Here is a 69,545-nt window from a genome sequence, read left to right as displayed (position 1 = left end):
AGAACTGTCACAGCACATCAGGCTGACGGAGCAGAAGGAGCCGGGGAACCGCCACATCCTCTCTGCTGCGTGCATCCTGCCTGGAGCTGGGACCAGGAAAAGGGGATCCATCCCAGGCACAGGGCTCTCCTTCACCCACGGCAGCAAGACCAGGTGCAGCCTTTGCCCCTCCTGCACAACTGGGGACAGGCACTTGCAGGGAAAAAAGAGAATAAAAACGAGAGAAGTGGCTTTCCCTCCCTCTGGCCACCAGTGTCACATCTGTGTGGTATTCACATTCTTCGGAAAAATCCCTTTGCCCAGGATTTTTCTCCTAGGAAGCTGAGAAGGCTCAGAGCAAAAAAAAAATTATTATTTTATTTGATTCTCTTCTGTTTTGTTCGTGTGGAACGTGTTTAGAGATTGTTTCATTAGATTCTGACGTGAATTGTTTTCATCCATGAGCTAATTAGTGCCAAGCTGTGTGGGGACTCTGAAAAGAGTCACAAGTTTTCATTATTGTCCTTTTAGCATTTTGCAAGTATCCTTTCTGCATTCTTTTAGTATAGTATTCTTTAATATAATACAGCGTCATAAAATAATTAATTAGCTTTCTGAGAACACAGGGTCAGATTCATCATTTCTGCCTTCATCTGAGCACCCCTCAAATACAACACCTTTGTTGCTGGAGGTGAGAAAGGTGAGAAGCTGGTCACCTGAAAGCAGCAAGGCTTGCACAAATTTCATGCCATTTCTTCCAAGAAACAGCTCCTGCCAGGCCCTGCAGGCTATTTGGCCACAAAGAGCTCCATCTCTAGATGCCTCTGAGCCTGGGAATCTGTTTCATGTGGCGCTGCAGGGACACCTCACTGCCTACAGAGTTTGCCAGTGAACTCCTGAACCTGCCAGGGCTTTGCAGACCTGGGAAATCCCTGCAGCACCAAGCAGGAATTAACATTTTTGAGAGGATATCTCCCAGGCCCCTTCCCTCCACACAGCAAAAGCTCCTGGTGGGAGCAGGGCTTCCATCAGCCAGTGACTGCAAAGGAGAAAAATGAAAACAACTCGATCCCAAACCTGCTCCAGGTGTTGATGAAGGAGAAGGACTGAGCAGACAGACAGTGAGGACAGAGCGGGACAGAGAAGGATTTTGGTAGTGATGCTCCCTACAAACCTTCTGCCAAACACCCCAGAGTGCACAAACCACTCTGGGGGAAGGATTGACTGATTTCTTAACAAAACTGCCTTTTATCCACCTCTCTCCTTCTGTGATTTGTGCCAATCCCCTGAAGAACTGGTCTTACCTCACAGTAAAGTCTCTACTCCCACAAGTGCATCTCCAGATCTCCCTTCTCCATCCACTTCTCCAGCTTCTCCTTGCTCATGGGCAGAGGGACCTGCAGCTCTGTTGCTCACATCAAATAACCCCCTCAACATTGCTTTTTCCTACTTTTTATTGTTAGTAAGAGAGAAAATATTGGAAATTTGGAAAACATCATGTAAATGGTGAGGGAAGTGGGCACAGGTTTGCTGACATCAGAGCCATCTTTTTCCTGCCTTGCTGAACCATCAGCTGGATTCTCATCAGTGCTGTTCAAATCCCATTTTCCAGCCACTGGCAAACAGTTCCTGACTTTCCATTTGTTAATTCATAATGGATACCGGGGTTTTTCTTAACTTCGGACCTGCCACAGTTCCCTGCTGGCAAAAATTTCATTAAACAGATGCATTATTTATCCCTGCCTGAATGGTGTGGATGCCCTGCTTTCCAAGAACCACACTCGTGGTTAATAATGGATGGCCTCTTAAAAGATCTCACTGCACTTCTAGAACCAAGGAGGCCTTGGCTACATGGAGCTTTTGGCTCTGTCACTTGGGTCTCAAAGGGAGAAAAGCACGTGCAGGAGTTGAAACAAGGACAAAGATGACAAGGACCTGACAGATTTTCCTTCTTCCTGCAGCATCACCAACTGTCTGAACCCTCCCTCTCCCAGTGCTCCTCCCTCAGGAGCTTTAGTGTCCATCACAGAAGGGTTTGGGTTGGAAGGACTTTGAACACCACCTGGTTCCACTCCCCTCCTGTGGACAGGGACCCCTTCCACCAGACCAGGAAGGATCATCCCAGCCCAAAGCCTCAGCCTGGGGTTTCTTCCCAGTCCTGCTCCCCTGCCAGCCCCCAGGAGCCTGCTGTGAGCCCCAACAGCTTCCCTGAGAGTCACACCTGGCAAGGAAAGCACACAGCGGGAAAACTGCCTGCCTAAGGAAGTCACAAGAATTCCCTGCCTTGAATTGCGCCTCCAAGGTCAGCTCATTACCCAGGCAATTAAGAGAGCACAGTGATCACGGGACCAGGCTTTGTTTTTCTTAAACCAGCCCTCAGGCTTCGCTGCTACAGCTCTCTGCTGTGTTTGACAGCTCAGGAGGAGGGAAGGCTCACAAGTGAAGGGATGAGCAGCCTCAGTCCCACACACCCCATCTCGAGCCCTCATCCCTAGGCAGAGGTTTCAGAGGCACACTCATATAGCCTGTAATAATTATATAATTAAAAGCACCTTTCCAGCCTGACCTGACTGCAGCTCAGGCACTTTTTGGGGCCACCACAGCTCCAGCAATAACAATCTGGGTTCATATCACAGTTCAAAGGGTGAGGCTGAGCCCGGAGGCTGCACATTGATCCTACAGCAGCCACCAACGATTATAAGAGGACTCTGGGAAAATCCCAAGCTCCCAACATCCCCAAGAGTGTTATCTTTTAAAGACACGGGAGAGAAAAACTGCTTAAGTTCTGGATACACGACCTTAAGCTTCCATATGGAAGAGACCCATGCAGAGCTCAAACCCACACAGAGCCCAGAACAACTCTGACCCACAATCACAGACTGTGCAGCCAAAAGTTTGTGAGGCGTTTCCCCCTCTCCTCCCAGTGATGCACAGAGAGCCAGGCAGGATGCTGCACACAGGCAGAGGTGCATCTGCATCCCCTGAGGATTCCCACTTCAAGGCAGGCCTAGCCCATTGCTATGGGGTTCTGGCACCACAGACTGACCTCTTCCTACAGCTCATAAACCCTCGACCTGATTCAGAGCATCAAGAGGAATGCCACAGATGAATCACTGAGCATCAGGCACAGGGCTGTGACAGGCACAGGGCGCCCTGGGGACACCCAGGGACACGTGAGTGCCCAGCAGGGGCTACACTCACACACCAGAAGGGCCAGTCTTGCTATGGGATGGGAAGCACAGCTCTGATGAGCTTCCCAGCACTCTGCAGCAACAAACTGCTAGAGATGCTTTTCTAAAGTGAGCCCTTGACCACTGTGACATCTGCCAGTTGGCCTCCCACCAGGAGTTCAAGTGGCCCAAGACACACAGATGGCACCTGACAGACACACCACAAGGCGCCTTTGAGGCATCTTCTTTTTTTGGTAAGAAATCCTCTCGCAGAGCAAGACAGCAAACCTTCCCCTGGAGCACCTTTCCTTCTCTCCCCATTTCCAGAGGGTGAAGGAGGTGGAAAAGACAGGGACCCCTCCTGCTCTCCCAGCAGCGTTTGTTCGGCCCTTGCTCCAGGAGGCGGAACAGGGAGGGATTAGAGGGGAGCAGCCCGGCCAGGCACCACCACCGGGATAAGCCGCTGGCACACAGCTGGTGTGACAAGCTGTGCACCCCCTGGAGTGGTAACAGCAGCACACGGGCTGGGAGGGGACAGGGAGGGGCCCTGCAGCACAGCCCCACCTCCGCCAAACCCCACCAGCTGAAAGAGCCTCCAGCAGAGAGGGGAGGAAGGTGAAGGCAGTGAAAGAGAATTAAAAATACTCGTGAACCAAGGTGTGATGGTGTTCACAGGGGTTCTTGGGTGAGGGAAGAGACGAGGATCTGACTCCATGTTTCAGAAGGTTTGATCTACTATTTTATGATATATATTACATTAAAACTATACTAAAAGAATAGAATAAAAGGTTTCATCAGAAGGCCAGATAAGAATAGAAAAAGAAAGAATGATAACAAAGGTTTGTGGCTCGAACTCTCTGTCTGAGCCAGCTGGGCTGATTGGTCATTAATTACAAACATCCAACGTGAGACACCCATCACAGATCCACCTGTTGCATTCCACAGCAGCAGACAATCAATGTTTACATTTTGTTCCTGAGGCCTCTCAGCTTCTCAGGAGGAAAAATCCTAAGGAAAGGATTTTCCACAAAATATGTCTGTGACACCAAGGCGGAGAAGAAACAAGGCATTTGGGAGGACTGCTGTAAGGCAAGAAACCGGGATGGGAAAGGAGGACAGACAAGCCTTTAAATCAGCTGGCACTGATGTTTGGATAGGAGCCTCAGCTTGGAAGCAACCTCAGCTCCTTTTGGCCCTTCTGGTCCAGGTGCTGGGTTCTGGTCAGTGCTGCTTCTCCAGCAGGATGGATGTCACATGGGCTGGGTATCTTGCTCCCTAGCAGGACACCTCTCCCAGCGTCTCCATCCCTCCTATGCTCACCTCTTCCATGGCAAGGAAGCACTTGTGTGAACCTGGGATTGCAAAGTCAGGCAATGAGGGAAGGGAGAGGCACCTGGGAATCTCACAGAGGACAGCAGTGCTGCTGCCCCATCACAAAGGGAGCCTCTTCCACCTGGCGTGGATCAGGAGCAGACCTTGGCTGAGATCCCACCTCCCCCAGAGCCAGCGGACACAGCTGGCACTGAGCTGCTTCCTGCTTTGTTCAACTGGAGAGACCCGAGTGGGAAAAACGGAGTGGAATCAGCCCACACTCCTGCCCGCTGCTCTCCCAAAGCCCTGCAGAAAGCTGGCACCAGGCTGGCAGCAGAGCCACCAACACACAGCACATCAGCCTGCTGGGGGATGGTTTTGGGTCTGTTTGGGTAAATGACCCCGCTCAGCACAGGCAGTGCTTGATGATCCTAAACCACTCCAGAGATTAAACAACACTGAGCGGCCTTAAATCCTCCGATTCCTGTCACTGAACTGCAGGCCTTGAGTGGTGCCCCCACGCACCTTGGGGCCACAGAAAGAATAAAAAATCCTCATGTCCTCGGGAAAAACACATCCTTATAGACCTCAAAGACCTTCAAGCCCATACAAACTTCCACACATATCAGCTACACATAAACCGAGATGGCGAAGTACACATTATGTGCTGTTAATTATTAAACCGATTAATAATTAATAAATCAATGATTATTTATTTATTCCTGCTGGGGATGGGCTGGCATACACCTGCTGGGTGAATTGCTGTCAGCAATCATGGGCAACACCTGAGACCTGCTACAGCTGTTTCCCCTCACAATCCATGGCAGCACATCCCAGGTTTTGTCCTTGCTTTCCTGAAATCTTCTCTTAGGGAGCGCTCAAGCAGGGTGGATAGATAAATAAAGTCAGTTAAAATCAATTATTTTGTTGATAAGCTTGCCCAGAGTTCCATTTAAGGATTCTTTTTTAATTGGTATTAAGCATCACAAAGGACTCAGCTTGGTCTGCAGTCTCTACTTGCATCTGAAAGGCTGAAGCTCTCCTCCTTCTTTGCCACACCTGCCTCAAAGCCATCCAAACTGGATGGACAAACTGGAAATCGGTGTCATGGAATTAAACCAGGTGGAACGACAAGGCGGGGAAAAAGGACCCAGAACAAATGACACGCTCTCAGAACGGTAAATGATGAGCTGATGAGCTGGCTCTGCCTCAACCCTCCCGCTAAAAACAGAATTTTACCTCAGGAGAACCCACAAATAATCAATTTCACCCCTCCAGACCCCTCTGATCCCACGGCAGGGTGGAACACAGCTCCAGCCCGGCAGCTGAAACATTGGCTAGAAAAGGGGGGAAAGCAATTTCAGGGGAAAGAAACCAAAATTCTGAGGGGTAAAAAGATTAAATTCTAGGGCAGGTAAAGAACAAAATACTCGCGGGGGAGAGGAAAACAAAATTCATGGGGGGCACGGCAAAATTCCAGAGGTGTAAAGCAGGAACGACACAAAATTCGAGGGGGTAAAACCCACCAGAATTTGAAGTGGAAAAAATAAATAAGGTTGGGAGGGAGCCCCCAAAATACAAGGGGGACGGGGAGGGGAGAAACCAAACCCAAAATTCGAGGGGAAAAAACCCAACCCAAAATTGCAGAAGAGGGAAATCCCACAAAATTCGAGGCGGAAGGAGGGGATCAATTTCAATGGGAAACAAAAACAAAAAAAAAAAACGAAAACAAAACTCATTGACGCGGTTAGAGACACAAACATTCGAGGGCGGAAAACCCACACAATTCAAGTGGGGGAAACCCGTCAAAATTCGAGGAGGGGGAAAAAAAAAAATCCCACAAAATCCGAGGCGGGATCGACACGAAACTCCTGAAAGTGCGGAGGAAACCCCAAAATACTACGGGGAAAAAAAAAAAAAAAAAAAAAAAAAAAAGCACGATTCTGGGAGGGAAAGAAAACAAGTTTTTGGTTGCAACATCATCCCGGGAGGGGTGACACGGCTGCAGGAGGAGGCGGCTGTGAGGGAGGAGGGACAGCACAGAGCTCCGGGCGGGAATTGCGGCAGGGGAAGCGGGGAAGGCACTCATCCCTTACCGCCCAAGAAGCTCCTGGCACGCAGAAAGCCGGCGCTGAGGCGGAGCACCGACAGCTTGTCCAGCCCGGCCACCACGTCGGGCGGGAAGGGCAGCAGCCCCGCCAGCCGCTCCAGCTCCCGGTTTAGCCGCTCCCGGTGCCGCTTGGACGGGTTGGAGCCGCCGCCTTCGGCCGGGCCCGGCCGCGTCCTGCCGGGCAGAGCCGTGTTAGCGGGGACACCGGGACACCCCTCAGCCCTGCCCCGGTCCCCTCGCCCTCACTCACGCCCGCGGCACCGGCTTCCTCCGCCTGCGGCCCGCGTACATGGCCGGGCCGGCAGCGCCCGAGCGCCCGCCACTCCCTCAGGGAGAGAGGCAACGACAGGGGCAGCGGGAATGGGAGCGGGAATGGGAACGGGAACGGCCCGCCCCCGGCGAGGGGGGAGACGGGGGATGGACGGGGATTTGGGGCTGCGGGGGGTTGGTGTATGATGGAGCTGAGAAGGGATTTGGGGGCTGAAGGGGGAGTGGGAGCTGGCAGAGGGAAAGGGTGATGGGCGGGAGGGATAGCGGGGGTTAACGAGGAGGTGGAGGGGATGGTGAAGGGGGATGAAGGAGGATTTGGGGCGTGAAGGGGCTGTGGGTGGGGATGGTGAAGGGGGCCGAAGGAGGATTTGGGGCGTGAAGGGGCTGTGGGTGGGGATGGTGAAGGGGGATGAAGGGGGATTTGGGGCGTGGAGGGGCTGTGGGTGGGGATGGTGAAGGGGGATGAAGGAGGATTTGGGGCGTGGAGGGGCTGTGGGTGGGGATGGTGAAGGGGGATGAAGGAGGATTTGGGGCGTGAAGGGGCTGTGGGTGGAGATGGTGAAGGGGGCCGAAGGAGGATTTGGGGCGTGAAGGGGGATGAAGGGGGATTTGGGGCGTGGAGGGGCTGTGGGTGGGGATGGTGAAGGGGATTATTGCAGGCTGTAGGTGGGGATTTGGGGCGCTGAGGGGAGGTGCGGACCGGGCCGTGGGTGCTGATGGCTCGAAGAATCCCCCTGGTGCTCTGCCAGGTGCAGAAGGGCGCACACCTGAGGCTTGCGGGTAAGGGAAGAGGCTGATAAGAGGCAAATCCTGCGATGTGCAGTAAGGCTTTATCATGCCAATGTTCTCCCTCACGTCATGGCTCAGCTGTGAGAACTCCTGTTCCTAAGTCCGGGGACATTCACACACAAGCTGAAGGTGCCCATCCCGACTGATGGGCCATAATTAATTTAACTACTCTCACTCGTAGACAGATGCGACATCCTAGAAGGTGTAAAGAGTCCCCAGGTGTCCCGTGATCCACGGTATTACCCAGTGTGAAGCTCCCCGCCCCAGGGAGATGTTCCCACCTAGCCTCAGCAGGATATAAACCCCATGGATGTGATGTGTGTTGGACTCTTTCCCTTCACTCGATGGATGTAGTCTGCAGTCAGTTTCTCTCCACCCTCCTATCTTTTCCCTCTCTCTCCCAACCCCCCCCCCGCCCTCACGCTTGCTGTTAAATAAAAATCCATGCTATTGGCATTCATATATGGTGTCGTTCACACCTTATTTTAGGCAGAGGCATCTCTGTAATAATTTTTAGTAGTCGGATATTTAAAACCACGTGTGTCAATGCCGAGTGTAACCCTGCCCACGAGTCCCACAACCCCACAGGGCAGTTTGAGGGTGCAAAGGGGGGACACTTGTCACACCTCTGCTGCCGTGCATGCCCACAGTAGCTGGGGACAGTGACAACGAGAGTGTCACACACCCAGCACCAGGTGTGTGCTTGGGCTTTTCCCAGCACTTGCTCAGTCAAGGAAGAAATGGAGAGACATGGTTTTGCTACAGATGGATCATGAGATGATTGGCTCTCGCAGTTAAGGGATAACTATTGTGTGAATATTCAGAAAGGCTGTAGTGATGTGTAATTATGTTATTGTGGTTTAGATGCCCTCTGTTCTCCCCACAGTTCCCTTTCCCCCCTGTATTGTTGCCATCAGACAGCCTGGGCTGTCTGGGACAGGTACAAAGAAGGCTGCACATGTGTCCCTTGCATGGGGCAGGTGGGAATGGAAAAGCTGGGTGCTTAGGGGGTGCAGCATGACAACACCTGACCCCCAATCCAGTTATGAAGCAGTCTGCACTGATAAATGGCAAAGAAGAGCTGACTGACAGACTTTGGGAGGGGCCAGGGCTGGCTGATACAACCCCCAGGTGTATAAAAGACTGAGCATCCATCTTGAAGACAAACCAGCCACATGTTATACACGAGGGGCAGTTCCCAGCACTGCAAATTTTCCCTTATGTAGTCCTTTGTTGTATTTCTGTCAAGGCTTAATAAACCTTTTTAAATTTTCAAAGTGAGCAGTGGTTTCTCACAGTTTCGGATCAAAACAGATATCAGCACGAAGCAAATCACCCTTTAATCCATCACCAAACACGGGCTACGGACAGCTCCTTTCTCCTCAGCACCTTCCAGCTGCCACCAGCAGCACAAAGAAATCACAGAGCAGAAAATGAGACGCTGCCACCAGAACAGACTTTATCTGTACAGCCACGAGGTACAGAGAGATCAGAGCACAGGGGGGGACTGTCACAGCCCCAAGCAGCAGTGCCCCACCCCAAGGCCCATCTCTGGCAGCACTGGAAGCCCCTGGTATGCCCCCAAAACCATCTCACCAGTGCCAGAACAACAGAGGCTGGTGAGCAAAGTCCATCCTGCTGCTTTTTGGATCTGGGTCATGGCCAGTCAACTCCTTGCCCGTCCAAGGTGCTCCTCGAAGCCACCTCGGAGTGGTCCAGCACGTTTCAGCATTGCTCTGCTCCCAGCCTGCGGAGAGGAGCCTGACCTTTCCCAGGCCCCATGAGCAGGGGCAAAGCTGGGCATGAAGGAAGAGACCCAGGGAGATGAGGCCACGCTACACCAGGACATGTGGGCTTGCTGCTGGCCCTGCACTAATTACCTGATTTAATTTGATCTGTAAATACCTAACACTGGTGTGCCAGGCAGATGTGATGCTCAGGGTGCATGAGGGGAAGGTGTGAATGTCCCCGAGCACTCTGGTCTCTCTGACCCAATGTTGCAAGTCATTGTGGTCTCAAATCACCCCCACCCTCCCCAGTCATTGCTTTTTTTTGTGGGTTTCCCTGATGGATCTGCAAGACTTTGCATTCATGGTGGGGAAAAACAATTAATTCCCATTATAGGTTACATATACAGAAAAGGAAGAGAATTCAACAAAGTGGTTGCTCTGGGCTGCAGAAAAAATGGTTTGAGGGGCATCAAGTGGGTCTGAGGTGGAGAGGCAGCCAGTGGTCACTGCATCCCTTCCTGCCTTTCCTTCTCACTGTTTTGGCAAAACCCACAAGGGGAACCCCGACCCTTCTCTGTCCCACAGCACCGTGGAGCAAAGAGGACGACAAGGACAAGCCAGTGACAAACCCAAGCGGAGCTTGGCTGGACCTTCCCCACTCTGCATCCCAGAGAGGTTACAATGGCCTGGTACCCACCTCCCCCAAATTCCCCTGGGAGGCTGCTGGAGAGCCCAAATCCCCAAGATGCCTCCACTCCCACCAAGACCCTTCAATGCTGCTGAGCTTCTTGAAGTGCTTGGTAACATCTTTTCCAAAGGATTCGGAAGGGTCTCTGGAGGAGATGGAGAGCAGAGGAGGAAAAGAGGCTCAGGTTGGCAGAGATGATGCAGGGGGCTAAACTTTTAGCAGCATGACAAGGGTGGTCCAACAGAGGAGATGAGGAGACCACGCTGTTTTGCTGAGGAACAGCAGTTCAGTGCTATCTGCCTGTGAGGCAGCAGCTCCATCCGCAAGAGGCTGCCCCTGGCACAGCTGCATCTCCCTGAAAGACTCCACATGGAACAAACCACTCAATCTTAGACTGCCTGACAGCATTGGAAGACAAAATCCTGAGAGACCAGGGGCACCACTGGCAGGTACAAGAAGAGCTCGCAGCTGCTGGTGGCTTTCCAAGACAGGGCTCCTGGTTCACAGTGAGCTCCAAACCAGGCTGCCCACAAAGGATGGCGTGGCTGCACCCCTGGCAGACCCCTTGCTCCCTCCTCAGGTCCTGCAGCCCTCACACCTCACCTTGAGCTGGATCTCACAGGCACAGAGGGGCTGCCCAGCTGAGAGTGGAACTGATGGGCAGCCAGGGCCCTGCTCGGAGCACGGGGGGGCTCCTGCACCCACCTTCACAGGGAGAGCTGCTGAGCACCTTGGAACCGAGCCTGGTGAGGAGCAGGGTGCTCCGGGGCGGTTCTCAGCAGGGCAAGGCAAAGCACCTGGCTGCTGGGGAAGGGGTGTTTGAGCAGCATCCCTCAGGAACATGCTGTCATGCCTGAAAAGGCTGTTTCCATACTGGCACTCGGACAGCACAATGCAGTCCATCTGGTGGGCACTGGGATCCGTGCTGGAGCCCGGCTGGAGCCCGCTGTGGTGCACTGGAGCTGCCCCAGCCTGCAGGAGCCACGGCTGTGAGAACCACTTCTCCTCTCGGGGCACTGCCTGCCGCCCCTCCCAGGAAAAGCTGGGCTCTGCATGGCCTGCCAGGGGCTGTTTGGGGAAGCCACCATGCCCTGGCAGCTGCCTGGCTCCTAAGGGGGCAGGGAGAGCAACCTCCACGTCACAGAGCTTCCCATCCCCAGAGAACAGGGACTCATGCAAGCCCTGGGCAGGGCAAGGAAAAGATTGGGAGGGGGGTGGCAGCCACAGCCCAGCCCCTGGGGGATTCTCAGGGCTGCCACCTGGCAGAGTCTGGGACTCCAGGTATGCTCCTGCAGCTTCCAGCTGTTTTGGAGCTACGGCCAGCGAAGCCTCTGATGGGCAAGTGGCTGGGTTTGCCTGGAGGGGGACACTGTGGCACAGAGTCCCCAAGGTGTTTGAGTGCACCAGCTGGCACCCAGGCTGGCTCTGAGCAGCAGGAAGACTGTTATCTACAGGAGCAGAGAGGGTGGCTTCTGCCTGAAGGGCTTGGTTTGCCAGCTGCAGTGCTGCAGAGGATTTGCTGCTGGACATGGGGACACCCAGCACAGTCCCTGCCACCAGCATGGCTGGGTTGAAGGGGACCTGCTGCTCTGGCTGGGCAAAGCTGCCCTCAGAGGGAGCAGAGCCCACGGAGCCCACAGCCCCCTGGCCTCCCCACGTGCCCGCTGCCTGGGGCTCTGCTGGGAATGCTGAGCCAGCTGCCCAGCAGCGCTGGAAGTGAGCCACAGCACTGCTTTCCCCATGGCAGCGTGGGAACTCCAGGCTCTTTCCAGCACCCTCCCTGAGGAGCACCTGCCCCACACAGGATGGCACCTTGGTGCCAAGCCCCTGAGCTGGTGGCTCCTCCTGTGCCCCCAGGCTGAGCACAGCCTCCTCCCACTGCTGCAGCTCCGTGCTGCCCACATTCAGGCTCTGGCAGGCGTTTCCATCCACCTCACTCTTCTCAAAGAGGGTTTCAACGACCACCAGGAGGGAGTTGCTCTCCTCCTTGGCACTGCTGGTGTCCTCATTCTGGGTCAGCCCATCAGGCTCAGGGATGAAACCTGGGAGGGAGAACTGAGGCACGTTATCCGTGTGGGAGTTGTATATGGATGCATCCTGCTTCATCATGGCCCCAAGGAGAGAGTTGGGGTCTACCAAGCGCTGCTCTGAGCTGGAGTTTGCTTGCACCTGCAGCTCCTCCTTGGCTTGGAACGAATCCAAGAACCCAGGAAGGGCATTCCCATACAAGACTGCTTCTCCCGTGGCAAAGCTGAAAGGCAGCTGCAGGTTTCTCTTGTGGAGATGTTCCTCCCCTTCTTCATTCCTTCGGCGTGGAGGCAAAAAGGGATGGAAAAACAGCATGAGCATCTTCTCCAGGCCAGGCAAAACCACCCTTCTAACATCAAGGGGGTGGGGAACTCACAGCTTTGCCCTGGCTTTTCTAGAGGAAAAGGGGGCTGGATTGGGCTGGCTACAAGAGGGCTCTGGGGAGCCCACAGAGAGGTCTGCATCACTCAGGAGGACAAATGCCGCAAAGTGCCAACCTCACCTACACTTCCCTCCCCCTCCACAGCCTCTGCAGGCCTCGGGCAGCCCCTCAGGCCCAGAGCAGCTGAAGGGGAACAGCGATACTCACGACAGGGCTCGCTGGCGGGCGATGATGCAGTCGGGCCTGTCCCCTTTGTAGACCAGCCGTGCGTTGGCCTGCACCCACACCCAGCTGCCCCTCTTGGTCAGCAGCCGGAACACCGTCAGCCCGCTCTCGCCCGTCTTCATCACTGGGGCAGGGACACAAAACAAGTGCCACAGACAGAGATCCTCCGTGGGGGCAGACAAATGACGCGTGCAAGATGCCACGAGGCTGGGTATTGCCTCGTGGCCGTGCTACAGGAGCAGGAGATGCAGCATGCTGTCTCTCTGCCAACTCCCTGAGCTCACCCAGGAGGAAGAGCCTTTGTCACGGCTGCTCCAGCCCCAGGACAGACAGCACCAAGGAGCAGTAGTACAGCCAGGCCAGAGCCTTGAGGCACCCCACAAACACCCCCCAGCACTCACTTCTCACGTGGTGCTCTGCGCAGTGCATCATGTCGGCCGCGTGCACAAACTGGTATCCGGATCCCCTCCTGCACAGCTCCACCTCCGTGTATCCCAGGACAACCTTCCCCCTGGAGACAGCACAGCAATGCAGTGACACCAGGGATGCATCCCCCACAGCTGCACCCCACTGGCCAGGCCCCGCTTTGGGTGGGGCAATGCTCCACCCTGGGCTGAGCTGCATCCCCTGTTCCACAAAGCACCCAAACCACAGCAGACAAGAAGTGCTGGTGCCCAGTTAATCTGCTCCCCCCCGTGTTACTGGGGGCCTGCAGTAGAGGGACAAATACATCAGGCCATGGGAGCTGGGTCAGGTGTTCCTCGTCCCCACCAGGTCTAGTTTTCTGTCCAGCACCAGGATTTTGCTGCAGGGAAAGTGCGAGATGCCTTACCGGGAATCACAGGCCATGGGAGTGAAGTCCAGCTTGTGCTTTGTCTGGAAGATCAGCGTTTTGGTCCGGAGCTCCAGGATGGAGAGAGGCTGGAGGAGTGTGGCAATGGCAAAGAGAGCAACCGGGGACTTGTCTGCTGCTGACTTTTGCTGCCCAAGAAGGAACTTCAGGCGCCCACGGAAATTCAAGGCCTTACATGGATTAGAAAACATGGGTGTGAAGCAAACAGGGTGGTGGAAACTGGCTGTGCTCTCATCCCTATGGGACACAAGAGGCTCTGCGGGCCCAGGAGGAGCAGAGGGGTGTCCCAGCATTACCAGGAATCCCGAGGAGTTATCCAGCAGGCAGCGGAAGCGGCAGGTGAAGCTCCTCTCCACAAAGGATCGCTTCTCAGCACGGAGGCGCTGCGAGCCGGCGAGCAGCGGCTGCTCAGGGGGAAAAGCTGGAAAAGCAAAGGCAACAGGAAGCTTTCCAAGCTGTGCTGCACACACCCTGAGCTCCTGGATCAGAGGTGCTCGAGTGAAGTGCTGCAGGATCAGCCTGGCACTCACTGTCAGCAGCATGCACCGGGGGCCCGTGCAGCTGGCGGCGGAAGGAGGCCCTGTCGTCCGCATGGATCAGCTCGTACACGCTCTGGTAGATGAGATCCGACTGGAATGACAAAATAGAACAGTGTCTGCTCCTGGACAGCCTGGCACAGGTGTCAGGAGGAGGGCAGGGCAGAAGGTTTCCCTTCCTGAGAACTAAAAGAGCAGGATTGAGTGTGAACAACAGGCAAATTCCAGCTCCTTCCCCTGCCACAGGAGCTGGTGCCCTTTGGGAAGCTTTGCTCTCCATCTGCACCTCCTTCCCACACCAGGACTGCATCCATCTGTTTCCAGCCAGGAGAACACGGTGCTCACCTGGTGGAAGCCCAGGTAGTCCTGCACGGTGGGGGAGATGTAGAAGATGTATCCATCCCCAGTCACGGCGATGACAAATCCATTGAGTGCCTGAAAGCAAAAGTTCAGCCCAAACTTACTCTGCCCAGCTTCCATCCAGCTGCTGAACCATGAAATCCCCCCCAGCTGTTTCTTCAGCATCCTTCTTCCCCAACAAGGAACCCCACAAAGGACAGCACTCGATAGCCATGCAAGATCCACTTCCGTGGAGTTTCTCATTCTCAGCACAAGCAATGATCCAAGCTGGACTGACCACTTTCTCCAAACCCTCCATGGAACCCCCTCTCACTGCCGGGCAGCTCCTGCATCAGGAGGGACCAGCTAAGGAGAGGTTCCGTGGAGGATCTGGAGTCCTCCTTTCCATCTGGCAATAGCTACACTCTCCTAGGGCTGTGCTTTGGACATGGTCATCCTCGTGGGTCCCTTCCAGCTCTGGATACTCTATGATTCCAGTGACCATTTCAGGCTGATTTCCCCCAAAAGCAAAGCACTGCACTAGGTAGTAACTCATGCCCCCTGTTCTTGGCTGTGATATGTTTAATTTATTAGTGAATGGAAGGAGAGAAATTAAGGAAAGAACACCCTAAATGGAAACCTAGCATACAGATCCAGCTTGCTGAGGGACTAGTCCCTTCCCTTTGTGTGCTACAGCCCCCTGAGGGATCCCAAGCCAGAGATTTCTGCAAATCACAATATATGCTTAAAATTATCTTCGTGGGGAGGAAAAAAAGCCACCAGACAGCTCAGCAGGGGGATTTCTGTCACAGTAACACCTCATAAGCTCTCCAGATGTCTTCAATCACCCCAGCCTGCCAATGCTCTGATGTTGATGGCTCAACAAATTGCCATCATATGGTCCAAGCCCAAAGCCCTGGGGAGTGCTCGGGAGCAGCTCCAGGCTGGGGCAGCCACGGGCTCCCTGCTGGTATCCAGCTGCTCCTCTGTGACCATCGCACTCACACACATCTGGGGACCCTGGGGGACCTCGTGTGGTGCAGGATTCACTGCCAGAAGTCACACCGAGCTCCCAGGAGTCACTGCCAGGCCAAAAACCCCACATGGAGGCTCCTGCTGGGGGTCTGCTCACACTGCCTGCTGCCTGGAAGGGAGGGCCCTGCAGGAGCAGGGCTGAAGCGACCAAAGCCAGGCTTAAAGAGAGCCAAGCATCCATCTGCCGGTGTTTGGAGAGGTGGGAGAAGAGGACTGAAGGCCCAGAAAGCCTACAGGAGAGCTGAGGGTGGGCAGGCCCTGGCACAGGGTGTCCAGAGCAGCTGTGGCTGCCCCTGGATCCCTGGAAGCGCCCAAGGCAAGGCTGAACATTGCGGCTTGGAGCAGCCTGGGACAGTGGAAGGTGTCCCTGCCCATGGCAGCTCATCACAAGATGAGCTGTGAGATCCCTTCCCACCCAAACCATTCTGCGATTCTGCGAGAGCCCAGGCACAGGAGATGGCAAGAACATGGCGTGATTGAAGACCTTGGCCAGACTCGCCCTGCAGCCCCAGTGAGCCCCACGTTCCTCAGCTGACGTGCCCAGATGTTTGCTCAGCAGTCAGCCTTTCCATGTGACCTGCCGTGCCAGGCCCTTCCAGCTCACATTTATAAATGGGGAGGCTGATTCACCAGCCCCTGGTGCTCTGAGCTTCACTGTCAGCTGTTTGATGAGACACACGTGGCCTTTCTACAAAGCACAGCTCTCACTTCCCACTGGCTTTGTCCACCACTGTTTTCCAACGTCCAACTGCTCTTCTTTTCTCCCCCACAATCTACAAAGCTGGCTTTTCCCATCCCAGGCAGGCTGTGAGCTCATCCCTACAGAGCTCACACAATGCCCCGGTAGGGCAAGGAGTTCCTGGGGGTTGTTTTGTCCCATAGCTCTCAACATTCTCCTCTTGCCCTTTGCTAAAGATAATGAACCAGCCCAGCACCTTGGGAACTACTCAGGGATCCATCCTCACACCACCACATGACATCCCTGAACCTCCTGGTTGGGATAGAGCTTGTGTCCATGAGATGTAACACAATCAAAGGGGCAGCAAATTGCAGTGGGATGAGAGGAAACGAAATGGGGATCTGGACCCATCCCAGCCAGGCAGTGCCACTGGTCTCTGTCCCCAGCAACTCAGTGCCTGCTGGAATCACAGTGAAGCAGCTCTGGACGAGGCAGGGTCTCTTCCCACTCCACAAAAAGCTCCAGAGCAGTTTGGGCAGACCCCAAATGACCAAGCCATACCTGGAGCAGCAGCTCTCCCTCAGGGAACAGCTCCCTGTCACCCTGCAGCTCTGTCCATCTGTCCCCTCCTGGGTGTCTGGGCTGATCCACGCAGTTGCCAACATTTGGAGCTGTGGCTGCAAGTGAGAAGGCAAGAAATCAGTGTGGAATAGGTGTGACCGTGTTCACAGCGGTCTGAGGATGACAGGAAGAGATGAGGGTCTGACTCCATGTTTCAGAAGGCTTGAGTTATTATTTTATTATATATATTACATTAAAACTATACTAAAAGAATAGAAGAAAGGATTTCATCAGAAGGCAGCTAAGAATAGATTAGAAAGGAATGATAACAAAAGCGTGTGGCTTGGACTCTCTGTCCGAGCCAGCTGACTATGATTGGCCATTAATTAGAAACATCCAACATGGGCCAATCACAGATCCACCTGTTGCATTCCACAGCAGCAGATAACCATCGTTTATATTTTGTTCCTGAGGCCTCCAGCTTCTCAGGAGGAAAAAATTCTAAAGAAAGGATTTTCCCTAAAAGAAGTCTGTGGGTGTCAGGTGGTGCTGGATCCAAAGGGAAAAGATCCTCTGAATTCTGGATATGAGGAGGCACCTCAAACTATCCATACATTTTGTTTTCTCCATGGCAGAAGCTCTCACTGCACCACTGAAATGCTTTAAATGTTTGTTTGGTTTCTTCCCTGGTAACCAAAACCAAAACAATTTGGAATCTAAAGAAGTTTCACGTGCAACTGCTGATCTGGGACACTTTGCTCTGCAGAAAAAAAAAAATGGATTGGCATGTTTGAATTCAAAACTAACTTGGAATGAAAGCATCCCTGGGATGTATTTACACCTGGAGCCCGAGTGCTCACAAGCACCCACCCGTGGAGGTTTCATCATGCAGGGCACGGATGCAGCAGGGTTAGGGTAACCAGCTGCAGGTCTTGCACAGGGTGACACAAACAGCAGTGCACAGGGTGCTCTGGAGCAGAGTCAGCCCCCATCTCCATTGCTGCCAGAGCTGGGACATTTCCTGCTCCCCTCTGACCTTCAGCACTCCTTGGGGATGCTCAGGCAGCATCTCCACCTCGTCCATCAGCCACGGCTTCTGCTCTTTTCCCTCCTGTGCTGTCAGACCTGCCTACTCATCAGGGCATGTGAGACCTCTGGGAAAGATAGATGAGGGTCAACAGAATCTTTGCTTGCAGGCACCAAGCAAAAAGTGTGATTGCCATGCGATCCCCAAGGGAAAAAAAATCCCATCTGGACCACACGGCTTCAATTTGCACCTCATGGAGCCTAATAGTTTCAAAATGAAACATCGATTCTCATTTAAAATTTGATTTCTTTTGAAGGGCTGACTCCTCTCTAAAGCATTGAAATGAGGCAGGCTGGCAGGGGATTTCAAAAAGAAACAAGTTCTCCCAAAATAAAGCTCCAAAAGGGCACAGAACTTTTGGAGAGCATGCATGTCCTGAGAACATCTGGCCACCAGCTCTCTCCCAGGGACCACCAGCAGCATCTGCAGGGAAGGCTGGGGAGAGCTGCTGTGGCTTTCAGAATCCAGCAGGGAATACCCATTTTGGGCTTTCCAGCAAAACTTCTTCACCTCTCCCACTGATCTCAGGAAGGGGCTTTTAATCTCCCACCAAAGGTGCTCGCTTCCCCTTCTCTCAAGCGCAGAGCAGTCCATTCCTGCACACCTGAGCTCAAAAATCCTCCAGAATCTGTCTCCCGTGGGACACACCTGACCTGGGGAGAAGGTCTGGAGCATGGAGAGAGGGCAGGAAACTCGGAGAGATGTTGTCTGCCCCCAAAGTGCTGGCGGTGTGGAGCAGCTGGTGCTCACAGCCAGGGGCCCTGCTGTTCCTGTGGCGCTCCTCCTCCAAACAGGATGAGTCTCTGAACTCATCCTCGCTCAAACTGCCAAGGACCATCGGGCCTGGGAGCAATCCCAAGGGAAACCCAAGCACTTCCAGGCAGAGGACTCCAGGCCCATGCAACCACCAAGGGTACAGGGGCTATTCCAAGTCACTGTTTTGTTGTCTTATTTATCGAGAGTTTTATTATCATTACGGTGCAAGGGTTCCGTACCACCGGAGTTCCGTAACTCCTCGATGTTTCTCGTAGGTGTCTCCTCTAAGCACTGACTGCTCCCGGTCCTTGCAGTAGCCATCATCTGACTCCAGATGCCACCAATCCACTCTTTTATACCACTGTTCTTACTTGCTACAGGTGTGGCCTGTTAACATCAGGCCTGCTCCTAATCTTTAGTAATTGGTCCAGCTGCAACTCATCGGGGGGTAAGATTGCATTCTATACCACCTTCATTTACCCACAGTGTATCCCCCAACACTTTTTGACTTGGAAGGGAAAACCCCAACATTTTAACCACATCCCAGCTGACTTACAACACAGGAAACCTCATGTGAGGGAGGGGGTCACTCCTGAAACAGCCCCTTGCTTGAGACAAGATGGGGAGATGCCACCCTCTGGAATCCCACCTGGAGCCATGTGTGACCATGTTCACAGGGGTTTTTGAATGAGGGAAGAGATGAGAATGCTGACGCCGTATTTCAGAAGGCTTGATTTATTATTTTATGATATATATTACATTAAAACTATACTAAAAGAATAGAAGAAAAAGTTCTCATCAGAAGGCCGGCTAAGAATAGAAAAGAATGAATAACAAAGGTTTGTGGCTCGGACAGAGAGAGAGCCAGCTGTGCCGTGATTGGCCATTAATTCCAAACATCCACATGAGACCAATCACAGATGCACCTGTTGCATTCCACAGCAGCAGATAATCAGTGTCTACATTTGTTCCTAAGGCCTCTCAGCTTCTCAGAAGGAAAAAATCCTAAGGAAAGGATTTTTAATGAAAAGTTGTCTGTGACAGCCATGGATCCCCCAGCCTGCTGCAGCCAGGTCTGCAGGGGCCAAGGGCTAAGATGGACTGGAAACAGTGGCTGGCAGGGAGAAGAGACCCCCACTGGCTGCCAGGCAGCACAAAGCAGGTGAGAAGCTGTATTAAAAGCTGGCTAATTCATCCCATTTAACACACTCCTTCCAACGGAGCAGTTCAGACTCCCACACAAAGCAGCTGAGATCACAAATTAATGGGATTAAAGGCAACAGGTCCAACGTGTATCCAATCTATAATATACCCACAACAACAAAAGTAACTGGGTAAAAGGACAATTCGCTTTTGCTGTTTGTGCCCAGTTTTCCCCATCTCCTGCAGTGCATCTTGGACAGTTAATGGGAATTAACACCTGCCTGGGGTGCTTAGGGACATGGGTTAGTGGTGGGCTTTGCAGTGCTGGGTTAATGGTTGGATTTGGTGATGGTAGAGGTCTTTCCAAGCTCAGTGATTCCATAATTCCATGAAAAAGACCATGGCAGAAGCCATCTGCATTACCAGGTAAGTCCCAGGCATCTGCTGGGGCAGTGTGGTCATCACCTACATTTTCAAAGTGCTGTGACAGAGGCTGAGTGTAATTTTTAAGACAGTAGGGGAAAATCCAGCTCTGTTTCAAACCCCAATACCACCCAGAGCACTGCAGGTTTCCTGCTGCTGGTGTGATCCCCAAGGACTGCAAGGTTTTCACTCAGCCAGGGAAGATGCCAGACAGGATCAGCAGAGCTTCCAGCATCAATGAATCAGGATGGGCCCCATACATCCCCAAGAGCACCCCTGTCGCAGACATCTTTTGTGAAAAATGTTCTCCTTAGGATTTTTCCTCCTGAGAAGCTGAGAAGCCTCAAGAGCAAAATGTAAATGTTGATTATCTGCTGCTGTGGAATGCAACAAGTAGATCTTTGATGTTGGATGTTTCCAATTAATGGCCAATCACAGCCCAGCTGGCTCAGACAGAGTCCAAGCCACAAACCTTTGTTATCATTCTTTCTTTTTCTATTCTTAGCTAGCCTTCTGATGAAATCCTTTCTTCTATTCCTTTAATATAGTTTTAATGTAATATATATAATAAAATAATAACTCAAGCCTTCTGAAACATGGAGTCAGATCCTCATCTCTTCCCTCATCCTGGGACCCCTGTGAACACAGTCACACACTCCTCTATGGGTTGGCTTTCTTGCCTCTGCAAGGAGGTTCCTAAGCCCTGAAATGGAGGAAAAATTCCAGCAGAAGAAAGACAAAGGGGCAAAGTAATCTAACCCCTTCACTTTTTTGCCCATCACATTCCCTAAGGAAAACGTGACAAGGCTAAAACACATCCCTTGCCTCTGGCATAGATTTGATGCTGAAAATAAAAGGTTATTGGTAACCACCCCAGAGCCAGATCTGCTCTCTCAGACTGGGTTACACTGACAAGCTTCATCCATGGCAAACACTTCTCTTTGAACAGGCTCTAGAGGCGCCTGGCTTCCAAAAACCAGGAGCTCCTCCAGCAACACCGAGACACACACAACCATTTTTGTCTTGGATCCAATCCCAAACCCTGTCAAATCAGCACCAACCTTTGCCTCCTCAGCTGCTGAACAAAGGCACGGTGCCAAGCAGAGCAGGCTCATGCCATCCACGTGGGACAGACAAATGCCAAACCCACGGATTAGAAACTCCATGGAAAAGTCACTCAGCGTCTTCTGAGGAGCACAGAAATGCCCTGGGGAGCGCTGGCATCCCCAAATCCACACCAGCCTCTCCAACCTGCTGCTGCAAACCTTCATCCCACACAGTCCTGCAGGATCTTGCCCAGGGACAGATTTGAGCTCGACTCCTTTCACTGCCTCAGACCCCTGCAGCTCTGGCCCAACAGCCAGCTCTGGTAACAACAAACAAAGAGGAGATGAATAAAAAAAAGCTAATTTAGTGCTGATTGCAGCGAGATTACCCAGGGAGACCTGCTGCCAGCTGTACTACAGTGGAGCACTGGGGAGGGAGCTGGTGAGACCAGCACCAGAGGGGGAAAGGACCTGGTGAGGCCTCCTGAGCTCCAGCCAGGTGAGCTGCATGGGGAGGCAGCCCACTGTTCACTGTTTGCTAGGAGCTCTTAGACATCCCGAGCTTTGCCAGACTCCAGAGTGTGGTCTCACACCAGGACAGGGTTTTCCATGGATTCTGAAAGAGACTGGGTTAGGCTGGATGCTGGGAAAGAATTCTTCCCTGTGAGGGTGGTGAGGCACACATTACCAGAGCAGCTGTGGGTGCTCCATCCCTGGAAGAGTTTCAGGCCAGGCTGGACAGGGCTTGGAGCACCCTGGGATGGTGGGAGGTGTCCCTGCCCATGGAAGGGGGTGGGATGGGATGAACTTCATTCCAGCCAAAACCAGTGTGGGACTCTGTGATCCTCTCTTCTCCTAGGAAGAAGGCATGGCAGCACATTTCCTAATCACACCCTCTCCACCTCAGAGAGCATTTTAAGTCCCATTTTCTCGCTCACCCTTGGCAGAGCCACATCTGCAATCCCAACATCTGCTTCCTTTGCTACAGGAACCGTAGGACACACAACTCTCCAGCTGGCTGGAGCTTTACCAAGCCACTAAAATCCATCCAGGCTTTTATGAGATCTCCCTCTTTGCAGCAAGTCACAGCACAGAGAGGCCAGAGCGTTGTGGCAGTCGGCAACAGAGACACCAGCTTTTCTCCTTGGGCTCTTGCTCTCATCAGCAAAGTCACTCCAGATCTGTCTGGGAGGCTGTCACACACAGGTCCAAGTAGCAACCACTGCAAATTAGTTTGCAGACAGAGCTCAGCACAAATCTGGCAGTGAGGTCCAGCCACTGTTCACACGACTGACAAAACCTTTAAAGTGCCCTTGAGGCAGAGGCAGTGATAGCACCAGAGCTGTCACCGCTACCCAGGCTGGGCAGAGCTCGGGCAGACCAAGCCCTGAGCCCCCTGGTTTTGTGCAGGGAAGGCTGAGATGCCAGGCAGCTGAGAGAGAGCTGTGCATCACCTGCAGTGTTTGCCCTGGGGCACAGGGGAGTTACAGCATGCACACCTGTGATGGTGTTCACAGGGGCTCTTGGGCTGGGCGAGAGACGAGGATCTGACTCCATGTTTCAGAAGGCTTGATTTATTATTTTATTATATATATTACATTAAAACTACACTAAAAGAATAGAAGAAAAAGTTCCATCAGAAAGCTAGCTAAGAAAAGAGAAACAAAGAATGAATAATAACAAAAGTTTGTGTCTCGGACAGAGAGTCCGAGCCAGCTGACTGTGATTGGCCATTAATTAAAAACAACTCCTTGAGACCAATCACAGACCCGCCTGTTGCATTCCACAGCAGCAGATAACCATTGTTTACATTTTGTTCCTGAGGCTTCTCAGGAGGAAAAATCCTAAAAAAAGATTTTTTTGTGAAAGATGTCTGCGACACACACCCTGAATCAGCCCGTGGAGGCATGGAAGGAGCTCCCAGAACTTCCCTCTCTAGGCCCGAGGCTTATCATTTCCAGCAAACTACTAATTAGTCTGGTTTCTCATTAAAGCACAGACAGAGGAGAATATTTAAAAGCAAAGCAGACTCAAAGGACGATGCAGTGAGTCAATACCCTGCAATGGAAACCAGGATCCCATGCAGATTTCAAGTCCCTTTCCTTGTATCCCCTGTGGAAGCAGGCACAGATACCAGCACCCAAACACACTGTGGTTGTCTGTTGCAGACATCTTTTTATGGAAAATCCTTTCCTTAGGATTTTTCCTCCTGAGAAGCCATAAGGCCTCAGGAACAAAATGTAAACATTGATTATCTGCTGCTGTGGAATGCAACAGGTGCATCTGTGATGGGTCTCACGTTGGTTGTTTGTAATTAATGGCCAATCACAGTCAGCTGGCTTGGAAACTCTGTCCGAGACAGAAGCTTTTGTGATCATCCTTTCCTATTCTATTCTTAGCTAGCCTTCTGATGAAATCCTTTCTTCTATTCTTTCAGTATAGTTTTAATGTAATATATATCATAAAATAATAAATCAGCCTTCTGAAACATGGAGTCAGATCCTCGTCTCTTCCCTCAACCTGAGACCCCTGTGAGCACGGTCACTGTTGTCCTCTGCTCTGTCCCACCCTAAACACTGCCCCAGGCTCCTACACCCCATTAAACAGGTCTGTTCCACAGCACCCACACCTCAGAAATACCAGAGAAGGTGGAGAAGGCTGGAAGCCCCTTCTCAGATTTCTCCTGGTGTTAGCAGCCAGACAAGATGCAGACAACACATGAGGCTCCACTCTAGGGCTGGAGAAAATGCAGCACAAGGGGAAAAGGAGCCTCACGGCATCACCCTGCAATTGGTCTCTCAATTGCCTGGAGATAAGGCCATTACCACTCTATCAAAACATCCATCTCTCTCCTGCCTGGAGATAAGGCTGGGCTTGGGCTGTGGGTGAGGATAGGGATGCTCCTCATATGATGCCATGCTCTCCCTGCTGCAGGAGAAGAGCCTGCACAAAGCACAGGACAGCAAACCTGAGGCAGAAAGCAGCGCACAAGGGTGCCAGCACGTCCCCCCAAAATTCCCAACAGGAAACACCAGCAGCATGGGGCTGCTGTGACCTGCAGCTGGCACGGGTCTTCACCAGGCACGCCTGAGACCCAGGCCAAGCCTGATGTATCTGGGATGATCTGAAGTCAAACAAGATGAACTTCAGGGCAGAGCAAGGGGAAGGAGCTGGCAATCACAGGCAAGTGGCCAGATGGGAATAATTGGCCTGGCAGGACAGGGCTGCAGAGCCCCTGCAATGCCAAAGGCTTTTCCAGAGCAGCTCTCTCGCTGGGAAGCACACGCTGAGCACATCCATTGGGAACCAGCTCCTGCTTGGATGCACAGCTCCCAGCTGGAGAGCTTGGCACGGGAGTCTCCTCCTGGAGCCCAGCATCCCAGCTGGAGAGGGCCCTGGGAGAGCCCAGAGGAGTGGGCACGAGGGAAAAACCAAGTTTATCCAATCTGCCGTGGGGAGAAGACACAATAGGAGCCTCTAAATATAAAAAGCTGCTGCTGCCTTCCTGCCCCATGTGCTCTGCATTCCCCAGTGTCCAGCTCCCATTCCATCAGGCCCAAGTCACTGCAGAGGGAACATGTCCCTATCCACGTGTGCTGGTGACTCCTGGGAATGTGGTGACTGCCCCCAGCCAGGCCCTGCATCATATATAATGTTAAAATTTATTAAACACACACTGTAACTGTAATAATAATAATAAAGGGTTGAAGAATAACAGAGAGGGTAGGAGGGAGGGAGAAAGAATATGGAATAAATATAAGAATACCAAATATGGAATAAACAAGGAAAGACAGAATATGAAATACAGTAAAAGGGAACGTGTAATATATATTATATCATGAACATTCAATTATTTAGTGAATTTAATTTTAAATTCCCATTCCAGTCAGATGAAGGCATTGTTGCAGTTCAGCAAGACACACTGCTTTACCCACCTCTCTCTTCTTCTCCACAGGGTGCTGGGAGTGCGACACAGGAGGAGTTTTGGACACAAAGGCTGGCTGGATTGTTGGACATAAAGGATGGCTGCTTATGAGATGAAGGAACTTTTCAGGAGGTCTCAGCTGCTGGGCAGGCTCCCAAGTGTCTCCCACCATCCATGGTGACATTTTCCTGCCAGTATCAACATCCAAGGGCCTGCAACTCACCATTACGCTTCCCTCAGGAAACACAACCTCCCATCTCAAAGCTTGGGGTGGAATGTCACAGACATCTTTTATGGAAAATCCTTTCCTTAGGATTTTTCCTCCTAAGAAGCTGTGAAGCCTCAAGAACAAAATGTAAACATTGATTGTCTGCTGCTGTGGAATGCAACAGGTGCATCTGTGATTGGTCTTATGTGGTTGTTTCTAATTAATGGCCAATCACAGCCCAGCTGGCTCGGACAGAGAGTCGAGCCACAAACCTTTGTTATCATTCTTTCCTATTCTGTTCTTAGCCAGCCTTCTGATGAAATCCTTTCTTCTATTCTTTGAGTATAGTTTTAATGTAATATATATCAAAAAATAACTAATCAGCCTTCTGAAACATGGAGTCAGATCCTCGTCTCTCCCCTCATCCCGGGACCCCTGTGAACGCCGTCACAGTGGAACACAAGCTGTGCAGTGGGGATCGATCCCAGGGGCTTTTCCCCCCCTTCCAGCATGGACACTCACCCCTCAGGTAGCTCTTCACCCTCAGGTAGCCCACGGCCAGGCGGAGGATGGAGAGTTTATCCAGCCTGGAGCGCACATCCTCGGGGAAGGGCAGCAGCCCCGTCAGCTTGCTCAGCTCCTGGTTCAGCCGCTCCCGGTGCCGCTTGGAGGGGTTGGACTTCACACCCTCGGCAGGGGCGGCTTTGGGGCTGCAAGAGGCACAGGGGAGGGTGATCAAACTGGGATTGTCCAGCAGGCTCTTTTCAAACCCAGCACTGGCTTTGGTGCAGCCACAACAGTGAAATGCTTAAGATTTTTACACACACACACACTGCTCCTCTTAGAAATCACAGAGGAGTTTGGGTTGGAAGAGACCTCAAAGCTCATCTTGTTCCACCCCCTTCTACTATCCCAGGCTGCTCCAAGCCCTGTACAACCTGGCCTGGAACACTTCCAGGGATGGGGCAGAATGAGATGAGCTTTAAGGTCCCTAAACAACACAAACCATTCTGGGATTCTGTGACTTAAACAAAGGGATATCGCATAGGGTGATTCAGGGCATTGCACTGTGAAAAGAGCCTCTCTTAAAAAAAAAAAAAAAAAAAAAACAAAGAAACCAAAAATATCCAAAACTTTTGTTTTCTTACAATATTCTGATTTCTGTCCCTTTCAGATGGGCATTTCCAAATTAAACCAGCATTTGATGCCAAACTTAGGAGGAACAGTGGTGTCCAGGAGAGCAGCCTGAAGCCTACACGAGGTCCCATCTTTGTGAGCTGCACTTATTTCACCCACCCCAGCCAAAACCCCAGCACAGCAGTAAGAGCTCAGTTTTAACAAGTCCTGGATGTCACCCTGTGTCCTTCATTTTTTAATGCCAATCTGAATTTCACAGCTCAAAGACAAACCCAGATCTGCATCCCCTAACACGCAGTTCGTTTGGTTTGATGTAATTTGTCTAACCACAAACTCGCAGCCTCTTTTCAGGAAGGAGCTTTGGATAACAGGACCTGCCAGTGTTTAGCAGCAATTTAAGCTCCCTCCTCTACCACGACTCTCCAATCTCATCTGGCAGGGCTGCTCGCATGTGTGACACGAGAGGAAATGAGCATTAAATGAAATGCACCGAAGTGCCTGTTGAATTTGCAGCTCAGGGAGAGACTGAGGGGTCTTTTAAGACTGAATGGAAAACTGCAGCATTTCCCCAGGAAAGCTGAAGCCTGCTGGGTTCTAAGAGCTGCATCAGGAGGGATATCCCCTCTCTCAGGGAGGCTGGCACAATCCAGCTCCAAACTAGTCCACACAAGCTGGGTAAAACACACTGGCACTGTTTACAAAGCTGAAACACTTTTGAAATCAGTCATGCACCAGGAAGGAGAAAAATTAAATTAGGTTTCAGAAAATTTGTCTGAGATTCCTCAGATATCCTTTAAAGTCTTCTGGCCACTCACCATCCAAATCCAGCTCCAAACAGACAGAAAGAAGAGGAAATGGGACTGGTTTGTTTTTCCCCAGCTGCTCCTGTGGAAGTGTATCCCTTCTGCAAGCTGGCAAGTACCAAGGGAGATTATTCCTGACAGCGGGACTTGCCTGAGCTGATCTATTAATTCTCAAGAACAGTTTTTTTGAGTAACTAAGAAGGAGAAGCCCCTCAGACCATCCTCCCTGCCACATCCCACTGCCACCAGCCCTGCTCCGCCTGGCCGCTCCCAGCAGGATCCTGCTCCAAGGTCTGACCCAGCACAGAGAAAATGAATCTCTTCCCATTCCCAAGGCTGACCTTGCAGAACTCAGGGAATGAGGGCCCTTCTGCTCCAAAGAGACACCTTCTCCTGCATCCTGAGACGCAAAAATCCAGCCCAAACCCTCAGGCTGGTGTGCTGAGGGCTGGAATCACCACTTTGAGATGAACAGAACACAGGTTTGTGGCAAAACAACCAATCCTTCATGTTTACACAACAAGACTCTCAATTAAATACCCAAGAGAGGCTCAGGGTCACCTCGCCACAGGTTTAAAGTACTGATGCTCCCTCCTTCATCCTGGGCTTGGACTCAGCTCATCCGTGTCCTTCCCCACAGCCTCCCAGAAACAGACACCCACCTTTAGCTCCTATACACCTGGAAAAGCTGAGGTTAAACAGGCTGGTGGGACTTGGGAGCTGGGAAAGGCAGGAAACACCGGGGACACCGAGGGGGGATGTTATGCAACAGCTACTGAGCAGCACGGTAATTAATAATTACAGAATCGAGGTGTTTTGGTAATCACTAATCGCTGTACGTTTGGTTTAGGCGGGCACCAAAAACAACCCAGCCTGCAAATCACCGCCGAGCGGCCTAAACTCCGCGGCGAGCTTACGGAGGACGAGCATCTTCGGGATTTCTGCTCTCCCACCAGCGCGCCGGAGCCGGCAGCGCGTTAGCTCCAATTAACCCTGATTAAACCCGGCAATCAACCCAAGCGTGCTGCTGCTGCCGCCGCCGCCTTTGGCTCCCCCAAAGGCGCTTCCCAGAGCCCAGCCGGGCTCTCGCTGCCCCGTCCCACGCACCCACCTCTTGGGCACCGGCTTCCTCCTCTTCCTGCCCGCGTACATCGCCGACACCACCGGCAAGAGCAGCGGCGACAGCGGCACCGCGCCCGGGGCGGGGCTCCGGACACCGGCACCGGCCACGCCCTTGGGGACACCACGCCCTTGGGGACACCACGCCCTTGGGGACACCGAACCCACGGAGCGCGGTCCCTAGTGTCATAAATGAGGAGCTCGACACTTCTTACTTATGACACTATTCAAGCAGCGAAGGTAAAGTGTGAGCAGTGCAGCGCTGGGTACAGCGGGGGAAAGTTTTCCCTCTCCAGCTGCACGCCCATAAGTTGAGGTTTACAGGTATTTATTTATGGGGGTGCTCATCAGCTTTCTCAGCGGTTTCTAGTCCCAGTTTTTACATCGCAATTCTATACGCCGTTGTGATTTAGTTCGTCTCAGGATGTATCCCAAAAGGAGTATCCCCAGATGTCAGGGGTCCGGTTTCGGAAAGAAGAAAGACGAATCCCATCTGGTGAAGTCCAGCTCCCCAGATGTGGGTTTGTCGCAGACAACTTTTATGGAAAATCCTTTCCTTAGGATTTTTCCTCCTGAGAAGCCATGAGGCCTCAGGAACAAAATGTAAAAAATTATTATCTGCTGCTGTGGAATGCAACAGGCGGGTCTGTGATTGGTCTCATGTAGTTGTTTGTAATTAATGGCCAATCACAGTCAGCTGGCTTGGACACAGCTGGCTTTGTTATCATTCTTTCCTTGCTATTCTTAGCTGGCCTTCTGAGATGAATCCTTTTCTTCTATTCTTTTAGTATAGTTTTAATATAATATATATATCATAAAATAATAAATCAAGCCTTCTGAAACATGGAGCCAACATTCCCGTCTCTTCCCCAGTCCAAGAACCCCTGCGAACACCGTCACATGGTTCCACCTTTTAGTTACAAGGACTGTAAATCTCATAACAGTGATGTCCACCTTCCCTTGGTCGAAACTATTAATCCTTGATTTGATGTTCATCTTCCTTTCTCAAGCTGCTTTTCTCTGCTTTATTAAGGTGTGAGATAAGCATGCTGCCTTTATGTATATTTTCCAAAGCTATGGTTTCAAGGATACAAGCAATATTCTAAAATTATACTTCAAAAGGTTACTATTGTAGAACTTGTTATGAATGAGAAGCTTGACTAGGCCAATATTCAAGCAGCAATCAATTTATTAATTATTTTGGTGAAGTATGAGCAATACAGCACTGGGTACAGCGGGGGAAGTTTTCCCTCCAGCTGCACACCGATAGCTGAGGGTTACAGGTATTTATAGGGGCACTCATCACTTTTCTCAGCAGTTTCTATTCCAAATTTTTACTCATCAGCGGTTTATAGCCCCAATTTTATGTCACAATTCTAAACACTGTTGTGATTTAGTTTTTCTCAGGATGATCCATGGGCCACCATGCTCCAGGAATGTGGGGATCACCGTGCCTGTGTGCCATTGTCAAGGGGACACAGAATCCTGGCAAACACCATGCCCATGCATCACCATTCCAGAGCCCGATGCCCCTTCAGGAAAAGCCAGCCTGTTTTTTCTCACCTTTTGCCTTTCCCTGAGTTAATGCTGCCCAAAATTCTTGTTCTTCCCCCAAAACCAGCTCCAGCTGCTGCGCTGAGGCTGGCCAGGGAAGCTGTGGCTGCCCCTGGATCCCTGGAAGGGCCCAAGGCCAGGGCTTGGAGCATCCAACGAGTCTGGCTGCAGCCAGAGCTGTTAAGGAAAGCTGGACACATCCTTTGTGGATTGTTTGGCTGGGTTTTTCAAGCTGTTTGCAAATTCCAGGGATAAATCCTTGACATGCAACTTGATTGCTTCTTGCCCAGGGGGCAAAGCAGAGGCCGCTAATGGTGTCACAAATGCGCCAGCTCAGCAGAGCCGATGTCACTTTGATGGGAAATGTGGAAAACGTTTGGTTGCGACCTTCCCAGGCCCAGGAATTTAATTTAATGCGTTTGAACGTGGGCTCGGGTCACCACACACGCTGCCGGCCTCCAAGCCTGGGGATGCTGCTGCAGCACCTGGAGCAGGGTGTGGAGGGAATTAGGACAACTGGATGTGCAGGTATTGGGAAGAGACCCGTCCCAGGCTCCTCCCTCCTGTGGGGACCTGCGGGTGGCACAGTGCAGGCATCCTGTCTGTCCCTATTCCTGGCTGCTCCCTATTCCAACCTGCTCCCTATTCCCACTGTGAAAAATGCCTGTATTCCATGATTGGCTTTTCGCAAATATTCAAATGGATATCGTGTGTGTTGTGTTAGAAAGTAGCGCTGCATTAATTCTCTTAAGAAGTGTTGTTAAATACAGTTTTAGGTTATAAAAAAAAAATGTTAAAATAGAAACTATGCTATGTAGGATGCTTTTTTTTCTAAAGAGAGGACTCGCACCGAGGTAGCAGCCACAGGACACCTGAATCTTTCAGAGAAAGAGAATTTATTGCTCCATTATCAGAAGAAATGAACTTCTTCCCGCCTTGAAGGCACTCTCAGGATTCGGAGGAAGAAGTTGACACTGCCCAGACAGAATCCTGTGTTTGAATGGAATTTATGCATCATATATGAGGGGTATGAATATGCAACAGGCTGTTGCTTTTAAGGGTTAATCCTCTGTTAACGTGGGTCCTTTTTCGGGCTTATTTTGCCTAGAAAAAGGTACCCGGACCATCAGTAACTCTTTGTTTCTATTGTCTCATATTGTCCTAATCCAAATTGTCCAAATTATTATTACTCTAATTGCATTACTATTTTTATAACCATTTTATTACTATTAAACTTTTAAAAATTTAAAAACAAGTGACTGGCGTTTTTCACACCACCTTCTCCCTACTCCAGCTGTTCCCTATTCCCAGCTGCTCCCTAGCCCGGCTGTCCCTTATCCTGCCGCTCCCAGTGCAGGCTGTCCCCTGTCCCACCCGGCTCCCGCCTGTTCCCTGTCCCACTGCTCCCTGACTCGGGTGGGCCCGGTCCCACCTTCTGCCCGTTCCTGTTCCGACCGCCATTCCCAAACCAGGCTGTTCCCTGTTCCTAACCCGCCTGTTCCCTATTCCTAACCCGGCCGTTCCCATTCCCTAACCCGGCTGTTCCCATTCCCTAACCCGGCTGCTCCCTGTTCCTCACCAGGGTGTTCCCATTCCCTAACCCGGCTGTTCCCTGTTCCTCACCAGGGTGTTCCCATTCCCTAATCAGGCTGTTCCCTGTTCCTAAACAGGCTGTTCCCTATTCCTAACCAGGCTGTTCCCTGTTCCTCACCAGGGTGTTCCCATTCCCTAATCAGGCTGTTCCCTGTTCCTCACCAGGGTGTTCCCATTCCCTAACCAGGCTGTTCCCATTCCCTAACCCGGCTGTTCCTGTTCTTAACCAGGCTGTTCCCATTCCCTAACCCGGCTTTTCCCTGTTCCTAACCCGGCTGTTCCCATGCTCAAACCAGGCTATTCCCTGTTCCTAACCCGGCTGTTCCCATTTCCTAACCCCACTGTTCCCTGTTCCTAAACAGGCTGTTCCCTGTTCCTAACCCGGCTGTTCCCATTCCCTAACCCCGCTGTTCCCTGTTCCTAAACAGGCTGTTCCCATTCCCTAACCCGGCTCTTCCTGTTCTTAACCGGGCTGTTCCCTATTCCTAACCAGGCTGTTCCCATTCCCTAACCAGGCTGTTCCCTGTCCCACCTGCTCACTAACCCGACTGTCCCTGGTCCTGCCTAGTGCTTGAGCTCATTTCCTTGGCCAGGCTGTTCTCTGTCCCCCCTAGTCCCTACCCCGGGCCGTTCCCGGTCCCACTGTCCCGGTCCCTGTCCCCGCTCCCGCCAGAGCCCTCACGAATAGTGGGCGTGGCCTTTCTCGAGGGGGCGTGGCCATGGGCGTGGCCGCAGGGCGCTTTCCTCACCGCGGCGCGCCGCCTCTCCCGCTGGCGTCATCGCCGCGCGCCGCCGCCGCCCTCCGCCATGTCCTTGTGGGTGTCCCGGCTGGGCCGGGCCGCGGCCGCCCGGGGCCGCTCCGCGCCGGACAGCGGCTCCATCCTGCTGAGGGTGAGTGCGGGCGGCTGGGCGGGGCTGTGTCCGGAGCGCTGTCCTGCTGGGGTGGGCGGGCAGCACAGCCCGGGGCCGGAGGTGCCTCTCCCCGGGGCTGGGAGCTGGGAGAGGCGGAGGAATGCGGGGCAGGCTGGAGCAGAGGCCGGGGAGGGGAGTGCGGTGAGCTGCGGTGGGCAGCGGTGCTGCGGGGAAAGGAGTGTTAGATAGGGATGGACGCCGCTGCGTGAGGGAGGTCACTGCGCCGCTCGGAATGAGGTTTGTAGGAAGGCGCTCAGAAAGGCCCTGCCTTCACCTCATAGCTCTCAGGTGGGTCCCTCTTGCCACCTCTCAGAAATCGTGCAGTAGTTAAGGCTGGAAGCGGCGTCCAAGCTTTTGCCCACTAAGCCATGTTGAAATGAAGCTGTAACTCTCCTGAGAGCGAATTTAGTGTTATTACGTGCCCCAAACCACGCAAAATGCAAGCAAAAGTCTAATGTGGGGTCTCCCTTGGGAACTCTGGGTGTGATGTGTGTCTGGCCTTCAGACTGGAAGTTGTTCCGTGTTTTCTGCCTTCTCAGCCTTTAATTTCACGAACAACTTCCCAGCCTAAGCACTGCTGCAGCTGCTAAGCTGAAATGACAGTGCCGAGGTTACTGAGCAACAATTCCTTGTATTAGATATATGAGTGTGTCCTGTGTGTGTCTTTAGCTAAAGAATCCCTCCAAATCTGCTGATTTCTGTGGGTTTTTCCTCCAGGCAAGAATCCACACCAGCCCTGAGTGGAGCCGGCAGTATGGGTGGCTGTCCTACATCCTGGGAGAAAAGACCACCAAGAAGTTCACAGAGCACAGCAAAGTCTTCACAGTGGAGGGGAATCTCTCTTCTGGGAAGGGCAAGCTGGCCAAGCAGTTGGCAGACAAACTGGGTACGAGTCACTGTGGCTGCTTCCCAGAGGGCTGACTGGGTTTGATGGTGGCTCTTGTGCAGAGGAAGCTCACCAGAGCAGCAGCTCCTGCCTGGGGAATGCTGGAGGGTGTGGGGAGGGTCTGTGGGTGGTGCTGGTGAGGCTTGGGATGGGGATTTGTTGTGAGTGAGGCTTCAGTTCTGGTGGAGCCTGCGTGCTCCTGGAGAGCGTGGGTGTTCCACGTGGATGTGCTTGGAGCGGCCCAGCTCTCCACGGGCTGGGGCAGAGCTCAGAGTTTGGGTTCTGCTGTGGTGTGTAGTGAGAGTCCTGTGTATTGGATAAGTGGGTCCTAGTTGCTCTAAATGAGCCACAGCTGTGCAGTTCCTCATGGCTTCACAGGGGCTCCTTCTGGGCTCTCAACCCACCCCCTTTTATCCCAGTGGCCTTCATGAGCTACAGCTGCTGCCCAGCCAAGGACCCTGCAGCTGTAGCTCATCCAGAGCAACAGGACCCACCTATCCAATACATAGGACTCTCACTACATTTCCCCCTTTTTTCTATTACTAACAGATGTATTCAAATACAATATAGTTGTTCAAGTACAATATATTCATTTCTTTTACAATACATGTTTTATCCCAAGACTCAAAGGCCCCACACGTAACACAAGTACAATACACACATTCCCCCATGGCTCAAAGGTCATGTACAACACACACAGCTTCTTGACTCAAGGGCCATAATCCAGCACAGCTCCTTGAGATTCAATAGCTATGTTCTTTCTGCAGTTCTAGGCTGCCTTTTCTTCCACAGCTCTTCAGGCTGCTACAGCTCTCAGGCTGTCCTATCTTCCACAGCTCTTCAGGCTGCATACCTCTATCACTTTGGGGTCACCAATTATTGTATTATTGTATTTGTATTTCATATTTCTCGAGTCCCATACTATTGTTATGATATTCTTAAAGTCCATACCTTCTAGCTGGTTTTCTAGCATGCTGCTCCTCTCTGCTGTGCAGTTCCTCATGGCTTCACAGGGGCTCCTTCTGGGCTCTCAACCCACCCCCTTTTATCCCAGTGGCCTTCATGAGCTACAGCTGCTGCCCAACCAAGGACCCCGCAGCTGTAGCTCATCCAGAGCAACAGGACCCACCTATCCAATACATAGGACTCTCACTACAGTGGTGGGCACAGGGGCTGGGGCTGTCTGGGAGCTGGGCACGTGTCACTGCCTGGGGAGTCTCTGCACAAATTACCACCAGGACAGGGCTGCTGTGCAATGTGCCTCGAGCTGTTTTATTTTCCAGCATCAGTCTCATTCCGTGGTTATGGCAATGGGAAGATGCCAGCAGCTCACAGCCCTGGCACCAGACCAAGAACTGCACGTTACAACTCACTTTAAAAGTTTTTTGACCAATCACACAAAGCAAAAGCACATTGACAGTAGTTCTGTCCGACCACTGGAAGCACACGTACCTTCAGTCAAACAATATTGCTTATTTTGGATACAACACCTGCTTGTAAGCATTGAAACACAGTGGACAGAGCTCCATTATTAAGCTTAGAACTTCCTAATATCTCAGATATACTTTTCTGTAGCTTAATGAGTTATTCTAGCCAAGCATTAATACACAGACCCTTTTTCTATTTGTCCTTATTTTTCTACTTTTTACATAATTTTTCAGCCTACCAATCTCATGGCTACTGCTTAGCTCTCATCCCAGTTCTGCTGTCTCTGAGGCCTGCCTTTTGCAGCTTTCCCAAACCCCTCTGATTTTCTGGATTCCCACAGGCAACGAGCAGCTGTGCGCTCTTCAGCTGGAGAGGCGTTGGCTGCAAACAAACACAGCTCATTCCCGCTGTGGGTTCCTTTTCAGGAATGAAGCACTTCCCTGAGGCGGACATCCACTACCAGGACAGGCTCTCGGGGGATGGGCAGCTGCTGCCTGAGAGGTTCAGTGGTTTCTGCAGCCTGGAGAAGTTCTACAGTGAGCCCAAGGCCCCCGACGGGCACTCGTACCGCCTGCAGTCGTGGCTCTTCGGCAGCCGCGTCCTGCAGTACGCCGACGCCCTGGAGCACCTGCTCAGCACAGGTTGGGTGTGGGCTGGGGAGGGATGGACTGTGGGGTTTGTGAGGCTTCCAGGATGAGGTGAGGGAGGAGAATCTGACCCCATGGTCTCAGAAGGCTGATGTATTATTTTATGGTATGATATTATATTAGAAGAATGTTATGCTAAAACTGTACTAAAAGAAAGAGGATACATCAGAATGCTCAGCAGGAATGAAAATGAAAGCTTGTGGCTGACTCAGAGTCTGACACAGCTGGACTGTGATTGGTCATTAATTAAAAACAATTCACATGTGTGACGGTGTTCACAGGGGCTTTTGGTTGAGGGAAGAGACAAGGATCTGACTCCATGTTTCAGAAGGCTTGATTTATTATTTTATGATGTATATTACATTAAAACTATACTAAAAGAGTAGAAGAAAAGGTTTCATCAGAAGGCCAGATAAGAATAGAATAGCAAAGAGTGATAGCAAAGGCGTGTGGCTCGGGCTCTCTGTCTGAGCCAGCTAAGCTCTGATTGGTTATTAATTACAAACATCTAACATGAGCTAATCAAAGATCCACCTGTTGCATTCCATAGCGGCAGATAATCAATGTTTACATTTTGTTCCTGAGGCCTCTCAGCTTCTCAAGAGGAAAAATCCTAAGGAAAGGATTTTCCATAAAAGATGTCTGCGACACCCATGTTTGGATAAACAATCTCCAGACCACATTCTAGAGTAGCAAAACATGGAGAAGCTGAGGATTCTCATCTTCCCAGGAGAAGAAATCCTGGTGAAGGGTTAGATGGTAGATCAGAGAAATTCCTGGTGTTTTGCAAACGTGGCATTGCAAGTACACTGTGTGGAAGGCAAGCTGGTTAACAGCAGGGATGATCTCCATGGAATTTCCCAGGAGTTTGGAGCGGCTGTTTGCCCATGCACTTGTCTGGAACTGTGGACATAGATGCAATAGACTGTTCAAGGAATACAACAGTAACCAAGGACCTTGCAGCTCCTTCTGTTCCAACCTGGAGCCTGTTCTCCCTTGCAGGCCAGGGCGTGGTGCTGGAGCGCTCTCCCTACAGCGACTTCGTGTTCCTGGAGGCCATGCTGAAGCAGGGATATGTGCACAAGAGATGTGAGTTCCTGCCGGCACAGGGAAGCTGCTTGGCCATAATCTCTCAGAAGTCTGGCAGTTAACTTTGCTTTAAAAAAGAAACAAAACATTCCTGCTTGGAAGGAGGGGTTTCTTGAAGTGTTCGGTGTTCGAATGTTGCTGGGTTGAGCTGGTGTGGTTTTGGTGGCAGTGAGAGGACAGAAGATGAAGGGCATGAATTGAAATTCAAAGGGGAGTCAAACCCTGGAGCAAATCACCTGGGATCTCCCCCTTGGAGATACTTAGAGTGCTGTGGGTGGAGTTCTCAGCAGATTGGTTGAACTGGGTGATCTGGGGATGTTCCTCCCAACCTGAGTGATTTGGTTTGGGGTTATGGGCACTGAGCTCCTGCCTGTTCTTAGTAAATCTGTTCTTTGAGGTGGATGTCACTTTTCTGTACTGTCTCCTGTTTTTGCTGTTGGATTTAAGAGGCGTGTATTTGTTTTTTGCCACCTGCTCTAAGTTACTGGGTGACTTTGGGGGCTGATTATAATATGACCTGTGTCTGCATTGCTGAGACAGCAAAGCCCAGCAACCCACAATTTAATACAAAATCCCAGTTTGGATTGTACTGGAATCCTTAGGGAACAAACATCTTGATTAGAGCTACTGCTGCTTATTGTCTCTAAATGGTGGAGGAGAAGCTGAGATTCCTGTTAACCTGAGCCAGGAATAAAGTCCCTCTTTGATACAACTGGGTTGAGATTCTTAGATCTCAGTGCATGAAACTTCTCTGGAGATTAGTTTTTCTGTAAACTTCCTAAATTCTGTTTGAGGAAGAGCATTAAGTGTGACCTTAACTTCTTCTGTGAGCCCAGAGGAAGAGCCTGCAGATACAAACGTGGGGAATGTGATTTATTTGTGTTTTACACAGGCCTTGATCACTACAAAGAGGTCAAGGAGATCAGCATTTCTGAGTTCCTGCCTCCTCACTTGGTCATTTATGTGGATGTGCCTGTCCCAGACGTGCAGAAGAGGATTCAAGAGAAGGGCAAGGTAATTTGATCTCTGATTATTGCCTAATTATCTCTTTATTGTTACTTGTCTCTCACAATTGCTGCCTGCTAATGTCTGTGAGATCTGGGTGGTGGTGGTGACTCTGTGGGTATTCTCTTATGCTTGCATTAAAAAAAAAAGGCAAAAAAAGAACTTTTTTGTGTGACTGCATCAATATGTTGTCATTTGTGGAATGAGAAATTGTTTTAAGAGCAGGTGAATTTTTATACCTGGCTGTGCAGCTGCCACTTGAAGAGCTGTGGGCAGGTGATGTGCTGCTTGCAATGCACTTTGAGGTGATTTATTTCTCATTCCTGAGTGCCAGGAGCCCAGCTGGGCTCCCTGGCTCCTGCTTCCCAGTTGACTGCTTCCTCACCCCTCTGCTGGGGTTCACGTGTGAGTCACCTGGGATCAGCAGGTTCACTTATCTCCCTGACATCCAGCAAATCACTGCTGGGTGACTGCCTTATTGAGCTGGTCTTGGCCCTGGAGAGCTGCAGGGTGCTTTTGGGGAATGACTAATCTAAGTAAGGTTTGTAATTTGGGGTTTTTTTTACCCTCTTTCTTTGACACTTAGGTGTGTGCTTGTGTTTGCAGATGTGTTGTGAGGATTCAAATATAACACAATTTGTCTTGCCTCGTTGAAAGGCTATGGGAAATGCAGTTTAACTCTGGAAAACCTGGTAGATTGAAAGATAGCTTTGATTTATTAGAAAAAAGTTCTCGGTTAAGAAGTTCTTCATGTATTGGGAGAGCCTGTGAATTCTTAGCCCTTCTGAGCATGAAAATCAGTGGCATTTTTGAAACCTGTGGACAGAAATTGCTGATGTAACTTGTGCCTTTTTGGGTCAGTGGCAGTGCTGAGCTCTGTAGGAGTTGTTTGGGGAACACAGGGTAGATCAGAGAAATTCCTGGTGTTTTGCAAATGTGGATTTGCAAGTACACTGTGTGGAAGGCAAGCTGGTTAACAGCAGGGGTGATCTCCATGAAATTTCCCAGGAGTTTGGAGTGGCTGTTTGCCCATGCACTTGTCTGAAGCTGTGGAGATAGAGAGGTGCAATTTTGGCCTCCTTGTGGAAAAGGTGGACTCAGATCCAATCTTCTCCTGTTTTCTGGGTGGCTTTTACAGCTCCCTGGAATGTGGAGTTAGCAGGGATGAATCAGTCCTTGGATAGCTGGGGGCTGCTCTAGGTATTTCATGGCATGTAAGGAATTCCAAACACTCCAGATCACACTCTCAAATCTTTGAAACTTTCACTGGTGTGCACGTGGTTCACTTGGGTGTTTGGCTGCTTATCCCAGAGTGAGCCCTTTGGCAGGTGGTGGAGCAGACCTTGGGGTCTGTGCTGGTGGGAAAAGATAGAAAAATAATTCCACAGCTTTTTCTGTTTGTTTCTTTGTAGCCATATGAGAAGAAGGTGTCTCCTTCCTATCTCCAGAGCATTGAGGATGCTTACAAGAAGACCTTCCTACCAGCAATGAGGTTAGCAAAGAAAAATGCTTTGCCTCTTAGGTCTTTGAGCAAAAATGGGTGCAAACCTTAAAATCTGTGCCAATATCAGCAAATCGTGTGCAGAAGCCCCTGTTGTGCTGCAGGGTACAGTACTGTGCCCCAGTGAGGGGGTGCTGCAGTCACAGCATGAGAACTGAGTGGAGTTAACTTCTGCCAGCCCAGGAGCCTGATGCCAGTGCTGGAAGATGAAAATGGGTTCAGGAGCGATGTGCACAATGCCACAGCTATGGCTCTGTGTGTCTGCACAGCCTGAGGAGAGAGTGAGGCAATTCAAGCTTTTCTCAGGCCTTTTTGGAAGGCTTTAGGGCTTTTCTCTCCTCAGAAAGTCCTTTTGGTTGTCACAGAATCCCGGAATGGTTTGGGTTGGAGGGACCTTAAAGCTCATGCAGTGCCACCCCTGCCATGGGCAGGGACACCTTCCACTGTCTCATGGTGCTCCAAGCCCTCTTGGACACTGCCAGGGATCCAGGAGCAGCCACAGCTGCTCTGGGCACCCTGTGCCAGGGCCTCAGTGCCCTCCCAGGGAACAATTCCTTCCCAATATCTCCTCTAACCCTGCCCTGTGCCAGTGGGCAGCCATTCCCTGTGTCTTGTCTCTCATTGGTTTCCCCTGACTTCCTCTAGCTGGGAAGCAAAACCATGTGCCCTGTAAAGCTGGGATGAAACAGAGCCTCCCAGCTCTCCCAGTTCTTACAAAAGAGCTCTAGGAAAATTAAAACTGTTCCAAAAATCTAAAAGCAGAATTGTGGTCCCTCATAATTCTGGGAGGGAAGCTCTCAACGGGTATCAGATGAATTAACTGTGAAATTGATTGTGAATGGGTTAACTGTGAAGCTGTGTTGTGGTGTGTGCAGAAGGCTGATATAAATCAGAGTGGATTCCCAGGTGCTTTGTAGCCTGCCAGTGTCCCCCTGTGCTTGCTCCATCTCCACAGGTGGATCAGTGGGTGGCTCTGCCAGCTACTGAAGTGAGTGACTCGATGTTGAGCTTGTCACTCATGCAGGCAGGGCTGGGTGCTGTCACAGATGGCCAGTGGCCTCTCTGTGTGTCCCCACAGCCAGCGCATGGCTCTTGGAAGGGAAGGGAAGCCTTGGGAATGTCATCCCCTGAGGGCAAAGTGCTGCAGTCCCTGGTGGGAGCCAGCTGCTGCTGTTCTCTGGAGCACAGCCAGCCCTGTGTGCATCTCATGGTGCTCAGCCAGGCTGAACCTGCTGTGATTTCACCTCCTTGCCCTCTGTGTGGGCATGGGCAGTGCTCCTGGCAGGCAAACCTCAGCATCCTGGCAGGGTTTGGGCTCCCAGCAGCCTGGCACACTGAGTGGGCTGTGTGGTGTTTTCTGAGACCCCCGTGGAAGGAGGGAATTATGAACCTGACTCCATGTTCTTAGAAGGCTAATTCATTATTTATGATCTATGTTGTATTAAAGAATGCTATACTAAAACTATATAAAGAAAAGAATACAGACAGAAGGCTACAAGATACTACTGAAAACTCATGACTCCTCAGAGTCCAACACAGCTTGGCTGTTGTTGGCAAATAAGTAAAAACAATTCACATGCTGGATAAACAATCTCCAACCACATTCCAAAGCAGCAAAACACAGGAGAAGCAAATGACATAATATTCTTTTCCTTTTTCTCTTAGGCTTCTCAGCTTCCCAGGAGAGAAATCCTGGGCAGAGAGATTTTTCAGGACATATGACTGTGACAGATCCGTGTCTCTGTGCCCTGGCTGTGGGCAGCTGGAAGTGTGTGAATCCAGCTCTGTGCACCTCAGGGTGGCTCTGTCTGGGGTAAATGCTGAGGCCGCAGCTGCCTTAACTGTTTGTGTGCTGGTAGGGCTGCAGGGGCTGTGTTCATGCCCGGCTGTTACCTCTTACCCTGCCTAGTTTGATTCCCTGACTCCTGGTGCTGCCCAAAGTCTGGTCCAAACAGGCTGGAAAGAGTTGTTATAGACTGCTGAGCAAACTCCTGCACGCTTTCCCTGTTGAAGTTTGTTTGCTTGCTCCTTGAAAAGCAGTTTGTTACTGGGCAAAACTCCTGTTATCTTGTGCTGTTCAACTGGAGCAGCCTGGTGCTGCCTAAAGTGGTTTATAGTGGGTTTTTGCTTTAAAATTGCTGCTTTCTTTCCAGTTGACTTGTTATGAATGTCTTTGATGTTTTTATGTTGGTGGTGAGATTTGTGAGCTGGGCGCTGTGGCAGGTTCTGCCTGGTGGTTTGGAGCAGTGTTTGGGTTCTGTTTGCTTTTTCTCTTTTCCTGGAGCAGAGCCTTGAGATTGGTAATGTTCTCTTTCATATCCAGCACTGCTTCCACTGAGCAGCTGTTTTCTCTTAGGGAAAGCTCTGATAATCTGCAGAGTCACTGAGCAGCTGTTTTCTCTTAATGAAGCCCTGATAATCTGCAGAGTCAAATCAAGAGATATGGGATGAAGTGATTTGATGAGCATCCTTGAGGCAATTGCTGGTGAAGGTTGACCTCTCCCTTGGGCTGATATTGAGGAGAATCTCTTATTCCAGGTGCCTGCCCCATCCCTGGAAGTGTCCAAGGCCAGGTCCTGCAGGACCTGGGGCAGCCTGGTGTGGTGGAAGGTGTCCTGGAACAGGATGAGCTTTAAGGTCCTGTCCCACCCAAACCATTCTGGGATTCTATGAGTTTCTCTCCATGCTCCTAAACTTTGCTGTGTGGTGTTTGATTTCATGTCCACATTGGGCAGCTATTCCAGGGCCTTCCAGGTTTTCCAGCTGGAAACAGCTCTTGCTGAGCATGTGAGGTGTGAAAGGTTCATGTAGGAGCTCCTGTTGTGGTTGTGCTCTGCAAGTGCCTTTTCTCTGAAGGTAGCTGGCTGATTAAAAAAAACCATCTTCTAACCAGGAAACATTGTCTTTTAAAAATGTTTTCACACTTACAGGCCCTGCTGCCTGCATTTGTATCCATTCAGCTAGCTCAACCTGAGTAAATAGTGATAAATGAATGCATTCTTCTCTTGAGGTGAATCACGGCTAGTCATGCACTTGGAAAAAAGAAAATCTACCACAGTTTTGGGTTGCACTGAAAATTTCACTTATTTTCAGGTAGATTGGGGCAGTTGTAATAGGGGCAAGTATCCACATTAATTAAATGAAAACAAATTCACATGTGTAGTTTTTGAATTTTTTTTGCAACTGAAGTTATGTTGATATCCAGACCATTTGCCCTTTAAAAGCAACTTTCCAGCAGCAAAGAAGCAGCTCACAGGTGCAACAGGAATTCTGTTGCAATAGCTAGGAGCCATCTAAAAAATTGCAATCATTCTGGTTCAGTGTTTATGCCTTTTAACTTCATTTCTGTTCCTTTTGGAGCTGGGGGGGAGGATGGGTAGAGCAGTTTTATCAGGGGAATTAAATGTCTGTGTTCTTTTCAGTGAGAGCTGTGAAGTTCTGCAGTACACAGCAAGTGCAGCTGAGGATGTGGAGAAGGTGAGTTTTGCTTTTCTGGGAGTAAGTTTAAAATATTTCCCTTGGTTCAGTGAACTTTTTCCCTCATGGAGATTACTGGCAGGCTGACAGAAGCCTTTTGCTTGATCATTATTAACTTTCCTCTCTGTTGTTCCTAAGGGAAAGAGCACCAAAGTTTTTGAGGCTCTGGGCAGGTTTTGGGCCCATTTCAGTTCTAGGGATAGGTGTCTGTTAAGAGCAGTAATATGATGTTGACTGGGTAATAACAATCCTCCATGGAAGCTTGCCAAGGAATCATCCCCACTTGGGAGGAGGGAGAGCAGACTTGCACATGGGCTGTCTCCAAGGGCTTTTTGGGACTTCATCCTAGTGAGGTGGCATTTTTACCCTACTTGTACACAGTCCAAACTCCCTCTCCTATGTTACGTGCAGTGTGATCTTGGCAGAGTGTTGAGTAATATATACATATGTGTGGTAGCCTGTGCCTCATTAAGCTTATTAGCATATTCAGAGCATGCATTTTAATATTTAACTGCCCCTTAACAGACTAAAACTACATTTTTGCCTGAAGTGTCCTTCAACATTCTGGTTATGACTGTGTGAAGCAGAAAGTATTGATGAGGACTCCCCTGCTCCTAAAATTAACACTCCATTTTCCCCCATAGGTGCATTGCTGCTTGTCTCTAGGCCTTTTGTTCCCTTAATAAGAGCAGGGTTGTGTGCCACATTCTGGGTCCTCTCCTGTTGTGGATGGATTTTTTTTTTATCATTAATCATTATTATTGTTATCATTAGTAACCTTTATTGTCAAGTGCAGGTTATCATCAATAACCTTTAATAAACCACACTATGGGACAGTGTGGGTTTATACCCCTAAAAAAGGGCTGGTGGCTTCAGTGTGACAGCAGATAATAAATAGAAAAAATACACAAAAATTCAGGCTGATATGAACAAAAAAGCTGAGGTTGTGATGTGAATATAGAGAATATAGAGCAGTTAATTTGCTTTTTCTGGGTAACAACATAGAAGCAAGGATAGGAGTTGAGGGCTGTGGTGTTTCAAGATGGGTACTTGGTGAATGAAAGGAAAGTTGGGATGGGGGTTAAATGCCTGTTTTTTCCCTGTCCTTCTCTCTGGACACATCTCCAAGTGATCAGAATAAAGCTGGTTGTTTCCTCCTCAGATTGTTTTTGTAGTAAACCCCATTGCTAAAGATTTGATTTAATCCTTTCAATCAGGGTTTAAAGTCAGTTAAAGCTCTTATTGTTCAAGCAGTGGCTCTCCTGAGCTCAGCAATCTTGCCATTGCTCTAAATAGGCTCATCAGATGCACCAGTGGATCCTTAATTTGCTTGGACAAATCTGGACTTGGGGAAGGATTATTATTTGGAAGTTAAAGTATAATGCCACAGAATGATTAAGGTTGGAAAAGACCCTGTAAGATTATCCAGCCCATGATGTCATTGTTGGGTGTTGGTGGTAGATACTGATACTTGGAAGAATTCAGTTGTTTTTTCCCCTTTTTCTGTTCAGATTGCTTCCCTTTGGGATGACACAGAAGAAATTTGGAAATAAGGGCTTTGGCTTGTAAGGTGTGTGTTCACACAGGTTGACAGAGAGCAGTGTTCATTAGCCCACTCCAGTCTGTTTGCTTAGGGATTTGGGAGCTGAATTTTTTTTATGGCCTTATAGTTTAATAACTTTTGGTTTGCACAGAGCACACATACACAGCTTGGAAACGACTTTTTAAGTGTCCTAAAAAGGTCAGTTGGGGTTTCCTGTTGTAATTAACTTTGGTTGTGGTGGCTGAAGGGGTAATGAGTGCTGAAATGAGCTTCATTAGGATGTTTCACACTTGTTTAGCTTGAGGGTAAAACTGGGAATACAAAGTTAGCTGTATGTTTAATTTCTTTTAAAGCCTTGGATATTTGTTGATAATTCCTGGGGATTGGTAGGGCATTCCTTATAAATTAAGAATTTGTTCTTTTGTCCTGGTTGGGAAACTAATGCCATTGTTAAGGAGCTGCTGGGAGAGAGATCTTCTGATGTGATGTTAACAGTGAGCAAAACTAATTTGAATACAGATTCCTCTCCCCCTGTAGCATATTGTGAGCCCATTGTAGCAACGCTGATTAGTGCTGTGACCAGGTTCAGAGTTTCCAAAGCTTTGCTGTGGAGTGGAGAAGGAATTGCTTTTGTTCAGCTTGTCAATTAAATAATTCAAAGAAATAATGGCTGTTTGAACAAACTTAACTTACACCTCTTGTCCTCTTATCTTGGAGTTATGTTGTGCCTCAGAAGTGTTTATTCACTCATGTCCAAGTAATTATTTCTTACCATGAAAATTCTGCTAAGATCTTTATAGTCAAAGCTGCTTTGTAATAGCACTTGGTTATCATTTTTGAAGTGGTAATAGCTGGGATTTAGCGTTTGCAGGGAATAATTGCCTTGCATTTAATGTAAAGAACTCAAGGATTTTTTTGTTGATCATTCTGTCACTTCATTGTGACATGTGCTCACCTGTCAATGGGTTGACAGTGTGCCATGAGGAATTTGGTCATGACCTCAGCTTTATCCTTCCCCCATGGAAAAGGTCTCTGGCAAGGGATGTTTGGAGCTGTAACAATCCACTCCTTCCCAGGTTGCTCCAAGGTGCCGTCTCCACCTCATCAGGCACCTGAAGTGCATCTTCCTGACACTGGGGCTGAGCTTTCCCCTCAGCTCCAGGCAGCCAGGTGTGATAAGCAATTACCTCCTGGAGCAGCAAAGAGCTGTTTCCAAGTGGAGCCAGGCTGCAAGTGAAGCTCAAACCAGGGATTGATAAGTTTGGGGATGCTGAAGGAATGATTTGCTGAGCTGGCATTGTTTATTTGAAGGGTTCTGAGCTGTGAGTGTTACCTTTCCTTTCATGCATGGCTGGGTCCTGGTGGCTGGTGAAATCCTGAGCCCTTGGACTCCTCTCTGCAGCTCCTGAGTTTCCCAGCCTGAAATGTGCCTTTGTTTCTGTGCTGTGACCCACACAGCACTGAGGCAGATGCCACACCTGCTCCCCTGCCTCAGAGAATGTGTTACTGGGAATAAAACTGACCAAACTTTATTTTTGTAACAAAAAGGAGTTAAATTTAGACTTAGCTCCATTTCCTCCTCGTTCTCCCTCAGGGGTGAGCTTGTACCTTCTTGGCTTTTCAGCCCCAGTGGCAGGTTAAGGAAGAATGGCTTGGATCTGGGAAGAATTTGGCAGCAAGGCACCTCTGTGCCAGTTGATTCCCTGCCATCCAGAGCTGAAAACAGCACAGGATGTCAGGAGATGCCCACGTGTGTGCCCAGTGCTCCTGGCAGGGCTGCAGCCTCCAGGAGTAGGACTGGGAGATGATCATGTTGTCTCTAGACATTGGCCTTGTTACCACAGCTTCAGCAGTGAAGCCTTCTTCATTTGTTTAATAACCTGTTCTGATTATTTCATTGATTTTTTTTTTTTCACCCCTTAGTGAGCTTTCTTTTCTGATTCCAGGTCGTTGAAGACATTGAGTACCTGAAGTTTGACAAGGGGCCATGGGAGGAGCAAGATGATGTTTCTTTCCATCACTTGAGACTTTTGTAAGTGTGACTTGTGTAAGATGTCATCCATCCACTGAGCAATCAGATCCCAGGGAAAATGGTCAAAACCATGAGTTTTTAAAAGTGGGGTTACATTTTGTAATATTGGTGCTTGCACTGGATCGTGGTGTAGCATTTTTGCTGTTGATTGTTGAGACAAGAAGCTCCAGACAAGTTTAGGAGTGGTTTTTGTCAAAGATCCTTGTGTGCCCAGTTGGAAGAGATCAGACTCAGACACTGGAAAATGACTTGTTGGAATAGAATTTAATTTGATTTTAATAATTCTTTGCAAATGCGTCATGTTGAATTTTTTTTATATAAAATACAAAGATGTATATAAACAATATAGCTGCACTTTTAAGGCTGTTAATGCCAGAAGTGAGACAGGCTCCCCATTTTGCTGCAACTTCATCTCCATATTGAATGTGCAGGGGGAAATTTCTGTGTAGTTATATTTTTAAAACAAAATGTGAGAGTTATATTATTTTCATTATTTCTTGGTCATCTCACAGGTTAATAGAAACACAGATTTTTGAATTGAATATGTGCCCTTAAGTTTGTGTCTTTGTGACAGGCATCAGAGAAGCAAGTTAAACTTTTTTTTTTCAGAATTGTGACATTTCTTGCATTTTACTTTTCTGTGCTATTACTTTAAATAACTCCTAAAAATAGAGATAATGCTCCTATTGTATGGTTTTTCTATCAAGGAATGAAGCTAGATTGCAGAAGAGCAGTGCTGGGTGGTGTCTGAGAGGAACAAGTCATGATTTGGGTGCATTTTATGGGTCAAAGATGAGGTTTTTCTGTAGTAGGATGACATCTGGTGAATTAGGCCCTAAAAAATGATCACAATCAGACTTCCTTTGAAAGAAGAAATAAGTTGCTTGTTTTCCTGTAGCTCCACACTACTACTGCAGGTATTAGGAAAGAATTATTAATTGTGATGAGTAGGAGGGAGTTGAAGGAAACCTTACAATTAGAGCAGTGTGTTAAGATACTGTATGAAAATTCTATTTCACAGTTGTAGAAGGGAATAAATTGCTTTAAGGACTCAATTTTTCATTAAACCTTGGGGGAGGGTGAGTCTCCTGCCCAAGGCTCTTGTCACTGAAGGTAATAAGAAATTATTTATTCCTTTGGCAAAAACATGGCTGTCGCAGACATCTTTTATGAAAAATCCTTTCCTTAGGATTTTTCCTCCTGAGAAGCCTCAGGAACAAAATGTAAACATTGATTATCTGCTGCTGTGGAATGCAACAGGTGCAACTTTGATTGGCTCATGTTGGTTGTTTCTAATTAATGGCCAATCACAGCCCAGCTGGCTCAGACAGAGTCCAAGCCACAAACCTTTGTTATAATTCTTTGCTATTCTATTCTTAGCTAGCCTTCTGATGAAATCCTTTCTTCTATTCTTTTAGTATAGTTTTAATGTAATATCTATCATAAAATAATAAATCAGCCTTCTGAAACATGGAGTCAGATCCTCATCTCTTCCCTCATCCGAGAACCACTGTGAACACAGTCACACATGGGGTTGTTTCAAGATCCCACAGTGCCATAAACTGGTTATTTAAACCACAGACTCATAAAATATCCTGTGTGGAAGGGACCTACACTGAGCATTGATCCCAGCTCCTGCAGTTTGCTTTTGAATCTTTTTTGTGCTGGGCTGCCAGAGCATGAATAAAGGGGTGACAGCACGTCCTGTGCCAATCTTGAGCTCATGCTTTGCTCAGCAGAGTGAGGGAATCCTGGACAGTGTCTTGGGCAGCCTGGGAAGAGCCTCTTGGTACAGGTGTGTGTTTGGACCTGCCCTTTCCCCATGGTAACCCCAGAGGGGCAGGGAGCCTGCTGCAGGCCAGCTGTGCTGGATTCAATGCCCAGCCCAGGTGTGGGTCCATGAGCCCCAAAGGTGATGCTTTTCTCCCTTTTTCCAATGCCCAGGGAGCCTGTGATCCCCTCTGATGGGCAGATATCCCGAGCCCGTGTGCATTGTTCCTTTGGAAAGGGCTTTTCCTGCAGGCTCCTGGTGTGGTCCCTGCAGATGGGCAGGTGTCCTGAGCCCACGTGCATTGTTCCTTTGGGAAGGGATTTTCCTGCAGGCTCCCGGTGTGCAGGCACATGCTGCCCTCTCCTGGGTGTTCCTGGCCGGCTCCAGCAGCCACTTAGGATCGTTTAGGTTGAAAAAGCCCTCTGACATCATGGAGTTCACCATTCTGCCAGCACTGCCGAGCCCATGTCCCCAAGTGCCACACCCACACGGCTCTGGAGCACTTCCAAGGACAGTGATTCCACCACTGCCTGTTCCAATGCCTGACCACCCTTCCAGTGAGGAGATTTCCCCTGTAACAGTGTTCACAGGGGTCTCAGGATGAGGGGAGAGATGAGAATGTTGACTCCATGTTTCAGAAGGCTTCATTTATTATTTTATTATATATATTACATTAAAACTATACTAAAAGAATAGAAGAAAAAGTTTTCATCAGAAGGCTGGCTAAGAATAGGAAAAGAGAGAATAACAAAGGCTTGTGTCTTGGACAGAGAGTCTGAGCCAGCTGACTGTGATTGGCCATTAATTAGAAACAACAGCATGAGACCAATCACAGATGCACCTGTTGCATTCCACAGCAGCAGATAATCAATGTTTGCATTTTGTTCCTGAGGCCTCTCATCTTGTCAGGAGGAAAAAATCCTAAGGAAAGGATTTGCCATAAAGTGTGACATTCCCCTAATACCTAATCCAAGTTCTGCCCTGCTTGGCTTGCCATCTGCAGTTGCTTCCTTTGCTGACCTGTCAGCCCTGCTGTTCTCTTCCAGCCTCAGCTTGTACCACTGTGTCTAGGGGACAGGGCTGGGTGAGCAGGGCTGAGGAGAACTTTTAATTGCACATGTATAGGGTGTAATGCATGGAAACCCCAGCAGGGCCTCTGAGTGATTAATGCAGCTAATCAAAGTGGTGAGCCCAGCCCATGGGCAATCAGTGGCAAAATGATCTCTCTTCTCTCCCTGCTTGCCCTTACTGCTCTCCCTTGCCCTGACAGCATGGCTGTGGGATCTTGGGAACAGGTTAAATAGGGCTGCATTTGTGGCTTTGGAGCTGGAGGTGTGTTCCAGAGGATATTCTTCACATCTTCCCTTCCTCTCCAGCTGCCTAGTCCAACAGAAACCATTCTGGCTTTTTAAATGTCTCAGGAAGCTCCTCTGCTGCCACTGCGCTGTCTCAGGCATATTTTTTATCTGGGCCCTTCCCAGTGACATTTGTCTGTCTGCACATATGGCAGAATAAATGCATTTGGGAGGAGGAGCTGCAGGCTGGGTGGCCTTGCCTGTGTTTCTGATCAGCTCCTGGGGGAGAACTTGCTGTGCTTGTTGCCTCAGACAACTAAAGCTGATCTGTCCCTGCAGCTCCTTCAGAACCTGGCAGCTCTGCTCCCCAGTGTGCCTGTGCCTGCAAAGGGAAGAAGTGTCCCTGTTTAAATGGCTGATTGCCAACAGCAGGGCTAGAGAGGCTGCCAAGAGATGTGTTGGACCTGGCTTGGAAACTTCTGTCGTGGAGATTCCAAAAGTCTCATGAACTATTAATTGTGACGGTGTTCACAGGGGTCTTAGGATGAGGGAAGAGGTGAGGATCTGACTCCATGTTTCAGAACGCCTGATTTATTATTTTATGATATATATTATATTAAAACTATACTAAAAGAATAGAAGAAAGGATTTCATCAGAAGGCTGGCTAAGAATAGAAAAAGAAGGAATGATAACAAAGGTTTGTGGCTTGGACTCTCTGTCTGAGCCAGCTGACTGTGATTGGCCATTAATTACAAATATCCAACATGGGCCAATCACAGATGCACCTGTTGCATTCCACAGCAGCAGATAATCAATGTTTACATTTTGTTCCTGAGGCCTCTCAGGAGGAAAAATCCTAAGGAAAGGATTTTTCATAAAAGATGTCTGTGACAATGAATTGTGGAACTTCTGGTGCTAGAAGCTGTTTTCTTTAGCACCCTGGTTCTCTCTTTACCATAAAATCACAGAATGGTTTGGGTTGAAAGAGGACCTTAAAGCCCATCTCAGCCGTCCCCTTCCACTATCCCAGCTGCTCCAAGCCCTGTCCACCCCATCTTTTTGCTGCAGTTAAAACACTTATTTTGTGATTTCTGCTTTGCAGTGGCTTTTCTAGGTCTGAAGAGCTGTTGTTGCACCTTCTCCCCTGTTCTTGCAGACCTGCTTTTTTTTTGGAAGTACTTTTTTTATTGTTGATGTTGAGTGTTTGCTCACCAGGGGAGTGGCTGTGCCTCACCTTGGCCGTGCCATATCTGTTCTGCCTGGCTAAATGAGGGAATTGGAGTCCCTTTGGCAGAAGGAGAAATGTTAATTTCCTCTATCAACACAGAACTAATCTGGAATGGTTTTGTGATGTTGGCTTTTAGGCCAGTGAATGCTTTTAGGTCTCTCTTGTCACTTGAGTTTCTGTGACTATGCCAACATCAGGTGTTGAGAAATCACAGCCCAGGCTATGCAAACTCAGGTGGATTTTGTTGGGTTGCCTGGCTTATTTATTTTTTTCTAACCAGTTTCCTTCCCTTACCCCACCTTGCACTTTTGGCAAGGTGCTGCATGCTGAGAGCTCCTTCAGGAAAGTCTGGTAAAGGGTCAGAAAAGAACAAATAGTGATAATTTTCTACTGAGGGACAGAAAAAAAAGAAAGAAACATAAAAAGTGTCTGTAAGTGCTTCCTGCTGAGCAGGGAATTAGTCCTGGCAAGCGGCTGTGGTTTTGTGGTTAGACATTGTTGTGGCAGGTGTCTTTGGGTGTGCTTTTGCTTAGTATTCCAAATGATTTCTGAAGGTGCAGAGAACACAGAGAAGCCATCAGTAGCTTTCATTATTTTCTTGTGCAAAGAAAATTTCTTGTGCAAAGAAATTTTGGGAGCAGCAAGTTTGTCATTTGGCCCTTAACTAAAATGAATTGTACCTGGGAATTGTCCTTTCCAAGTGGCCACTTGGCTGAGATGTGGGAAGGAGTGGATTCAGTGCAGAGTGGATGACCACCAAACCTTATTTCTTTTGTGCCTCTCAGCATGTGAAATGCACATTTAATGTTGTAGAAGTTAAATATTGTTGTAGTTAATAGGAAGCATCTTTGGTGTTGATCCTGATCTTGGAAGAGGGCATTTATCCTCACCTTCTCCCATCTGAACTTCCACTGGGTTATTTTATTTCCTTACAAGTCTGTCTGTACTGGGATAGTTTGCAGAGGGAATATCAGGGTATGTCAGCAAACCAGTTCACTTGCTGGACCTCTTCACTGCTGGGAGGAAAGGTCCCAAAATTTATGATTTGGGGGGTAAAAATAATTGCTCAAAGATGATGAACTTTGCTTTGCTCAGGGAATGTGCTTGATGTGCATGTCAGCATTTGCTGAGCAATGTAATTCAGTGAAAGCAACCCAATTTGCAGGGTTTCTGGTGTTGGATGTAGGGTTTGGCCAGTGCTGACTGGATTGGGATGTGTTTTTGCCAGCCACGTGCAGGTGGCACTGTCGGCCCGTGGATAACCACAGGCAGCAGGAGGCTTTCTAGCAGTTTCTCAGGCATTTTAAATTTGGGATATCTGAAGTGCTGGTGCTGTGCAAAGTGGTGGATTCTGAGATCCATCACTGGAGCTGCTGCGGCTTCCTCCCAGGTGTTCCAAGGCAGGATGCTGCCTCCTTCCAGACCCTCTCACTGTCTCAGTGCTGCTCCATTTAGCATGGGAATTTAGCAGGGTAGTGTGTGGCATTCAGTAAAGCCACTGTTTTTTACAGTGCTTTCATAGAAAGAAAAAAAAGCCAGAGGGGATTCATGGAGAAGGGTCCCAGGAATGATGGAGCATCTCCAAGGAGGGGAAATGGAGAAGCAGGAAGTTGGAGCAGGGGCAAACTGGAGGCAAGGATGAGGGGCAGTACATGTTTGGAAAACAGCCCAAACCTTTGGAAGCTGTATTTAACACAAAAGTAGCTCTTTAATCGTAGATGATGATAATGAATCCTAGAATGGTTTGGGTTGCCAGGGTCCTTAAAGCCCTGCCCGTCCACCCCTTGCCGTGGGCAGGGACACCTTCCACTGGACCTGGTTGCTCCATCCAGCTTGGCCTGGAATATTTCCAGTGATGGGGTGGGTGCAGCACTTGGCTGTTGGTGGGGCAGGGTGTGACCTGAGTGCTGCTGTTCCCCTCAGCGTGCAGGACAAGGCTGCAGTGATGGACACCGTGTCCATCCCGCGCTTCATCCCCGAGATCACCATCGGCGGCACTGAGTTCGACAGGATCTACTACGAGTACCGGGCGGTGAGTGCTGCTGGGGACACTGCTGGGGACAGCTGGGGACACTGCTGGGGGCTCCTCACTGCTGGGGGCACGACTGGGGGGGTCCTCATTGCAGGGGACATGGCCCAGGGGTCCTCGCTGCTGGGGACAGCAGTGTCGTGCTTTTTATAAGCTACATGCGCACAAAATTTGGTGGATGATTGATTGATGATTTGTGATCATGGTTTGTGTTTTTGTTTGGTTTTTTTTGGGGGGGGTCAGTTCTGGGGTTAACTCTCTGTGTGTTTAGGGGTGGTTATGGAGTGATGATGGCGGTTGGTTATTGGTTTTGACACTAGGAAATATAGAGGGAGGTTAATTGGAAGTGTATTGATGATAAATGGTTTGGATAGTGTGGGGATGTATGGTTTAATTATTTAATAAAAAAAATAAAAATGTCAAGATTAAAAAAAAAAATGAATGCGTTAAATGGGATTTAAATATTAGTTCCTAATAAATGATAAAATAATTATGTCCAGCAACCATTGCATTATCTCTTGTCTAGAGGTTGGTAGCAGCCAGGGGGCTCCTCACTGCTGGGGACACCCTGCCTGCCACCCTCCTGCCCATTGCTCCTGGGAACTTGTGCATTTTGCCCAAATCCCCACCTTTTTTGAAGTCTGGCTTCCCCCCCCACCCAGGGGAATAATGAAGCAAATGGTTTGTTTCACAAGCTGATTTTTTTGGTCTTTGGGTTTTTTCATCTTTAGATGTGGACTAAAGGATAAATGGTTTTCATTTGTTTCTGTTTCTTGTGCCCTGATAAGTCTGTGACCTCTGAAATCTGAAAGAGTCCCTTAAGTCAAACAAGAAAATTGGGAGCCCATGGCGAGTCCTTATCGAATGCTGAGGGAGGGGGTGTTTTTTCAGAGGAGGAATGAATGCTGCCTTGCTTCCCCAAAGTGCTGTTGCTTTAAATAGAGTGTTTCTGCACGTGGGCACACATCCAAAGCCTGTTGTGCCCAGTGCTCTCATACACCTCATGCAGGCTCCCACACAGGGTTTTAATTAGCTCCTGCCTTGCTGCTTCTGGAGACAGCAGCTTCCAATCCCCCCGGAGCTCTGCCCTCGTGCTGCTCAGTGCTCCCCTGCCATGGGGTCCTGCCCCTTGCCTAAGGCCCAGGTATTGGAGAAGCTCCTTGGAGAAGTTGTGGAGCTGATGGTAATTAATGCTGAGTGGCCAGAGTTACAGGTGAGCCTCTGTTCTTATTATTTTCCAAGCAGTCCTGAAGACAAAGGGAGGAGTATACAATATAAATTGTTAGAAGCCATGGTTTGCATCATCCAAACCCTATCATTTTTCTTTTCCTGGTAGCATGCAGTCTCTTACTGAGATGAAAATGTAAGCTACAGATTTATGGACTTGTTTGGAAACTGATGCACCAATGTTTTCTTCTGGAATGGACAGAATATTCCAGTAATTTGTTTCTCCTTGGCTGGCTGTGTAGTGGATCCTGGGCTCACACTGTTCTGCCTCATTTGAGATGTGACCTTTCCAGCTTGTAAAAGGGGCTAAAGCTAAAGGTTAAAGTAGCAGAAAACATCTGAGGTTATCTAATGGATTTGAAAACTCCCTGGTCCAGCTGAGAAATTGCTCTCAGAATTTCCTCCTCCTTGCTGTCACATTCTTAAATCCAAAACTTCAAGCTCAGGATTGTTGGAGCCCTTCCCTCCAGGAGCTGCCTGTGCTGTGCACACAGATTTGAGCAGGATCTGCTGCATGACTCGTCTCTAGCTCACAGCATCCATCTGCACTGCCTGTGCCTTTCTTCCCTGAGATGAGAGGGCTTTTTTTGGGGCTGACATGTCCCTTTGCAGTGGAGCTGGGAATTACTGAGGCTGCCTGACACACAGCTAGATGTGACCTCGGTGCTGTGTGCTGAGAGCCTGGGGTGAGACTTCTGAGAGGCTTTTTTCCTCTGCCTCTACAGCAGCACATGCTCTTTGTGCTGGCAGGAAACTGAGAATGTCCTGGCTCATCCACTAGCTGGCTGCCAGGAGAAAATTTTTTTGACTTGCCTTGCAGATGTAGCAAAGGGATGCTTGGGAGTTGGGGATCTGGGTACCTGGGAAGGAAAGCTGTGCTCTTGGATGGCTCTGCTCCATGCCAGTTAGTTGACAGCTGAAGCTGAGCAAAAAAAACCACCATTGCCAAAATATAATCTCCGTTCTGCAGCCTTGTTTGTAGGCCCTGATTCAGGAAAGTGCTGTGGAAAGTGATAATGTCCTTTGGAATCAGGAGGAGTTGCTTGTTTCAGGAAGTATTCTGTTAAATTTAGACTACTTTAATACTCATTTTCTCTCTCCTAAATGCTTGAATACTCCTTCAGGGCTGTGGGGGGTATACAGGGATGGTGCACAATGCAAAAGATGCTGAGTTTTCCTGTTTTCCATCAGCTACTGGAAGGGGAAGCACAAAGCCAGCCCCACCTGCTGTTTTATGTTCTGAGGATTGCATTCTTTGTGCTGAAACTTTGAAGATCTGGGGGGTTTTTTTTGGTTTTTTTTTTTTTTTTTTTTTTCTTTTTACCTTCCAACTTTGTTTAGCAAATGAAGGCCTGATTTTTTTTTCTCAGGCAGAGGTGATGGAGCAAGAGGCCAAGCAGCACAGGCGCAGAGAGCAGAGGAGCTTCCAGACTCACAGATTTGGGCTGGGAGATTGTTTGGTCTGTAAAGAGGGAATCACTGGCCCCTGCCTTGCCCATGGCTGTGCAGGAATGGTCCCAGCTGTGCTGCTTTAGAACTTGAAAATAAAGGGTTTAGGCTCACTTGTAAGTAAAAGTTTAGGCTGACTTGTAAGCAAAGGCTTAATTATGGGATAATTACAGAAGTTTAACTTTTCCTTGTGGGAAATGCCTGCTTTTAAAGTTGGTGTAATGATGTTTACCACATAAATACAATGATTTGCATAGGGGATTTTTCCCCCTGTAACTACTCCTAAATCCTTGATCTCTCCAATAGGCAGCAAACTGCTGTGCTTTTCAGAGCTCCATGCACACAATTCATGCTGCCTAATAATGGTGGTTTTCAGGGAGTTACAAATTCCAGGTAGAAGCTGGGTTTTGTTCAAAATATTCATTAGAAGCAACGAGGAAGGAGGAGGAGGAAGGAACACTCTTCAGAGTTCAAGATTTTAGTATGTGTGCTTTTCCACAGAATAATGAGATGGCCACATACAGCTCCAAATACTCGAAACTCACTTTTTTTTTTTTTTTAAATGTATATCCACTAAATTTCTTCTGTAAGGGCTCTTTTCATGTGCGAGAAGGTGGCTTTCTGCAGCCTTCTTATACCATGAAGTCCTCAGGCAGGGTCCAGCAGCTCTGCTCAGGCATTCAGAAACTTCTAAGGATGCTCTTCTGGCAAGGGAAAAGCAACCTATCAGTGAGGTTCTGTAGATCAGAGATAAGCACGTTCATTCTTCAGGGAAGCAGCATTATTTTAGGAGCTGTCAGACTAGTAAAGGCTTGACTACCCTTTTTTTTTTTTTTTTTTTTTTTTCCCCTTAACAACTGCTGTATCTCTGCCTTTCTTCCAAGTGCACACAATCCCCAGGGATTAATGCTCCAAACTCCGTGTGTGCGCCCTGTGGAGCTGGAGAGCTGGAGCACTTAGGCAGATGTGTTTGCAGTGGGGATGAAAACAAATGGCTCTGTTTAATGGAATCAGTGTACTTAAATAATGTGCTGATGTACTTCACACTCCTGCTGCATCTCCTGGAGTGGGGAGAACGGCGGCTCTGACGTGCGTGTGATTTTCTGTGTACATAAAAGTGCAGCTGTTTGCTGGAATTTGCAGAATCAAAGAATCACAGAATGCTTTGGAGTTGAAAGGGACCTTAAAATTCATCTCATTCCCACCCCCATGCCATGGGCAGGGACACCTTCCACTATCCCAGGCTGCTCCTGCTTCCACTATCCCAAGCCCAGTGTCCAGCCTGGCCTTGGACAGGGATCCAGGGGTGTCGCAGACATCTTCTCATGAAAATCCTTTCCTTAGGATTTTTCCTCCTGAGAAGCTGAGAGGCCTCAGGAACAAAATGTAAACAATGATTATCTGCTGCTGTGGAATGCAACAGGTGCATCTGTGATTGGCCCATGTTGGATGTTTGTAATTAATGGCCAATCACAGTGAGCTGGCTGGGACAGAGAGCTGGGACAGCTGCCTTTGATATCATTCTTTCCAATTCTGTTCTTAGCTTAGCTTGCCTTCTGAGATGAAACCTTTTCTTCTATTCTTTTAGTACAGTTTTAATGTAATATATATCATAAAATAATAAATCAGCCTTCTGAAACATGGAGTCAGATCCTCATCTCCTCCCTCAACATAAGACCCCTGTGAACACGGTCACACAGGGCAGCCACAGCTGCTCTGGGCACCCTGTGCCAGAGCCTGCCCACCCTCACAGGGGAGGATTTCTTCCCAATATCCCATCCATCCCTGCCCTCTGGCAGTGTGAGGTGATTCCTCCTTGTGCTGTGCCATGGCAAGGTAAGACAAGGCTCTCATTTTAATTCCCTCCCTGTTTTCCTTGGTGGAAGGCTGCTTTTGGGATATAGGGATGCTGAGCGTGAGGCAAGGAGAACTCAAGCAGATATCAAAGTCCTGGCTGCTGCTGGGAGGTGCAGTCCAGCTCCTTCCACAGCAGCTGCACAGCTCAGCTGCCTTGCCTTGCTTCCTCTTTGTGCCCTGCTCCTCATCCTCCTCCCTCCTGCCTGTGTGGCTGGCAGGAGAGAGGGGAATCCCACATTCTTTTCCCAGGCTTTTCATCATTCCTTTCCATAAGGCTGCAGCCTTAGGGGGCAAAATCCTCCCATGTCTGCCACGCCTCCAGGCTGGAGGGGCTGCAGGGCAGTAGCTTTGAGTGGTGGAAGGTGAGGCTGCAGCATGAGTCAGCTCTGTGCCACAAGCCAGCACTGGGAGTGCTGGAAGAGCTTGTGTTTGCAGTGGAAATCCCAGGCAGCCCCAAAGGGAGGGTGTTGAGGGAAGGCTCTCCAGGCCTGAGGGGCCCCAGAGCTGCTCTGGCCCTTCCTGGCAGCTGTGGGGCTGAGGGTGGCCCCTGGCAAGCACAGGGCCCTTGGCTCCCCATCTCTGCTGAGGGACCTCTGCACATAAAAATCTCCTGAAGTAGCTACAAAGGGAATGCTTGAGCTTTCAGAAAGCCAGAGTCTGGATCAGCAGCAGGATCAACTCCGGCCTTTGCAGGAGCAGGGAGCTTAGGATATCTCTCATTCTCCATGTTTGCCATCGTTGCCATAGCTGCTGCCTTTGATAGAACCTTCTGTTTTCTCTCTCCTGCCATTTTTTTCTTGGCTTGATGAAGCTTTCACTCTTTTTAGGATCAAGATCTCCTTTCCTAATTCTGTTTCAAAGGAGGTTTTTGGCAGCTGTAATGCCCAGCCCTATCTGCTCTTGAATCCAGGAAGGAATGAAAACAGACACACAATAAATTAGAAGAGGATTCATTTAAGGGTTGGTTTTTTTTTTTCCTGTTTTATCTCTGCAGAAATATTTTTGGCCCTTTCTAAAGTACCAAAATGTTGCCTAGCTAGGTATCACTAAGACCAAAGGAATAACAAAAACCTGGGAATGACAGAGCTGTTGCTCAAGGATACCTGGATCTGCTCCTCTTCCCACCTTCCCACTTGTCCTCTGCTCTCACCAATGCTGTCCATATGGGGAGAGTGTGAGAGCATCCCCTCTTTAGGAACAGGCAGCTTTTCTACCCTGCCTGCCCTGAAAAGTATCATGGACAGTTGGCAGGGATATCTATCCCAGAAACAGTAGGGGAGGAGCCTGACAGACCTTGTAACAAATCTTGGGTTTGGCGGTTGTGTCTGTTTTGTTTTAGGGGTGTCTCTGTGAATCAGAAAGACAGTCAAATCTCACTGGCATTAAAATAATCCATTTTCAACTTGATAGTCTGTCCCTGTGAAAGGAAATGCTTTTTTATGTGGGAGAACATTCCCCTCCCCAAACCCCTCTTGATCCCATACCTGTGGAGGCATGTGATCCCCAGGGCAGATCTCTATTAAATTAAAATTAATTGGAATATAATTTAATAGAGGGGTAGCATCTCCATGGATCTCACACTGTGAAGTAGAGTCAGTTTGAGGTGTTTAACTGTGCTGTGTGGCTTGGATTAGTTCCTTGGCTTTTCCCTGCACTCTCTAGTGGATAACTGATCCTCTTACGGGCACTTCTCTTTCCAAAGGATTTTTATTGTCTGTTTTTTTAGTGAATGAATGTAGGGCAGGACAGCAGTCATTGAACAGTTCCAGCAAACTGAATTGTTTTAGCCTCAATTCAGCAAAACTTTTGGGTGCTCTTGATTTTTGGGGCTGTGGTGGATGTTAACAGCATTGAGGGCTTTATTTGAGTAAGGGGTGGCAGGAGTGAGGCTGTAACAAACACCTGAGCCAGGCCTTTGGGAGCCAAGCCATGCACACCTCAGGTGTGTGTTTGGAGGGGAAATTGTTCCCTTCCTTGCTTTAACTGCTGCTCTGGAGCACAGGATCAGTGGTGTTGGAGAAGATCATTGAGTCCAGCTTAAACCCAGCAGTGCCAAGGCCACCAGCAGCCCGTGTCCCCAGGTGCCACATCCACATGGCTTTTGAATCCCTCCGGGGATGGGGACTCCTGGGCAGCCTGTGCCAAGGCTCACAGCCCTTTCCACGAAGAATTCTTTCCCTAATACCTGATTTCAATGTCCCCTGATGCATTTTGAGGCTGTTTCCTCTTGTCCCTTGGGAAGAGAGACTTGACCCTCCCCTGGCTGCAGAGAGGAACCAAAGGAGGTCAGTCAGGAACCAAAACCCTCGCAGAATCCAGCCAATACCTGCATCTCCATGCTCTCAGATTCTCTCAGGTTTGAGCTGTGTGCCCACAGCACTGTCAGCCTTTGGAAGGGAGGATTTCTCCTGTAGGAAGCAGGAATGTGCTCCCAGCAGGGATGGCAGGGGCTGCTGTTGTGGCTGTTCTAAGCAGCCTTGGGGATATTGATGAATGAGCCCAGCTCCCAGAGCAATGACTCTGCTTTTAAGAGCTCTTTGATCAGTGCTGCTCCAAGCAGGCTATTTATAGAGCTCCTGGAGCTGTGGAGCCCAGCCACCAGCACAGAGCAGTGCAGGAATAGCAGGCAATAATGGCAATTCTGTTGGTTCCCCAAAGGCTGCAGAACAAGGCAGGCTCCTCCTCAACAGCCTTTCCAGGTGGGTAGAGCCCTCCAGAGCTCTACCTGCACGTGCCTGCTGTGGAATGGTCTGGAGCAAGCAGCTCCAGCTGCTCTTCCCCAGCCTCTGCTGCTTTATAGGGCTTTTCATCATGTTTATGGTTTTGACAGGCACTTGTGTGGCAGGTTCTTAATTTAACTGATGAGAGGGTCTTGTTTTCATCTCTTTTCCTCATGCTCTTTTAAAGCTGAGCAAGTTTGATGCCTTTGAGCTGGCTCTGCCTTTGGGTTCAGCTCATTTCAGGAGTTTTTGTGTGCTCTTGTGTGGTGGATTTTATCCCATCCCTCTGGAAATAATCCTCGCTGCCAACTTTTGGGCTCTGTGGAGTGTAATGCAGCAGGCCAAGGCTTCATTCTCACTCAGTTTCCATGGAGTGGAAAAATCTGTTCCTTGGTGACCTGGCAGGAGCTCAGCCTTGCCTCCTGCTGCAGGGATGTGGGGGAGCTCTTGGGGCTGCCTGGTGGGACCTGTGTGATCAGAAAATTGTGGAATGGGTTGGGTCGGGAAGGGACCTTAAAGGATCTCAGCCCTTCTGCTGACACCTTCCACCTCCAGCCTGGCCTGGGACACTTGCAGGGAGCTTGTACTGCAAGAGAAAGGGAATATTCAGTCCCTCTCTGTTGTCTCAGCTGCTGGCAAGTCCCACAGAGCTTTTTCCTGTCTCCTTTCCATCATCTCTTGCAGCCAGGCTGCCCAGCCTGGACAAACCCAAACGGCCTGATTTCCATCCCTGCCCTTGTGCTGGCCAAGGGCAGCCTGGCAATTTCAGCTGGGGGCACTTTGGAGCACCAGCCTACCCAGAGCCAGCACATCTTCCTCCTTGTCCTGCATCCCCACACCTTCCCTGCTGCTCCTATAACTCCTCTCTGCAGAATCCTTCCCTGTTCCAACCTTTACTGCAGTCACAGCTGGAAAATGTGGGCTTTGAAGAGCCTGTGTCATCAATTCCCATCCTTCTGCTTCCTAGGTAATATGGGAGTTGTTTACTTCCCACTTCCCTTTTTTTTCTCTTTTTTTTTTTTCCTTCTTTTTGGCTATTTTGAAAGCTTAGCTGTAACAAATCCCCAAACTCTCCTGCCTTTGCCAAGGCCCACTGCGAATGATGGAGTTATGGATGAATACTTACAACACTTGCTTTGATGTCTTGCATGTCTTTAACCAAAGGCACACAGGGAATTTGTTTTGGACAATGAATTTGAGTTCTGTTGGGGTTGAATATTGTAGCTTTTTAAAGAGGGCAGATGTACCCAGAAACAAAACTGTAAACTGCTGTATTTTCCCAGAGATCTCCTGTTGCTTTAATAATCTACTTATCTGGGAATCTCTTCAAGTATCAAAGGGCCAATTATGTGCTGCCTGGAGAGGACCAGGGAGAGCTGTTTTTGTGTCACAGGAGGTCTCATGTCCTCCCTGGCTCACTGCTGGAAATCCATGGGGCAGAGGCAGTAATAATTTATTTTCATCTCCCATCTCCTCTTTGCTCAGTGGGGGCAACTCTCAACAGGCCTGTGTGCTTTCTGCAGATGTTTAGACAAGGCATTAATTGAAAAAGCTCAGAAAAACTGCTCACAAATGGTTTGTGACAAGGCAGGGTGGGGAGTGTCTTGTGGAGGAGGTCAGGCCTTCTGTCAGCTTGATTTTTAGGGAAAGAAGTGTCTTGTTTTTTGACATTCAAGTGAGTATAAACACAGTTCCCCTTCCTCAAAACAACAGGCTTCATCTTTTATTAAATAGTTCGTTTTTGTGGCCTGAGGACAGATTTTATCAAGAGTGCATCTTGCTTCTCTCTGCAGGGGCAGCTCTCCCTGATAGGATCCTCTTACGTGTTTTTTTGGAAAGCAAAAATCCTCAGGACAAGTCTGGGGTCTTGTGTGAGACCAGTGTTTGTTTGGAGACAGAGCAGATGATCTGTGCTTAATTACTTGGCGAGGCTGCCAGCAGATAGCTTATTTTTAAAGGAAGGGTTTGATTACAGCATCTTTGCTGCCTTCAGCCTTTCTCACCAAACTCATTGGGTTTTTCTGGTGCTTTGCTTCCTGGGTCCAGTATTGGAGCTCTGAGGTGTTCTGTTCCATTTCTTTTTGGCTCCTGGAGGTAGGAATGGATGTTCTGGAGGTGGATTCTGCTTTTGGAACCAGGATCTCACCATCTCTGGCATTCCAGGTCATGGCCAGTACCTTCCAAAGGGTGCTGCTTCAGCACTGAGACTCACAGGCTGCTGCTTAGATCCCAGGGTCCTTGAAATTTGGATAAAGGCTTCAAAAATCTTTGGGTTTTTCCATCAAAAAGTGGTTCCTGACTTTGCTGATGAAGGCAGGCAGATACTGTTTTTGCTTTAATGAAGATAAGTTCAGCTCTTGAAGGCTAAATCTGCAGTTTCATTTGAACAGTTTAATTTAACGTGGTAATTAACTCAGTATCTCATGCATGAAGTATTTCATATATTTAATAATGTGTGTGCCTATTTTGGAATGACATTCAGTTCCTCTCCTCCATGATACAGTTTGGGGAGCCATCTCACTCAGGCTGGGAGGGGCTGGATGAATCCAGGTGGAATGTGGTGCTAAACTCATTGGCCTCATTTTCATACATCTATTATGGCTTTTGTGTAGTGGTTTTTGCAGTCCCTCCTTCAGGTGCATGGCTCAGCCTTTTCTGAGAGCCTGGTTTTTCTGTAAGTTTGATCATTACAATGTCAAAAGAGTATTTCATGTTGTGTAGATCCCATTTTAGAGGGGAGTGGGCAGAGTTGTGACTGAGCTTTCTGCTTTCTTCAGCTCCCCGGGCGCAAGTACGCGCCAGGCTACAACGCGGACGTTGGGGACAAGTGGATCTGGCTGAAATGAAATCCTGTCCTGCTGGAGCCCTGGCCAGGATGGACCACAGGACCTGAGGGAAGAGGAGCCACGTTCAGAGCACCAAGGAAACGCTGCTTAAATCATTTCCCATCCCCAGCAGAAGGGAGCAGACTCCCAGAAGGAAAATCGCTTTATTCTGGTTTGTTTTTCCCTGAGTTCCTCAGGGATGTGTGATAGTCAGTGTGGGGGGTGGCCAAGTGAGCTGGGGCAGGCTCAACATCAGAGCTGAATTGTCTCTTCCTCAAGGCTGTGGCACATTATTATCCAGGATTGGTGTTGTTCTGCTGATTCAAGAGAAATTAAACCTGTACCCTCCTGGCTCTCACAAATTTCATTTCTTATTCTGTCACGTGTGGTGTTCTGTGAAGTTCATTAGAAGCAACAGTGTGTTCTGAAAGGCACTGACTGGACCTCAGCAAAGCATAAAAAGTTCATTGAGACATAGAAATAAGTTATCTCAGTTAATACAGCAAAAATCTCTGCTTAAAATTCTAAAAAACAGTCAAAATAATTTCCAGCAGTTGTACTTGCAGCTTCTTGCTTTGATTCCACTATAGAGTGAAATGTTTGTTGGGTATAAAAGACGAGTGTAATTATTATTTTTGCAAGTCCCTCAAAGTCCAAGTTGGAAGGGTTTTTCTAGAAGAAATTATTCACTTAGTACTAGTCACAGAAATGAGGTGCCTTGGCATTGGTTCAAGCACCACTGTCCAGATTTAGGCTGCAGTTAATTTTGCATTTCCAGCACAGGGCTCACTGCTTCAGTCACTGAGGAGAAGGGCTGCCAGGCATTCCAGAATTTAGGGCAGAGCCTTGGAGTGAAGCAGCCAAGTGCTGCTTGTGCCCCTTCCTGTATCAAAAGCAGTCTGGAGAGTCCCTTAATGAGAGCCTGGGGGCTGCTGCAGGAGCAGTGGGACACAACTGGGGCTCTTTCTGCTGATCCTGTCGTGCTTTGCTTCCGTGTTTCATGTCTCATCCCTCTGTCCCTGGGAAGGGATGCCTGAATCCTTCATGGCTCCCAGGCAGTGCAGAGAGATCCTGAGCAGTGTGAGCCTCCTCCACCTGCCCAGAGCACCATCTCCCAGCTCTGAGAGGATGAAAGGAGCACCTGCTGTGCTTTGGGGATTCCTCTGGAGAGTGCAGCTCTGTTGGTACACGTGTCCTCCATCCTGGTGTTGCTGGCTTCTCCGGGTGCTGGAATTCACTTGGCAGTGTGTGCAGCCCAGTGCCAGATCTGGAGAGGTGTTTTGTGTCCCCAGTGGCAGGTCTGGAGAGGTGTTTTGTGCTGTGGATAAAGCTGGGGGGGCTCACTGAGGTGCAGAGCAGCTTTAGGAGCCCTCCCCAGCCACTCCAGCAGCACGGAGGGCTGAGCTTTGGACATAAGAGACTTTAATTCCAGTCAGGAAAAGCAATGCTGGCAAGCCCTGTGGAATGACAACATGCATCTCAAACACACTTTTTAAAATGTTATTCAGACTTTAACTCTGCTTTAAAACTGTTTATAAGCTAAATCTGTGAAGGAAATAACTTTCTCTCCCCTTGCTGTAGGAAGGAGTGCTAGCTTTTCTCTTCCCTCCTCTGTGTTTTTCTCTTCCCTCCTTCCCACTCCAACACCTCAAGCAAAATCTCTTAGCAAACCAGCTGTAAAGATTTGGGTTTTGGATGCTATGCTGTGCCAGTTGGATGAATCCATCTCCAGTTCTTACTTAGATTGGAGAAGATAATACAGCTCAAGTCCTCTCCGTGCTTCTGTGTAGGGGCATGTGTGAAACCATCTGCAGTCTGTCCTCTTATCCCAAATTCCCATTCCCTGGGCTTTGCCTCTTGTCTGTCCTGTCCTGTGCTTGGCTCTGCCTGCTTTCCCAGGGCAAATTCTCTGGGGAAGGCCACATTTATGGGCAAAGCCACCACCAGCTTTCCCTGTGGTCACTCCAGTTCAGCAACAAGCTCCCCCTTGGCTTCACTGTGCACAGGAGGGAAGGAAGGAGAGGGGGGATGAGTGACTGGGGCTGGTGTGTGCTGTCCCAGTGTGTCTGTTAGCAGCTTCCCCCTCAGCTGGGGCAGGCTAGGACCATCCAGGCTGTGGGGATAGCTGTGCATGGCTGAGCTGCTCCGTGAGGAATTGGCTCCTCAGCAGTGACAGCGAGCCTGGGGCTCCTGTCCTCCTTCACAGTGAAATTCTGATGTTTTAATTGCAAAATGACAGAAGGGGATTGGGCTGGAAGGGACATTAAAGCCCATCCTGTCATGGGCAGGGACACCTTCCACTATCCCAGGTAGCTCCAAGCTCTGTCTGGCCTGGCCTGGAGCACTTCCAGGGCTGTGGCAGCCAGAGCTGCTCTGGGCAATGCAGTAGCAGGGAGGTTTCAGTATTAGCCCTGCTGCCTCAGTTCTGTTGTGCCCCCACCACAGACAAAGGTTGGAGTGAATCCCTTCTGTGGAAGAGCCTGCTGAGCAAGTGGAATTTAGGTGCGCAACAAATGCCAGCTGGCTTCCAGCGCTGCTCGCAAAAGCAAAATTAATCAGTTTGGTGCAGAGTGAGTGGAAGCAACCAAAGGAGAGGGGAGATGGGATGGCACAGTATCACCTGATGGGCTGCTTCCCAAAAATGTGTCTGTGCAAGTTTAGTGTGAGCTGAGTGCTTATGGAGAACCCCAGAAGCCATCTGTGTTCAGGGAGGGCTTGGGGGAAAAGGAGGTCTGGAGATCAAGGAAAAATATGGACTCTCCTCCTTGGGGTGGCCTTCTGTTGATTTGCATTTGATGTGAGGGTGACAGGAGAGGACGTCACGAGGGAGGGCAGAGCTTGCTAGAGCAGCAGTGGCTGCCCCTGGAAGCACCCAAGGCCAGCTTGGATGGGGCTTGGAGGAACCTGGGGTGGTGGAAGGTGTCCCTGCCCATGGCAGGGGGATTGGAGTAGAGCTTTAAGGTGCCTCCCAGCTCCAACCATTCCATGGTTGTGTGATACTGGCCAGAGCTCCTTGGGAGTGCCTGGGAGCTCCCATCCGTGTCAGCCAACGCTGATCCCATCTGATGACGTCTCTCCCTGTGATCCTGCTGAGCTCTTACACCTGGCACCATGGGTGGCAGGATGCCATGGAGCTTGCTCTGGTTCCCAGCCCAAAGGCTCATTCCCAGCGAGCCCAGCCCGCTGTCTGTGATTGCTGTGCAGGTGCTGGAGCCCAGCCTGGCTGCTGCTATCTGATGCGACCACTCCTGCTGTGCTCCCTCCCTCCTGAGCCAAAACTGCAGCTACAAATGAGGCTTCAGTTCCCTGTGCCTGAGAAAGCTTTGTCTCAATTAGCTCAGAGCTGAGCACCTTCAAAGGCAGCCGGGGCGGGAATTGGCGGCGGGCGCTGCGCTTCCCTCTGGGAGAGGCAGGCACCGCTCCTCATCCCTCCACCTGCTCCTGGCGCAGGGAGCACGCCTGGGAACAGCTCCTGGGGCAGTGGTGCAGTGCCAGGGTGGCCCAGCAGTGCCCCTCTGCAGAGCAGGGCATGGGGTTTAACCAGTGTGCTCTTTTCTGCTGCCTCTCGTGGCTGCTCCAAACATTTATACAGATTTCTTTCTCAGGAACCAAGTGTGGCTGCTCTGAACATTGATACAGATTTCTTTCTCAGGCACCAAGTGTGGCTGCTCCGAACATTGATAGAGATTTCTTTCTCAGGAACCAAGTGTGGCTGCTCCAAACATTGATACAGATTTCTTTCTCAGGAACCAAGTGTGGCTGCTCCAAACATTTATACAGATTTCTTTCTCAGGAACCAAGTGTGGCTGCTCCAAACATTGATACAGATTTCTCTCTCAGGAACCAAGTGTGGCTGCTCCAAACACTGATACAGATTTCTTTCTCAGGAACCAAGTGTGGCTGCTCCAGTGATACAGATTTCTTTCTCAGGAACCAAGTGTGGCTGCTCCAGTGATACAGATTTCTTTCTCAGGAACCAAGTGTGGCTGCTCCGAACATTGATACAGATTTCTTTCTCAGGAACCAAGTGCTTCAGTACAAAGCTCGCAGGAGAGTTTCTGGTGTATGAAAGGAGTTCATGCATGCAAAAAAAAAAAAAAAAAAAAAAAAAGGCACAAAATGGCACTAAGATACAGCAGGCATGGCCTGTGCAGCCCTGGCAGGGTCCACAGCAGCAGGGTCTCCCTTCACCTCTGGGTGCTTTGGGAGACAAGGTTGATTCATTTCATGTCTCAAAAGGTGAGGGTGTCAGAAACTGGGCTGAGATTTGCTGTTAGGACACAGACTCCGTTTAATGCTTTTTGGGTTTTGGTTTCTCTTGCTTACAGGAGACACTCGAGGCTGAGGGAGGGAGGTACTTGATGAAATCAATTTCCACTTTTATCTTTGGGTATGGGTAAAAATCGAGCTCCCATTGCCTTCAGTGGCAGCTGAAGCAGTGCTGGGAGTCAGGTTGGTATGGGCAGGGACTGTACCTTCAGTGAGGAAGGGAAACCACAGCCACCACAGACTCCGAGGGGTCTCTAGTTCCCTCTGACTTCTCTCTGAGGTGTTGTCAGCCAAGAGAACTGCTCCCTGGCCACAGGCTGGTTGTGAGCTGGTGCTGCAGGCAGGAGCAGGGCTGTGAGCAGACCCTCCTGGCAGTGCACTTGTTCTGTAATTCGGGAGATGGGGCCCTTGCTGCTCCCACAGTCCCCGTGGTGTCACACAGGTGTTGCTCTCCAGGTGGTGATGGAGAGAAGCAGGGTGGAAGGCTGTGGTCAGTGCTGGGGGTTTGGCACAGTGCCTCAGTCCCTGGGCTTTCCTGGCACAACCAGCCCTGTTTCTCCTAGCCATGCTGGTTTCCATCCCACATCCATCTCTGGAGTCTCTGTGGAGTTGGTTTTCCCTTCAGTGTCTGCCTGCAGGCAGCATTTTGGCAAGGAGGCAGCTTTAACTGGACAACTGCTTCCTCAAGGAGCTTAATATTCAACGGGCTCTGCTGGCAGGAGCTTTTATGAGCTGTGGGAGGCAGCGAGGGGAAAATGACTTTGAGACCCAATAAAGCTTCTCCTGGTGTGCCCAGCCAGATGTGGGTGGTGATACCACTGGGTCAGGAGCAGCTGCCTTGTTCCCTGGCACAGCTCTGGGCACACAAACCTCTCTCTCGGTCCTGCTGGCCCCTCTGATTTGTGTCACAGAGCCGGGGGTGGCCCGGGCTCCTGCAGCGCCCCCAGGGCCCCGGTGTCGGTGCTTTCCAGCGGGATGCTCGGGGCTTTCCCAGCGCATCCCATTAGATGGCAATGCAGCCTGCACTGAGAGAGGGGCTGCAGCCTCCGTGGGGTGGGCTGGGGTGGCCAGGGCTTTTCAGTGTGTGCAAAGGGCTCTCAGATCTGTGCTTATAACTCTGTTTTGGCTGCTGACACTAAGAAGGACGCTGGCATTCCTGCCCTTCTGGCTTTGAGGTGCTCTGTATCGTGTAGTGGTGGCTGTGGCCATGCTTGGGCCAACTCTCTCCCTTGCCTGGGCTACACAGGTTCTGTTTGCAAGTGCTTTGCCCTGTTGCTTTATTCCCTGTCATTTCCAAGCAGGAGAAAGCACCCAAGTGCCACCAGGGCAAGAGGGACACTTGGCACCTTCTCTGGGCTGACCAGCCAGCAGGACACCTCCTGCTCATGTGGCTGCCTGCCAGAGCCAGCCCGAGCTCCAGGCAGCACCAGGCTGCTGCTCCCTGTGCTCCCAGCAGCATTTCCCAGGCCTGCAGAGGATGCAGACACCTGCACTGCCCTTGGCCACGGCGCTCCGGGAGCTCAGGAGCCGGGTGAGTCAGGAGCTCACCTGGGCAGCGCTGGCCTGCAGCCAGGGGCTTCCCAGGCCGAGCATGGGGCAGGCAGCAGCAGGGCCCAGGGGCATGGCTGGGGGAACAGCCCTGCCTCCCAAACGGGGCTGGAGGCTCCATGAGTGTGGGTTAGGCATGCACTGAACAGCCCTGTGCCTGCTGGGAGCCCCCAGGTGCAGCCCCTGCTCCATCCTCCTCCTCCTCCTCCTCCTGAGCTGTGGACAGGGCTGTGCATCCCTCAGCCTATGGACAGGCTGTGCAAGCCTCAGCCTGTGGACAGGGCTCTGCATCCCTCAGCCTGTGGACAGTGCTGTGCATCCCTCAGCCTGCCTCTCTCCTGGGTTTAACAGGGACAGGGCTCTGCATCCCTCAGCCTGTGGACAGAGCTGTGCATCCCTCAGCCTGCCTCTCCTGGGTTTAAAAGGGACAGGGCTGTGCATCCCTCAGCCTGTCTCCCCTGAGTTTAACAAGGACAGGGCCGTGCATCCCTCAGCCTGTGTCTCCTGGGTTCAACAGGGACAGAGCTGTGCATCCCTCACCCTGCCTCTCTCCTGGGTTTAACAAGGACAGTGCTGTGCATCCCTCACCCTGCCTCTCTCCTGGGTTTAACAGGGACAGAGTGGTACATCCCACAGCCTGCCTCTCCCTGGCTCACCTGGGATGTCACCTGGAGCTGAGGGAGCGCTCAGGTCGGGATCTGGGGACGGAGCAGCGTTCCACGGCAGCCCAGGCACAGGGAATGAAGCAATATTAAAGTGCAATATTTCATTGCTCTGTAATTAACTTCAGCTGCTTTCAAGCTGCAACAAATTACCCTCAAAGCCCGTTTTTGCACCGAGGAGAACTTTGAACTGCGTTCGCAGCCCTGTGTGCCTGGCAGGGAGGAGAGGCCGCTCCTGCTGTCTGTGGCTGCAGCTCCGTGTGTGGTTTGGGACCAGCCCTGGGCTGGCTGTGCTGGGCTGCCGTGTCAGCACAGGCACGAGTGCTGGGGCTGGCATCAGCCCTGCTGGAGCTGGCATCAGCCCCGGGCATGGGAAACTGCTGTGGTATCCCAGAGAGCCTCTGGCTCCACCTGGAGAGCCTTCTCTGCTGGGATGGATCCTGCTGCACCCAGATGCATGCTGCCATCCCAAGGTCTTCCCAAAATACTGTGGGCAGATTAATGCAGGGTGTGAAACTTCAGCTTAGCTGCCTTCTGGCCTCCTTCAGCAAGGACCTGATGATCTGATGGCTTTTGGGGAGCCACCGATGCCCCTGAGTGGCTCAAAACACAGCTCTGCATTTCCCAGCAGGACCCTTCCCGCTCCAGCTCCCTAAATTCCTTGG

The 69,545-nt window shown here is 49.9% G+C and overlaps 3 protein-coding genes across 3 annotated transcripts in view; 1 reads left to right on the top strand and 2 right to left on the bottom strand.

Annotated features, from left to right (window-relative positions):
• LOC131085578 (aryl hydrocarbon receptor-like) overlaps positions 1–6,873 on the bottom strand; it is a 20,029-nt gene extending 13,156 nt beyond the window's left edge. The window contains exons 1-2 of the mRNA XM_058027950.1: positions 6,821–6,873; positions 6,557–6,744 (exon numbers count right to left, since the gene is read on the bottom strand). Of these exons, the coding sequence (XP_057883933.1) occupies positions 6,557–6,744; positions 6,821–6,861 (229 nt within the window). The 5' untranslated portion in view covers positions 6,862–6,873. The remainder of the gene's footprint in view (positions 1–6,556; positions 6,745–6,820) is intronic.
• Positions 6,874–10,623: 3,750 nt separating this feature from the next.
• Positions 10,624–28,380, bottom strand: LOC131085579 (uncharacterized). Its single transcript, XM_058027951.1, has 10 exons — positions 28,325–28,380; positions 25,796–25,983; positions 16,686–16,801; positions 14,417–14,506; positions 14,066–14,165; positions 13,832–13,956; positions 13,515–13,705; positions 13,084–13,193; positions 12,665–12,806; positions 10,624–12,352 (listed from the first exon to the last, which is right to left on the bottom strand). Exons 1-10 carry the CDS (start codon positions 28,363–28,365, stop codon positions 10,624–10,626), a joined length of 2,832 nt encoding a protein of 943 aa, XP_057883934.1. The 5' UTR covers positions 28,366–28,380.
• A 3,895-nt stretch (positions 28,381–32,275) lies between these two features.
• NDUFA10 (NADH:ubiquinone oxidoreductase subunit A10) lies at positions 32,276–62,763 on the top strand. The gene is made up of 10 exons (XM_058028411.1): positions 32,276–32,370; positions 33,109–33,277; positions 35,131–35,346; positions 36,355–36,441; positions 37,334–37,455; positions 38,859–38,938; positions 42,370–42,424; positions 45,914–45,999; positions 52,218–52,326; positions 62,354–62,763. Exons 1-10 carry the CDS (start codon positions 32,287–32,289, stop codon positions 62,420–62,422), a joined length of 1,077 nt encoding a protein of 358 aa, XP_057884394.1. The 5' UTR covers positions 32,276–32,286; the 3' UTR covers positions 62,423–62,763.
• Positions 62,764–69,545: the final 6,782 nt, after the last annotated feature.

This window comes from Melospiza georgiana, chromosome 7 (assembly GCF_028018845.1).
Source record: "Melospiza georgiana isolate bMelGeo1 chromosome 7, bMelGeo1.pri, whole genome shotgun sequence".
In the NCBI taxonomy this organism is placed as follows: Eukaryota; Metazoa; Chordata; class Aves; order Passeriformes; family Passerellidae; genus Melospiza; species Melospiza georgiana.
Note: the sequence above shows the minus strand (reverse complement) of the source record. Positions and strands in the feature narration are given on the sequence as shown.

Coding starts and splice junctions, on each gene's coding strand:
- LOC131085579 (XM_058027951.1), bottom strand. CDS start 28,365: ATGTACGCGGGCAGGAAGAGGAGGAAGCCGGTGCCCAAGAG. Junction 16,802..25,795: donor GGTGAAGAGCTACCTGAGGG/GTGAGTGTCCAT, acceptor TCTCACTTGCAG/CCACAGCTCCAAATGTTGGC. Junction 13,957..14,065: donor CCCGGTGCATGCTGCTGACA/GTGAGTGCCAGG, acceptor TTGCTTTTCCAG/CTTTTCCCCCTGAGCAGCCG.
- NDUFA10 (XM_058028411.1), top strand. CDS start 32,287: ATGTCCTTGTGGGTGTCCCGGCTGGGCCGGGCCGCGGCCGCCCGGGGC. Junction 46,000..52,217: donor TTCCATCACTTGAGACTTTT/GTAAGTGTGACT, acceptor TGTTCCCCTCAG/CGTGCAGGACAAGGCTGCAG. Junction 52,327..62,353: donor TCTACTACGAGTACCGGGCG/GTGAGTGCTGCT, acceptor TGCTTTCTTCAG/CTCCCCGGGCGCAAGTACGC.